The following is a 55,072-nucleotide window of genomic DNA, read 5'->3' as shown; positions in this document are numbered from 1 at the left end:
GCGGTTGAGTTTCCTTTTATTCTATCAAATATTTACAGTTCAAAGTAAAAAAAGTATCTATACCCAAATTAAATAGTCTGCTCAATCCTATTAATCCATCATGAAATAATGCAATTACGATGAATTTGGTTTCCTAAATCTTCAAGCTTATTTAAGACATTAATTAGTTTAAATTAATATGGCGTATAACTTAAATAAATTAAGAAATTTCATAGCGTAACTAATTAATAAATATATAAACCAAGAGCAACGATATACTTGTGTAAATAATATATTCTATTAACAACTTAAGTAATCGGTTGATGAAACTCGTATTGAAACATATAACTAAACGAAGCCTTAATAAATTAAACCTAATGTATAAAATCACGTCTCCATACCACAACGTCTTCTTCCAGAATTTTGCGTCTCCTAGAAATTGATTCTTCCCTTATTGAACTTCCTCTAACATGGTCCGAACTTGAATCCTTCGAGTGGGTTATAACTCCAACAAAATAACTAAATTATGGAAATTTAATAAATATTATGTTAATCCATATCATATTTGGCAACATAAATTTTGTCTAGCAAGAATATCCGTTACCTAAATTTAACAAATAAAAATACACAAATCTGAAATCTCCATTAATCAATGAACATTAATCGAAACCTAATTATTTATGAACTAAATCAAACATAAAAATAAATAAATAAATAAATAAATCATCAAATAACAAGCAAAAGCAAAAGAGATAATTTCCTAGTTGAAGTTCTAAGGTTTTGGAACAAGAATGAGAAAAGAAGTATTTTATTTCTTAATTCTCAATGATGAAAATACTATCGAATTCTATTATTTATAAAATTCTAAACCCTAAAACTTATCTTGCTAATCAATATAGATAATTAAATAAAAGCTTATCAAATAAATAGAAATAACTAAAAGATATGCTAAATAGGAAAATATATGCCATGTTGATTATTGAGGAGATATGGCTGAAGATATTTGGTGATGAATAAGGCAACGTGAGATCCCTATCAGCAGGCTAATTGCAATCTTCTGCAAGTTTAGTATCGTTGGTGGCGTCGTTATTCCAAACTATCTCAAGCCATTTGCGGCTTTGTCTGGAGTTTCGGCGTGTACATTGGTACTCACGTGATGTGAATAAAACGTATGGTGTGAAACTTTCGGAGAGGTTGGCGAGGTTTTATGACTGGAAGTGTGACGTTGATGGCTGGATCCATAGCGCTATGACTTGTATGCCACTAATAAGGACCTTGCGAGGATTAGAGACATGGATAAGACGGAGTTTGTGAAGATGATGACAGCCAGGAGGTTTCCGATCTAACTATCAATGAACTTCCTAGCTGTCATCATCTTCACAAACTCCTTTCTAACAATGATGCTAACTATCAATGAACTGAGCTCCTACTCTGTTTGAGAATGTTAATTGAGTTTTTCTTGCTCCTTACTCCCTTCGTTCCATCGTAGTTTAGTCGTTTTTCCATTGTGGATGTTCCACCGTATTCCAGAGGTTTCCGTAAAGATGGATTAATAGAAAGAGAAGTGTTTGCTGTTTAAGGAGATGTGATAAAGTTGGAATAACCATTTTCTCATATCTGTTTGCTTTGTGGATTATTATGTTTGCGTATAAGAAGTTGAGATTTTGTGAATTATAATGACATTTAATCACATGTTATGCCATTTTATAATGACATTTATAAAAAGTTATGTGCATAACATATTATTGAGATTAATTTAAGATGAGAGGATTTTAAACAAATTAGCAGCTATGTGTTTGTGCGTATTTAAATTCTATACCGTCTTCACGGAAATTTTATATTTCTGCTCAAATTGAAGGCTTCTTGGTTAGTTTGCTCAGCTTGTAGCCAAACTGTTTGTAGATTTGTCACTTTGATCTCTCTCTTTCTGTTTTTAATTTTAGGACTTTTATTATTGTTTACTAAATTTAAAAGTTGTCGAAACTTGTTTGAGTATGGTTTTCATGATTTAATTGGTAGATGTTTTCATTGGGCTCTGGGAATATGACGAGCAATGATGACAAACATAAGGTTTGTATAAATGGCATTGTTTGTTCATTCTTCTTCTACTTCTACTTCATTTTTAGGAAGAATAACCTTTTCTTGACATAATTTGTTTTCAAAAACATAATGATGATATTACATGATTTAGGGGTCAGAAGCTCTACAGAACATATGGATACATCAGATGACGAACAACCAAATCCAGAGAATGATGAGGATGGCGAGTGGGGCCAAACAAGAGAAAGAGAACTGACATATATCACATTCTTGCTTCCCTATTGCTGCATCTATTAGTCACACAGCTGCACGATGAACTACAACTTCCGTTAGCAGCACGACATTCACACCTTGAGGTTTTGCAGGAAGATTTGCTGCTGCAAGTACAACATACTTGTTTGGAATTTCTTCTTTCCAATTGGCGTCTTTTTCTTTCTCTTTCTCTTGTTTGGCCCCACTCACCATCCTCATCATTCTCTAGATTTAGTTGTTCACCATCTGATTTATCCATATCTTCTGTAGAGCTTCTAGACCCCTAAATCATGTAATATCATCATTGTGTTTTTGAAAACAAATTTTGTCAAGAAAAGGTTATTCTTCCTTAAAAATGAAGTAGAAGTAGAAGAAGAATGAACAAACAATGCCATTTATACAAACCTTATGTTTGTCATCATTGCTCGTCATATTCCCAGAGCCCAATGACAACATCTATCAATTAAATCATGAAAACCATACTCAAACAAGTTTCGACAACTTTGAAATTTAGTAAACAATAATAAAAGTCCTAAAATTAAAAACATAAAGTATCGACTGAATTCTGCCTGCTTTAGCTCTAGTTGTCTTACCAAATTAACAACTTTTTCCTTCAGGTCTCTAATTTCAGAGTCTTTTTCTCTGCAGTCAACTTCTGTATCTCTAAGTTGGCATCTGTGAATAGTGAAATATGCGAGAGGAAAGCCATCAAGCTAAGAAATTCATAAACCATCGGAAGGTTATGGCAAAATTACTTACCTAGAGGATGATGCTAAGTTAAAAAGGTAGTTCATAGCATTCTTTGCTTCAGCAAGAGTCCGAACTTGGCTCCACTTTGATTTCATATTACGAGATAATTGATTACACAAACCATAAGATACGCAAGCCAGCGTTCCAGTCAAAGCCATGCCTATCCTGACCTCGGTTGGAATGTAAGAAAAGCTATGTCTCCCGATCCGATCATCTTTGGTCTCCGATTTCATTATGATTCTCGCAGCCTGCAAAAACATGATGCAAATTCAAGATCTCCTTATAACGGAATTGAATTTTCATTCTATTAAAAAAAACACATAGAGACTTTTGTGACAATTCTACAAACAGTTTTGGCTACATGTTGAGTCAAAATCACGAAAACAGTTTTTCATTACGATCTGCACAAACATAATGCAAATTCAAGATCTCCTAATAACGGAATTGAATTTTCATTCTATTAAACAAAACACAAGCATAGAGACTATTGTGACAATTCTACAAACAGTTTGGCTACATGTTGAGTCAAAATCACGAAAATAGTTTTTCATTACGATCTGCACCAACATAATGCAAATTCAAGATTTCCGAATAACGGAATTGAATTTTCATAATAAAAAAAAAAAAACACAATCAAAGAGAGAGACTATTGTGACAATTCTACAAACAGTTTGGCTACATGTTGAGTCAAAATCACGAACACAGTTTTTCATTACGATCTCCACAAAACATAATGCAAATTCAAGATCTCCTAATAACGGAATTGAATTTTCATATTAAAAAAAAAAAACACAATCAAAGAGAGAGACTATTGTGACAATTCTACAAACAGTTTGGCTACATCCTGAGGCAAAATAATGAAAAACTGAATCGCAGATCTGATAAAAAGGAGTCGATCTCCGCGGAATACATCAGAGAGTGAAGAAAAATTAAAATTGAACCAGAATCAGATAAAAAATAAATAAAGAAGAAGGTTTTACCTCGTGAAACAAGTTTCCTGTTGCAAATTTTGGTGAATTGTTGTTTCTGCGAAATTGGTTTATATTTATAGTGATCAAACAATTCTTATAGACAGATTCTTAAAATATATATTATAAGAATTCTTCACGTGATTTTTGGTAAAAAAAAATCAAGATAAGGTTAAAATAAACAAAGAATAAGTTTTTTTTTTTAATTAAATCCAAATCAAATCAAATAAACAAAGAACATGTCGACAGTTGGTAGAATCAAATATACTAGTTTTCTGTTGCAAATTTGGGTTGATTTGTTGAATCTCAAAAATTTTGTAGAGAGATTCACAGAGATTCATTATAATATTATAATATTATTTCAGCAAATTTTGGTGTAAAGATATATTTGTAGAGGCGGAACAGCCCGGCCACATCCCAGATAAACACTTTCACCACGTCAGCACATCCCCAAAAACACTTCCGCCTAATTATCACAAAATAAATTAAGAAAATAAAATAAATAAATAAAAACATGTTTTCACTGCCGCGTCGCGTCGCTGCGTACTTGGGCGCGGTTTTTTTAATAAAAAACATATTTAATAAAAATATCAAGATAATGTCAAAATAAATATTGAGAATATTGTCAGTTTTATTATTTTTTTTTATCATTTGAAAAATCGTTAAATTTTCTTCCGTTATTCAAGAATGCTTCGATCTTTAAAAAGTTTCCGATTGATTCATTCAAGTTTTGGCAAGAGTTTCAAAGAAATCGTTATAAGTTTTCGTTAAATTGTTAGATTTAACCATATACTCCAATTTTTATTAAATGGAGAGACTTTTTAATAACATTAAGAAATGGCATAACTTGTGATTAAATGTCATTATAATTCACAAAATCTCAACTAATTATACACAAACATAATCCAAAGCAAACATATATGAGAAAATGGTTATCTAACACTTCTATTTCTATTAAGAGTAAAGGCCAAATGTGATCCCAAACATGGTCGTTTTATCAATTTGATCATGAACATTATCTTTTTGTTTATTTGGTCCCTCATAAATGAACTCGGACCTAAATCGGTCCTAAATTGACAGAACCATCTAAAACAAACTGTCAGTGGCATTTAAGCAGGTTTTGACCAAAATTAACCATTTTAATTAATATTTTTAATTATATCAAAATTAATATATTTAGACCCACATTTGGCCTTTACTCTTTCTATTAATCCATCTTTATGGAAACAACTGGAATACGGTGGAACGTCCACAATGGAAAAACGACTAAACTACAATGGAACGAAAGGAGTACGTAGCAAGAAAAACTCAATAACATTCTCAAACAGAGTAGGGATTTGCAGAGTCATACTCCACGACTGTCTTCTTATGAAAGGAGCTCAGTTCAATGAGAGTCAGAATCATCATTCCGATTGCTCCAGCCGCCGCAATCCTTGGCCAAGCGACAGACTTTTTATAATGGTTCGGAAACTTCCTAGCTCTCATCATCTTCTCAAACTCCGTCTTATCCCTGTCTCTAATCCTCGCAAGGTCCTTATTAGTGGCAGACAAGTCATACGCTGTGAAACCAACCGTCAACATCACACTTCCAGTCATAAAACTCGTTAACCTATCCGAAAGTTTCACACCATACGTTTTACTCACATCACGTGAGTACCGATAGAATAAACACGCGTTAATTCCAGACATAGCCACAAATTTGTTGAGATAGTTTGGAATAACGACGCCACCAACGACACTAAACTTGCAGAAGATTGCCATTAGCATGCTGATAGGGATCTCACGTTGCCTTATTCATCACCAAATATCTTCAGCCATATCTCCTCAATAATCAACATGGCATATCTAGATTATCTTTTCCTATTTAGCATATCTTTTAGTTATTTTTATTTATTTGATAAGCTTTTATTTAATTATCTATCTTGATTAGCAAGATAAGTTTTAGGGTTAGAATTTTATAAACAATAGAATTCGATAATATTTTTATCATTGACAATTAAGAAATAAAATACTTCTTTTCTCATTCTTGTTCCAAAACCCTAGAACTTCAACTAGGGAATTATCTCTTTTGCTTGTTATTTGATTATTTATTTATTTATTTAATTATTTATTTTTATGTTTAATTTAGTTCATAAATAATTAGGTTTCGATTAATGTTCATTGAATAATGGAGATTTCAGATTTGTGTATTTTTATTTGTTAAATTTAGGTAACGGATATTCTTGCTAGACAAAATTTATGTTGCCAAATATGATATGGATTAACATAATATTTATTAAATTTCCATAATTTAGTTATTTTGTTGGAGTTATAACCTACTCGAAGGATTCAAGTTCGGACCTGTTAGAGGAAGTTCAATAAGGGAAGAATCAATTTTTAGGAGGACGCAAAATTCTGGAAGAAGACGTTGTGGTATGGAGACACAATTTTATACATTAGGTTTAATTTATTAAGGATTCGTTTAGTTATATGTTTCAATACGAGTTTCATCAACCGATTACTTAAGTTATTAATGGAATATATTATTTACACAAGTATATCGTTGCTCTTGGTTTATATATTTATTAATTATTTACATTATGAAATTTCTTAATTTATTAAAATTATACGCCGTATTAATTTAAACTAATTAATGTCTTAAATAAGTAAGAGATTTAGGAATACCATGAAGCTTGACGATCTCTCGAAAGTACAGCTGAGCCACCTGACTTGCATCAAATGTCTTACTGCAGGGGACAAAATACGCCATTTTAGAGAACCGATCCACCACAACCATGATCGAGTCTTTCTGCCTCTGTGTGCGGGGCAGTCCCAACACGAAATCCAAGCTAATATCCTCCCATGGCGCTGTAGGAACTGGGAGAGGAGTGTATAAACCCGCATTACTGTGACGGGTCTTGGCAACATGACAGGTCCGACACCTCGCCACCAATTTAGCCACATCATGCTCCAACCGCGGCCAGTAGAAATTACTCCCTCTGTCCCATTAAAAATGCAACGTTTTCCTTTTTTGGTTGTCCCATTAAAAATGAAACGTTTCCTTAAATGGAAACAACTCTATCTCTACTTTTTCATCTCTCTTACTTTACTCTCTCTTCATTAACTTACAAAACAACACAATATAAAATCCCGTGCCGATTCTCAAATGTTGCATTTTAAATGGGACAGAGGGAGTATTAGAAAGCAAGGATACAGTCTTATCCTTCCCAAAATGACCTGTAAGGCCCCCTCCATGAGCCTCATCAACAATCGCAGTCCTCAATGAACAAAGTGAGATGCATAATCGGTTTTCCTTGAAAAGGAACTTGTCGTGAATCTGGAACTGCTGAAAACTCCCCTTTGCACACCTTATCCAAATATCACGAAAATCAGGATCATCACGATATAGATCACCAAAAGTGTCAAATCCCACTACACATGCCTGCATAGATGACAACAAGGCATGTCGTCGACTCAAAGCATCAGCTACTCGATTCTGCACGCCAGCCTTATGCTTAATCACAAAGTTGAACATTTGTATGAACTCCACCTATTTAGCATGACGAAAATTCAATTTGTGTTGTCCTTGTATGTATTTCAGTGCCTCATGATAAGAATATAACACAAACTCCTTGGACAAAAGGTAATGTTGCCAATGGTCAAGAGTACGAACAATAGCATAAAACTCTTTGTCATAAGTAGAATACCTCTTGCGGGCGTCACACAATTTCTCACTGAAAAAGGCAATCGGCTTCTGATTCTGACTCAATACTCCACTAATCCCAACATTTGAAGCATCACAATGCACCTCAAACACATCATCAATATTAGGCAAAGTCAAAACATGGACTTGGGTTACCTTTAACTTCAAAAACTGGAATGCATTGTCCGCCTCACTGCTCCACATGAACTTTCTCATTAGTTTGTGCTCAATACTGCCTATAACATAACTACACTGTCCTACCTAATCTATGGCAACCTTTCAAACAACAAATGATGCACTATATAAAATACTTTTATTTTATATATGTATATTATTGTATGCATTGAATGTTATCAATATCTACACTTAATTTTTATAATTTGATTAAGTGGATGAATAGTAGTAGTAGTACCATAAGTCGATACTTACAATAATTCTGAAGTAATTTCAAGTAGTTAATATTGTACTATTTTTCATATTGTACTTACAATATTATATTTTTTACTTTCGCAGAAACATAAATTATTAGATAAATATAATGTATAAAGGATCAATTATGAATTGATGAAGTTTTGATAGAGATTTATCGACAAGTTATATAATTTATATGCGAGTAAAGGCCAAAAGTGGTCCCTAATATATGACCGTTTTATCAATTTGGTCGTAAACATCTTTTTGATTATTTGGTCCCAAAAGAAAATTTGTATGATTTTAAAATTGATACTCACTTTATTATATATATTATACAGCAACAAACCAAAGTATAATTACATTCCTTTCTGCCCAATCTGTTGAACCATAAATACTAATCATTGTCCATTCTCAGAACTAACATATATCACATTTAATACACTGTGTTAATCCTAACACATGAACTATACAATAGAATACAAACATCACAAAATTTATTAGGTGATGGTTAAGGAAAAAGATGATTGCACTAAGAATATATCGGTAAAGCAAAATAACAACTACACTGCATTCTACAAAAAAAAACCTCATTTAAATCCGGCAGTAAATTTATTGAAAAGAAACAACAATTTATGTACTACATCTCCAAAAGTAGCAAAAAAGATTTATTTTGGCATTCGATTGAGACTAACATTTCTGAAATAAAACACTCAGAAAGCAAATAACTACTTAACTTTATTAGAAATAGCTAGCATTTATAACCAAAATGCATCAAAATAAAATGAGCGTTGATTGTAGAAAGTGGACCATAGCAATGGCAACCTTTCAAACAACAAATACTGCAGCGATCGTAGCAATGGCATCACAGGCTTAGGGACGGACTAACTTTAGGGTTGTTGTCAATGGGGACTCAGACAGATCCAGCGTGTCGTTCATTCTTGCTTCCCTATTGCTGCATCTATTAGTCACACAGCTGCACGATGAACTACAACTTCCGTTAGCAGCACGGCATTCACACCTTGAGGTTTTGCAGGAAGATTTGCTGGTGCAAGTACAACATACTTGTTTGGAATTCCTTCTCTTCGATTGGCGTCTTTTTCTTTCTCTTTCTCTTGTTTGGCGTCTTTTTCTTTCTCTTTCTCTTTCTCTTGTTTGGCCCCACTCGTCATCTGATGTATCCATATCTTCTTGAACTGTAGAGCTTCCGGACCCCTAAATCATGTAATATCATCATTATGTTTTTGAAAAAAAATTTTGTCAAGAAAAGGTTATTCTTCCTTAAAAATGAAGTAGAAGAAGAATGAACAAACAATGCCATTTATACAAACCTTATGTTTGTCATTATTGCTCGTCATATTCCCAGAGCCCAATGACAACATCTATCAATTAAATCATGAAAACCATACTCAAACAAGTTTCGACAACTTTGAAATTTAGTAAACAATAATAAAAGTCCTAAAATTAAAAACATAAAGTATCGACTGAATTCTGCCTTCTTTAGCTCTAGCTGTCTTACCATATTATCAACTTTTTCCTTCAGGTCTCTAATTTCAGAGTCTTTTTCTCTGCATTCAACTTCTCTATCTCTAAGTTGGCATCTGTGAATAGTGAAATATGCGAGAGGAAAACCATCAAGCTAAGAAATTCATAAACCATCGGAAGGTTATGGCAAAATTACTTACCTAGAGGATGATGCTAAGTTAAAAAGGAAGTTGATAACATTCTTTGCTTCAGCAAGAGTCCGAACTTGGCTCCACTTTCCTCTGCCACTAAATGCCCGTTCACGCTCCTCAGCTTCTGATAGTTGACATACCATGGAAACAAGGGTGCTTGAAGAGGCAGCAAGCATATTCTCAAGGGCAGAAATCCTGGAGTTTCTAGCACCAGGAGACATTGCTTCTGGGAACTCACTACAGTCAATGGATTAAATAAATTATTTAGTCAATGAAACCACGGAATAATATATATGAAAAAGAAAACATATACTTAATATTGTTGAATACTTGGTCTGTAACTTCAGACCTGAAGTTCTGCTGCTTCTCAATCGTTGCTTCGTCTTTCAGCCTTGCAAGCTCTTCAGCCATTCTATCCCTCCTATATGTATATAGAGATCACAATAAGAATGTGGGCTATATGTGGAAAATTATAGAGTAAGTGATTATTTATAACATATGAGATTATTGCTAATTCTAGTTAGCTGTTGATATATATTTGCTCAGGCTTAAAAATGGAAAACAGTGCTTTTGCTTCATTACATAAAAGGTAATTAATTACACTCCCTCCAAATTTAAATCATCACATATAAACTCTATGCATTGTCCAAAAGTGGTAACAAACAAAAAGGTTTAGTGGCTGTTCCTTATGACAAATTGCATAGATAAATAAAACAGTTCGTCTACACCGAAACATAGAAGGCAACACAAGATACTAGATAATCATAGATGAATGAAGCCGCTAAGAAAAGAAAATAAAAATTGAAGTGCTATGATGCATAGCAACTGCAAAAGCAGATTGGACATGATTAGTGAGTGTGATTGCACTTACTCTTTCATTTGCCAATCATACTCTGACCGCACCTCATGCACTCCAATAGTTGCCTCAAGTTCATGTTCAATAGTCTGCACTAATACCTTGACGACGAAAATAGATATGGTGAATTGGTGATGACGTTAAATTATGGGATTTACAGTTTTACACAAATTACAATAACCAATAACAATAATGTACTACCTCCGTCCACGAAAATTCGTCCCGGTTTGACCGGGCACGGGTTTTAAGAAATGTAATGGAAAGTGAGTTGAAAAAGTTAGTGGATTGTGGGTCCTACTTTTAAAGTATTAGTTTTATAATAAAATGTGAGTAGGAATGAGTTAGTGGAATATGAGGTCCATTACCAAAAATGGTAAAAGTGAAATGGGACAAATTTTGAGGACGGACGGAAATGGAAAACTGAGACAAATTTTCGTGGACGGAGGTAGTATATGGGACGCCTGGACACATACCGGGATTCCAGGACCTTTGTTACTTCGTACACCTGCATAAATGTCAAAAGTGAAAGTTAAAACTATTATGCAAAATGAATATGATCAAATAGATTTGAACCAAATGTTTCACGTGAAGAAGCTTTTCGAGAATCTAGCAACTCTTTATGACGCTTTGTAGCCATTGCAACCTCTTCAATTTTTCTTTGCAAGACCTGACATGAAACAATTCATCAAAAATTCCAGATATCCTAAATATTAAAGAATTATGACCAAGTGTAAAAATAATCACCAGCTTTTGCCTCTGGTTTAGTGCCAATAGCTTATGCATCTCATATTCATTCCTTCTTCCTTCCTTTTTTAGCTATAGAAAAGACACTCCCAAATGGTCAGTTAGTTACATAAAGAATTAAGGACCTACTAAAGCAACTTTACCTCACAAATTTATTCCCTGGAAATTTGTTTTCTCTACGATGTATTGTTCAATATTAAGCAACTGGACTGAAAATAAGAAAACTACTTGAAAGAGAGATACTCCCTCCGTCCCAGATAATTTGACCCAGTATTCCATTTCGGGCCGTCCCACATAATTTGTCCCACTTCACTTTTACCATTTTTGGTAGTGGACCTCATATTCCACTAACTCATTCCTACTCACATTTTATTATAAAACTAATACTTTAAAAGTAGGACTCACATCCCACCAACTTTTTCAACTCACTTTCCATTAGATTTCTTAAAACCCGTGCCGGGTCAAAGTGTCCCGAATTATCTGGGACGGAGGGAGTACGTTTTTTAGGTAGAAACTCATAGTGCTCAAAGTAACTATTAGAACAAAATTACCTGAAGCACTTCCCTTTCCTTCGATGCTTTCCACTGTCTGGATTGCTCAGATTCTTGCTTGATCTTATGTTGCAGTTGGACCTTCACACAAACAATAAAATCATCGGAAAGAGGAGACCAGAAAGACTTCTATGTCAAGCAGCAAACAACAAAATGAAGTACGTTATGAGTCTTTAATCTCTGTATCTCATCATTTAGTTTTTTAGCAGCTTCATCACTCTTTTGTTTGTGTCTCAGCAATTGATTTTGAGCATCCTGTTTTTTCTTCAACTCAGCCACCTGTAGAGATAATGGAGTCATCAACAAAGCACAAGGAAACCTCAAGAAATGGAGTTATAACAAGAATGTTGATATGAAGTAAAGGCAAGAAGAAGATATGTTTCAACTCTTGGGCTGATTTTGTTCCAATTTATTTCCTGCAATTATTCCATGAATGGGGACTGATATCAAATGTTAATTTGGAAAGTCATGTTTCTTTATTATATACCTGTTTCTCAAGAACATTCAATCTCTGAAGATACTCCTCCTTTAACTTTTGAGCACTATCATCAGAATTGGAAGAGATATTTGCATGCTTGCGCCTAAGTTCTTCGATTTCTTTCTATTAACGTGAAAGACAACGAAATTTAGAGATACGCCTTTGAATAGATCATCATTGAACAAAGAACCGTGAAGCACACCTGTGGAGTCAATAAATCATTTTCTAGTTCATGTACTTTCTTCTGATAATGCTGCTTAAGGACTGATGTATCAACACTTGCAAAACACTTCATTTCAGCCTAAATGGGAGAGAGATGAAAGGCAATGAGTCAGAGTAAAATTCTTAAATATGAAGTTATGCAACGAATCGACGAGATCAAAGCCACGAATGGGCGAATGTCATCATGAAATCACATCTCAACTTCTTGCACACAAAGAGGGTGTTCAGTTTGCAAGATTGTATACGACATTAAATATTTAGTGTGTTTGGTTCATAATATTTAGTGTGTTTGGTTCATGAGATTCAATACCACAACTCAGTCCTAGATGGATACATGGGATAATTAGTCATAGTTAACCCCCTCTGACTAAAATAATCCCACAACTCTATCCTAGATTGTATCGTGTACTCCCTCCGTCCCATAAAAGTTGAGTCATATTCTTTTTTAGTCCGTCCCATAAAAGTTGAGTCATTTCCTTTTTTAAAAAAAGACAAAACATCTAATCACTCTTACTTTATTCCATCATGAGGATTGATATGTTGCGGACTTCAATATAGGCGACTGGTGAGCACCTAATGACGTGACAAATATGTCTCTGTCTAATATAGCTAGTGATATTATATTTATTTTTAAAATATATTACTCCTTCATAATCATCCCCTTCACTTTCTCTTTCTACTGTAAATCCCTCTTTCACTTTCTCTTTCTCTTTCTACCGTATACGAGTACATCCCTCTATCTTCATTCTCTGTCATTTGTAATTTCTCTTCCTCACCAAATTCTTATAATTTCTCTTCCTCGCCAACTTCTTAAAGCTTATGCTTTTCACCATAGAATCAATACTTCTCATTATTTAATGTATGCAAATGAGCAAATCGTTCCTACAATCACATCTATGACGTACACAGAAGATGAATTTTAGTTTGAAAATAATGGAGTAGAATCCCAGTAGAGAAAAAATTATCACCCTCTGTTCATTTAAACTCGTATTAATATTATTTCTTTCAATTCAACATCAATATTAGATTTTGCAATACGATGATAGAAACAAAGAAATATTGCTTTCAAGAAAATCCCTAAATATATGAAGAGGAAAGTTGTCAAAACGATATTTTGCATTCGAAATTGATGAAAAATCAGAATATAAAAATAGACACTGGAGAAGAGAAAAGACGAGAGGTTAGAGAGGAGGAGAGATAGCGAGATTTTTAATTTAAGAGGATAGAGAAGGAATGAGGAGAGAGAGGGCGAGATTATTAATTTTAAGATGAGGAGAGAGAATGAATTAGGAGGAAGAATTGATGATAAAGCTGCCAGATCATCAGTTGCTCACCAGGCGCCTATATAGAAGTCCGCAGCATATCAATCCTCATTCCATCATTTACTTTACTCTCTCTTATCTTTCCTACTTTTTTTATCTCCTATTTATTTAATAAAAATTCTTAAACTCCGTGTCCAAAAGTTTTGCCTCACTTTTATGGGACGGAGGGAGTACCGGCAAAGTTTATGCAACGCAAAGCTAAAATGCAAAACTAAGAGGCGGATCTAATCAAAAAGTCGATCAAACAAAAGAAAGTGCAGAAAACTTTGAATTAAATCAGAATAAGAATCAAATCAAATAAACAAAGAACATGGCGACAGTTTGTAGAATCGAAGAAGACAGTGTTACTGTTACCTCGATTCTGTTACAAAATTTGGATGATTTGCTGTTTCTGTAAAATTTTGTAGAGAGAATCAGAGAGATATATATAAGTATTTAAAAAAGCGAAGAAAAAATTCAGTTACCTCAAATTTCGCTGCAAAATCTCGCTGAATTGAGTCAATATAATTAAAATATGATTTTGATTTGACTCCCCATAGCAAAATGATAAAGAAAGCGTGTCATTCAAAAATACCCAAATTAGAATTAAATGTAAAACGGTTTAAGTCATTAAAAAAATGGTTACTACTTTAATATTATTATTCAATTTAGAGCTTTCATGGTCAAATAGAATTTAATTTGAAACGGTTCTCAATAATTTTTAAAAATTAAGTTTAGTAGTCTCTTATTCATATAACACTTTGAAAAATAGGAGTAGTACTATTAGAGAAAGAAACTAGTTCTGCGATAATGAATCCATTATGCGATGTATAGAATTTTAATATTAATAATTCCTATTTAATATCACAAATTTTTTTAATATATTGGTAATTAACGAAATATTAATTTTTTTTTCAATCGTGTATGTATAGAATTTTAATATTAATACTCCATCTGTCCACCATTAGGAGTCTCATTCCTTGGCAACGCGTGTTTTAAGAAATGTTAAGAAAAGTGAGTGGAAAAAAATTAGTGAAATATGAGTCTCACTTGTATATGGAGTATTAGATTTAAATGAAATGTGAGCGAATTGAGTTAGTGGAATGTGGACCCTCTTATAATTTATGGTAAAAGTGAACCGAGACTCCAGTTCGCGGATGGACTAAAATGGTAAAACGGGACTCTTATTTGCGGACGGAGGAGTAATTGCTATTTAAAATCATAAATTTTTAACTTGATCAATAATCCTTGATCCTCCACACACGAATTGAAATTGTTAACTTGGTAGTACTATGCAAGAGGTTGCTTTATGCAATACGTTGAAACAGCAATTCAAATTAGCATATCTATACAATCTATACAATATATAAAAGGAGAGTTTTGAGAGTATTTAAGAAAATAAGGGGAATTTTGGGGTATTTAAGAAAATGCTTTTTTAAAATAGATATTATTATTTAAATATAAATACGATAGGCCATTTAAATATTTGATTAAAAGAGTGAGTAGGTTTTAATTAAGTGGAATGAGTGGGAGGTTAGCAAATGTTAAGCTCGAATGATTTTAAATCAAATGAGTTCAATTGTATGTGCCTAAATGACATGACCAACTTTTGGAGAAACATACTGCTTTCTTCATTTGATTATGAATATTCTATGATTCAGTGCAGTATTGAATGTAACCAATTCATACATAATTAATCTGGGATTTATGTCGAATTTTTTCACGATTCTTCCGTTTTAGAGATTACAAATTAATCGAGTTCCTTTATATCTAGCTTGATGGTTTCTTTTGTGATATTCATCGTCTCTGAAGTTTCTAAGTTTCTTATGCAGGTATATAAACTATTGTCGGACTGAATACCGTCCTACCTCTCAGAGTCTGCAGCATCCAGAGATTGCAGGACAACTACGTGAAAACAAGATAGGTAGGTGGCATACTGGCCTTCAATCTTAATGCTGCAAACATATTCCTATTATTAGCCATTGTAATAATATTATTTAGGAAATAGGAAGAGTACGAATAATATATGTACTTTAATAGGTACACAACTTTAATAAATTATACGGAAGTAGTATATTGGATATTAATTTCTATAAATACAACCGCTTCCTCATTTTTACTCCCTCTGTCCCCCATTAAGAGTCACACTTTTCCATTTCGGTCCGTCCTCAATTAAGAGTCACACTTCATTTTTACCATAAATGGTAAGTAGGTCTGACATTCCACTAACTCACTTCACTCACATTTTATTATAAAATCAATATAAAAAGGTGGATCCCACATTCCACTAACTTTATCAACCAACATTTCTTTGCATTTCTTAAAACTCGTGCCCGGTCAAACTGTGACTCTTAATCGGTGACGGAGGGAGTATGTAATTTAGTGTTTTTATATAATTTTAGTTGTATAATTTTTTCTTATTTATAATACAACGAAGATTTGGTTTTAATTTATTTTTATTAGTGGAGAATCAAAAGAAAAAAGTTTTTAAAGTATTGTTAGAGGAGAATGAGTATTACCTCGTTAGAGAGAAAAGAGTTTCCAAAACTAGAAAGTTCATACTTTTCAGGAACGGACTAAAAAGGAAATAGTTTATATTCTAAGGAGGAAGTATATTTTAGTAGTAATGTTTTTCTATGTTTTTTCTTTCAATATATTTTATTTTTATTGTTTTCTTCAACAATTAAAATGAATTATATAGAAATAGAGAGGTAGTCTAGAAGAGCAGAAGATGGGTTGTGTGATATGGGAATGATGTGGCAGGATGAAATTGGATAAGCTATAGGGAGGGTTGTTCTTATTATGATTTTATAAGGAAAAAATAGACTGAATATATATACATGAACATTAATTTTATGTGAGTATAAATTTAAGTTTTTATACAGTACTACATTTTTAGCTGTACTAGCTAATGAGTGCTTTTTCGGGTTGTTTTTACACTACCTTTTTGTGATTTTGAAACATGTTACTTTAACTGGAAATTTAAGAGAAAGAGACTGGTCGAGTTTCTAATTCAAAGTAGATCTCCAATTTAGATTATTCCCATTAATTGTGTCACTCCATTATAACTTTAGTATTAATTAACAAAAAAATTAGAGGCAGATCTAATAAAAGTCGATCTCCACAAAAAACAAAGGAAGTAAAAAGTTTGAATTAAATTGGAATTAAATCAAATAAACTAAGAGAACGGGTTTTGGGTCTGTTTAATGGGCTGTAAGTTAAAGCCCAATATATTGACTTTCTGGACCAGAAAATAGGGAAAAGTTGGGACTGAATTTTGGCTCATTCGATTTATGTATTTAAAACAATTTTGGGATATGATTAAGCAGTTTTAAATTACAAAATTATAGTAGTATGTATTTTGATTGACCTAAATAGCCGATTGAGAAAAAATTAATTACAGATATTATGCACAAGGAATATGATTAAGTACACAAAGAGGCACTTTGTTTAAATGTAACCAAAAATGAATAAATAGGCCCAATCCATTTACTTAAAAAAAACATATATATATATACTAGTAGTATATATTCATATGAAAATTTGAAGAAAAAGAATATAGAAATAGAAGAAAAAGAGTCGACAACTCGGGTTCATATACAAATGATAATAATGATATATTGCATGATACGAATTTAAGTATAGATCACAAAAATTAAATTCAGTGATTTTGAGAAAAGAAATATCCAATGCACATGCACACACGCGAACACAAACACAAATATGAGTAGCAATACGAAACAAAAGATACTAAGTGTATCGTCGATTAAGATTTACAAAATACCGAACAATAACGCAAATATAACACGACACTCGTTTTTTTTTTTACTAAGATAGTAGTCCCAACCTTGCTTTCTAAGAGCTTCCATCTTCACTATCCATGCCACTCCTCTTCTATTCAATCCTATATCACAACAGGCTTGAGTTTACAAAGGATAAGAATGAATGACTCAAAGTAATCAAACACATTGGAAACAGAATTTGTTCAAAAACATTGGAAACATTGACACAACATAAATATATTTGCCCATTGAATGGTTGAGATATTCTATATTTCCAATTCAAAAAGCTTGCTTAACAATCAACAACACAATTTGAGGTGGGAAAAAGAGAGCAAGGGAGATTGAAAACAACAGAGTAGAATGAGTAAAGAAGAAAAGTGGAGAGAGTTTACCATTCTCAAACAGAGGGATTGGCAGAGTTGTCCTCCATGACTGTCTTCTTATGAAAGGAGTCCAGTTCAACGATTGTTAGCATCATTACTCCGGCTGCTCCAGACCACGCAATCATTGATCCAGCGACAGTCGTTTTATAATAGATCGGAAACCTCCTGGCTGTCATCATCTTCACAAAATCCGTCTTATCCATGTCTCTAATCCTCGCAAGGTCCTTATTAGTGGCATACAAGTCATACGCTATGGATCCAGCCATCAACGTCACACTTCCAGTCATAAACCTCGCCAAACCTCTCCGAAAGTTTCACACCATACGTTTTATTCATATCACGTGAATACGAATAGAATGAATACACGGAAGCTCCAGACAAAGCCACAATTGGCCTGAGATAGTTTGGAATAACGACGCCACCAACGACACTAAACTTGCAGAAGATTGCCATTAGCCTGCACCATTACCACAATGTTATCACAAACATATACCTTTTCCTATTAAAGCACAAACACTGCATTTTCAACACAGATTTAAAATACAAACACAAACAGTATTAACAAACAGAGAAATGGAGAGATCAAAGAGACAAATCTGCAAACAGTTTGGCTACATGCTGGGCAAACTAACCAAATAACCTTCATTTTCAGCAGAAATTTAAAATCTCTCTAACGACGATGATATAGTTAGGAATAACGACGTCACCAACGACACTAAACTTGCAGAAGATTGCCATTAGCCTGCACCATTACCACAATGTTATCGCAAACATATACCTTTTCCTATTAAAGCATAAACACTACATTTTCAACACAAATTTAAAATACAGCACTAACACAAACAGTATTAACAAACAGAGAAAGTGAGAGATCAAAGAGACAAATCTGCAAACAGTTTGGCTACATGCTAGGCAAACTAACCAAATAACCTTCATTTTCAGCAGAAATTTAAAATCTCTCTAACGATGATGATGTAGTTTGGAATAACGACGCCACCAACAACAGTATACTCATTACAACTCATAGCCTGCGCCATCACCACAATGTTACCACAAAATCCCTTCTACACAAACACACTACATTTTCAACAGCGATTTAAATTTCATATAAAGATCAATAGATTTTTAACATCAAAACCGCGACAGATCTATGAATCTCATTTTATTTCAATGTCTACACAAACATTATGCAAAGCAAAACGATCATCTTCTCTTCAACATTATTGCAGCAACAACACTTTATTTTCAACATAGATTTAAAATGTAAGTGAAGACGGTATGCAGTTTAACTATTAAAAAAAAGGCGCAAAAGATCAAAGCGACAAATCTACGAACAGTTCGGCTACATGCTGAGCAAAACTTAAAGGCAGATCTAATCAGACAGTCGATCTCCTCGAAAATCAAAACAAAGTGAAGAAAAAGTTCAATTACCTCAAATTTTGCTGCAAATTTTGTTGAATTGTTGTTTCTGCAAGTTGAGAGAGAGGAGAATGGTTAGGTAGCTCAAAATCCCATACGATCTTCGTGTCTAGATGTATGTATAATTACACTTTTGTGAGTATTTATAATATTTAAAACACAATAGTAAATTTTATAATTTAAATACATCTTAAACTATTCTGAATAATCTGTTATCCACATAAATAAAATTTACTCTATCCATCCCATCCATTTAAAGTAGAGCATTTTGCACTATTATTGTGAAATTTGTAAAATATAAAATTTAGTAGTTGGGAGAGTGATCAATTGTTAACTTTTCTTAAGTTGCTAACTTGTTAACTCATCAACGCAGTGTATTAAAAAGGTCAACACAATGACATTAAACTGTCACCGTATTCACATTTTAATGTCATCGTATTGACATTTTTAATACACAACATTGATGAATTAGTAGAGCTAGCAATTTAAATAGTTAGCAATATAACGCACCCCTTAGTAGTAATACTTTTATTTTCAATATAAGTATTGAAAATCATCTATATATTACGTCTTGATCCTATTTCAATAAGGTGGCGTTCGGTTGTCATGACTAATTATAATGAGATTATCCATCTAGGATTAAGTTGTGGGATTATTTTAGATGGAGGGGGAGGCTATGACTAATAATTATGAGACTATACATCTAAGATAAAGTTGTGGGGGTCAATCTTATGAACCAAATATGATACACATTTAATCATGAGATTTACTTGTCAACCGAACACCATACCTCTTGAATCTTGATCTTATCAAGAGATGAACTTTTTTTTTGAAAATCTAACAAAAGGATAATGTTAAATATAAAATATAAAAGTAGAGAAATTGAAAAAAAAAATAAAAATAAAAGGAGAATAAATAAAAGAGTTAAAGTGGAGTATTTGATCACTTATACTGCGATGATTGAAAAATGAATATAAAGCGCTTGAAGTGAGATCAAGAAAGTATGCATTTATACTCTTGTATGATCAATAATCCTTGATCCTCCACACACGAATTAAAATTGTTAACTTGGCAGTACTATGAAAGAGGTTGCTTTATGCAATATGTTGAAAGAGCAATTCAAATTAGGATAGTATTTCATTAAACTAGCACTTCAGTGTAGCCAAACTGTATATAGAAAGGAGTCAATAAAATTTCTTCAATTTTTACTGTATTTAAAATTGAGAAATAAAGTAGTAATAGTGGATTAAAAACATATCCATCACATAAGAGTAGCTCTTTATATAATCCATGTCTTTTAAAATTATCCTATTTCTTTGACCCACAAATTCATTAGAATTTGTCCAAGATGTAGAATGCCAGAGGATATAAATTATGGGAAGAGCATGGAGTAAGAAATTACGACAAATGGAGACAATTTTCCATAAATTCCGACTATCGATCACAAGCACGAGTAGCAAAACAAAACAAAGATGCAGTGCGTCTTATCCGTTGATTAAAATTCACTACAAATACCGAACGATAATGCAAACAAAACACGACAGTGTCTTTTTTAACCAAGAGAATAAACCTAACTTTGTTTTCAAAGAGCTTCCATCTTTTCCATCCATGCCACTCGTCTTCTTTTCAATCCTATATCACAACAGCGGTTACTCTCAGTCTCTGAATGATAAAAAAAAAAACATAGGATTGCGATTACGAAGGATAAGGCAGTCAAACAATGCAAATTTTATGAATCAGAGTACTCAAATGAAAATGAAAACTACACAAGTAGATTTGAGGAAAAGAAAAGGGCAAACAGCATAAATAGAACCAAAAAAGAACCCCATATTTTACAGCAAGCCCCAAAATTTGACAACCAATATTTAAATACAACACACACTGAAGGAACTTTTTGACCTGCTTGATGTCAATTGACTTGTAAAGATGATCGAATCAAACGAGAATTCAAAGAAAACATACTTGGAAACCGATTGCAGAACAATTATTCATACCCTAGCAACTGAAAAGGAAAATAAAATTTGGAAAAACAAGAAAATAAAAAGTTCCTCAATCCTAGACTGGGACTTTTTCAAAGTCATTTTTTTTTATGGTTTCATATTGTTCGCCAATGCAAATGATTCCAGCAACCCCGAACATAGGGTATGCAGTCAAAAACAATACTAATGGCTTTGGAACCTTCCCAGTTCTCATCTTTCTCAACTTGGCAAGCTTCGTATTAAACTCCTCCACATCCATGTCTCTCATCCTCGCAATTTTCTTATTAAAGTCATACGCGTCAAACGCCAGGGATCCAGCCATCAGCATCGCAGTTCCATTCAAAAACCTCATAGTCGTATCCAGAGGTTTCACACCGTACTGCGAAGTCAAAATTTTAGAACCACCATAGAATACACAACAGGTCAATCCAGTCGCAGCCGTGATGAGCTTGTACGAGTTTTGAATAGCGACGCCACCAACAACAGTATAGTACTTGTTTGCCATTATAATTCACAGCCTGCACCATTACCACAATGTTATCACAAAAATCCCAATCTCAACTTCCTATACACAAACATATACTTTTTCTTATTAAAGCAAAAACACTACATATTCAACATAGATTTAAAATACTGTATTCAATTAAACATCAAACAGTATTGGCAGAAAACACCCAGATTTTAAAATATCCTTCAATAAAAAAACACAAACACAGAAAGAGAGATCAAAGTGACAAATCTCAAACAGTTTGGCTACAAGCTGAGGAAGCTAACCAAGAAACCTTCAATTTCAGTATAAATTTAAAATTTCTGTAAAGAATTTAAATAAACACAAACACATAGAGAGATCAAAGCGACGAATCTGCGAATGTCATTATGAAATTACACAGAAAGAGATATCATAGTGACAAATTTACGAACAGTTTGGCTACAATAAACTAACCAAAAAAACTAAGAGGCAGATCTAATCTAAAGGTCGATCTCCGCGGAAAACAAAAGAAAGTGCAGAAAACTCTGAATTAAATCAGAATCAAATCAAATAAACAAAGAACATGGCGACAGTTCGTAAAATCGAAGAAAACGGAGCTACTGTTACCTCGATTCTGTTGAAAATTTTGGTTGATTTGCTGTTTCTGCAAAATTTTGTAGAGAGAATAGAGAGATATATAATGTATTTTTTCATTTCAAACGATCAGCATGGCTTAAGCGACACGTGTATGGCTGAGATTGTGGTCTGTCTCGTCCATTTAAGGGTCGTTCGATTTGCAAGATTATATAAGATTGAATCTCACAACTTAATCCTATAACGATAATTTTATGATAATTAGTTATAGCTACCCGAACAACACCTTAAAGCAGAAAATTTAATGAAATTTTGTTACATAAAAGTAAAAAATTGAAAATAATACGAATTTCATTACGCAATTATTAAAATATGAGAAATAGAAGAAAAAAAGTTTTTAAAGTTTGTTGATAGGAAATGAGACCCAACTTATTCAGAAGAAAATTTTTGCTAAGTGGACTGATTTTTGTAAACATTGATATTATGTGAGTATAAATTTGTCTTTTTATACATTAATAAACAAGCTAGTCTTTTATGGGTACATAACCTTTTTTGAAGTGAAAGATGAGTGGTTGAGTTTCCTTTTATATATTCTATCAAACATTTTCATTTCAAATTAAGAGCCTCCGCAATAGTTTTCGGCCAGCCATAGGCCAGCAATTGGCTAGCCACTCTCTCTCACTGCCACGTCAGCAGCACTAAAAATTCACCTACCACATCAGCTTAGGCCAGCCATAGGCCAGCCGCAATAAAAATAATTCAAAATGACTATATTTTACGGAATAAAATTTACGATTAAATTACAGAATTAAATTTACGAGATATATACGGGAAAAATTCATTAATTGCAATAAAAAAAGTACATTAATTTTAAAAAAAAAATTACATAATAAAGAAAAAAAAAGTACATTAATTTAAAAAAAATTACATAATAAAAAAAAAGTACATTAATTTAAAAAATATCGCCGTGCAGCCCTCCGTGCCCACAACTCTTCAATTATATCCTTCTGGAGTTGAATATGAGCATTCACCTGGCGCATGTCGGCATATGCCTGGAGGTGGCCGACTTCATCGTTAGGTACCCCGCATCGTACGCTAGGGGTGGCCGTTCCGTGGCTTGGACCGGCTGCATCAGTATCGTGGTTGGCCCAATCAGTCAGTTGTACGCCTTCTTCTTCGACGATCATGTTGTGCAAGATAATGCAGGCGTACATTATATCAGCAATGCAACCGACATCCCACAAACGCGTTGGACCCTTGATTGCTGCCCATCGAGACTGGAGCACACCAAATGCGCGTTCCACGTCCTTGCGCGCAGACTCCTGCCGTTGCGCAAAGTAGGCCTTCTTTTCATCCGTCGAATGCCTGATCTTTTTCATAAAGACGGGCCACCTAGGGTGTATCCCATCGGCCAAGTAGTAGCTCATATCATGTCGGTTGTCGTTAGCCACAAATGAGACGGTCGGACCGATGCCCTGACACTGCTCGTTAAAGAGGGGCGACGAGTTGAGGACGTTTAGGTCGTTGTTCGACTCGGCTACCCCAAAATACGCATGTCAGATCCATAGCCGGTAATCAGCTACGGCCTCGAGGATCATCGTAGGATTCTTTCCCTTGTAGCCGGTTGTGTAGACCCCCTTTCAGGCAGTCAGACAATTCTCCCACTCCCAATGCATGCAGTCTATGCTGCCTAACATCCCGGGGAATCCGTGCTGCTCCCCGTGCATCTGCATCAGATCATGACAATCTTGGGGGTAGGGCTTCGAAGGTACTGATCACCGAAAATTGCAATCACGCCCTGACAGAAATACCTCAGGCATTCCAGGGATGTCGACTCACCAAAGTGAAGGTACTCATCCCACATGTCTACCGCGCATCCATAAGCCAACTGTCTGATCGCCGACGTGCAGTTTTGAATAGGGGTGTGGCTGGGTCTGCCAGACGCATCGTGCCTGAAGCGGAAATAACGATATCGACGCTCCAAAGCGTCAACGATCCGCATAAACAACTCCTTGTGCATTCTAAAACGCTGCCAGAACATGGTAGCGGGAAACCACGGGTTCTCTAAGAAGTAGTCGTTATATAGCCGCTCGTGTGCACCTACATGATCGGCGATCAATCACTGCTCGGCGGCGGACAACGGGAGGAGGGCTAGGTACCGCCTGCTGTTCGAACGCTCGCATGTACCGCTCATGCTCGCGATTCATGTACGCCTCCATAAACTCGTTCATCTGCCGTTCGTACTCCTCAGCATCCCAATCACTACCACCACCACCAATTCCACCCGCATTACTCATCGCTCGATGTTGCTCTTATACAGAAATTTAGATAGAGAGAAAACTCGTTAAAACAAGTGATGCAAATGAAAATGAAACTAAAATCGCGTATATATAGTGTTTCGGAAAATTTAAAAAAAAAAACCGACCGTTGGGCGCTGGCCAATCGCTGGCCGATCGGCACGCTACAATAGCGGCCAGTGCATCGGCCAACGCCTTGGAATCAGCGAGCGCTAGCCGATTTTTTTCGCCGATTTTCAGCTGGCCGGTCGCAATAGTTCGGCTAGCGCCGCAAATCGGCTAGCCGCTATTGCGGATGCTCTAAAAGTTATTTCTACCCGAATTAAATAGCCTGCTTATTCCTATCCATCCATCATGATATACTAATTAGGGATGAATTTGGTTTCAGACTGGATTAATGCTAGTAATTTCCGAATTAATATTATTGACGTAAAAATTACTCTGAATTTTTGTCAAATTTTGGTAAGTCGTATGACTTAAGCAATGGATTTTAACCTTTAATCCTCATTTTCTAAATTGGACGACTTAATGACCGAAAAATGAATACCTAACATTTATAATAAGACAAAGAAAATATATGCTACTACTAATCAATAAGCCTTTATCCTCCACACACAAATTCAAATTGTGAACTTGGTACTTTTATATATATGAAATATTATGCTATGCTGAGTAGTATTCGTGTGCATTGTTTTTGTTTAGTTTGCATTACCATAAGAAATACTAGCATTAATTTTATTTTGTACTACATTTTAATTAATTCTAATACTTCAATAAATATTATTAACAACGTTAATTTTATAAATTAAAGGAATATGTTGAAGTGCAATTCAAATTAGGATAGTATTTCATTAAACTAGCACTTCAGTGTAGCCAAACTGTTTATAGAAAGGAGTCAATAAAATTTCTTCAACTTTTACTGCATTTAAAATTGAGAAATAAAGTAGTAATAGTGGATTAAAAACATATCCATCACATACAACGATAGACATAAGGTTCATGCCTTGTGAGTAGCTCTTATATTATCCATGTTTTTTCAAAATTACACTTTTTCTTTGACCCACTAATTCATTAGAATTTTTCCTAGATGTAGTGACTATAAAGATGTAGAATACAAGAGGACATGAAGTATGGGAAGAGCATGGAGTAAGAAATTACGACATATTGAGACAATTTTCCATAATTTCCCGTTGTCGATCACAAGCACGAGTAGCAACACAAAACAAAGATGCAGTGTGCCTTATATCTTGATTAAAATTCACTACAAAATACCGAACGATAACGCAAACAAAACACGACAGTGTCTTTTTCTTACTAAGAGAATAAACCTAACTTTGCTTTGAAAGAGCTGCCATCTTTTCCATCCATGCCACTCGTCTTCTTTTCAATCCTATACCACAACAGCGGTTACTCTCAGTCTCAGAATGATAAAAAAAAACATAGGATTGCGATTACGAAGGATAAGGCAGTCAAACAAGTCAAATTTTATGAATCAGAGTACTCAAGTTCATCTACTCTATCCAAACGGCAAACAGTATAAAAAGAATGAAAAAAGAACCCCATATTTTCCAGCAAGCCCCAAAATTCAGTAGCATTAGACAACCAATATTTAAATACAACACACACTGAAGGAGCATTTTGATCTGCTTCAACAGATCTTGGTTACTAGACAAAATATTACAATGAGCAAAAATTAATCATATTGAATAGCCAAATTTAGCTTTAAAAAAGCACTACAACAACCAATTGCCTACATTGATCTGTTCAAGTGAGCTAACCAAAAAGGTTTCTTTTTTCTTATTGTGAAAGTGAATGGTTGAGATATTCTATATTTCCAATTCAAGTTTAGATGGATTCATAACTGTTGAACTAAATGCCTAATTTTGATAATGAACCCCAAATACTTTAACTAATCGATAGCTACACTCATGCCTACTCTACTCATAACTTATCGCGTAATACGGTCGGGATAGCTAGCCTAGGGTCGCTGCAAGGCTCGGTCACGTAGTGAATGGTCTAGATATTCTATATCTCATATTTGTGATAGTTAACAGCAAGAAAGATTGAAAGTAACATAGTATAAGAAGTACCATCTCCATATTGATGTCAATTGACTTGCAAAGATTATCGAATCAAACGAGAATTCAAAGAAAACATACTTGGAAACCGATTGCAGAACAATTATTCATACCCTTGCAACTGAAAAGGAAAATAAAATTACTAGTACCTCAATCCAAGACTGAGACCTTTTCAACTTCATTGTCGAGGACGGTTTTAAGTTGTCTAGTCATGGAATAGAGTCCACCAGCCAAGAACATCGAGGTTGCAATACAAAACAATGTTAATGGGATTGGAAGCTTCCCAGCTCTCATCTTTCTCATCTTCGCAAGCTCAAGCTCAAGCTCCTCCTTATCCATGTCTATCACCCTCGCAATGTCCTTATTAATGTCATACACATCAAACGCCGCAGATCCAGCCATCAACATTGCACTTCCAGTCATAAACCTCGTAGCACTATCCGGAGGTTTCACACCGTACTCTGAAGTCATACTTTTCGAATAACCACGGTATGAACACCAGAACAATCCAGTCGTAGCTGCGGGGATCATGAGATAGTGTGGAATTTCGACGCCACCAACAACAGAAGACTTGAAGAGTTTTTCGATAATAAACTTGTTGAACGATATTACAATTCACAGCCTGCAACAATACACTTTTTTTCTTATTAAAGCAAAAACTTAACATTTTGAACATAGATTTAAAATACGGCATAGAATTCAAACATCAAATAGTTTAGGCAAAAAAAAACACAGACACAGAAAGAGAGATCAAAGTGACAAATCTACAAACAGTTTGGCTACAAGCTGAGGAAGCTAACCAAGAAACCTTCAATTTCAGTAGAAACTTCAAATTTCTGTAAAGACGGTATAGAATTTAAGCACACACAAACACATAGAGAGATCAAAGAGACGAATCCGCGAATGTCATTTGAAATCACATCTCAACTTCTTAAACACATAAATTATGCAAAAATTAGAGCAAAACCACTTGATTTTCAACAGAGAATTAAAATCTCTAAAAGCCTGTATAGAATTCGGAATATAAAAAAAAAAAAAACACAGAGAGAGATCAAAGTGACAAATCTCCGAACAGTTTGGCTACAATAAACTAACCAAAAAAAACCAGATCTAATCAAAAAGTCGATCTCCGCGGAAAACAAAAGACAGTGCAGAAAACATTGAATTAAATCGGAATCAAATCAAATAAACAAAGAACATGGCGACAATTTGTAGAATCGAAAAAATCGGTGCTACTGTTGTTACCTCAATGGATTTGGTTGATTTGTTGTTTCTGCAAATTTTTTTAGAGATCTGTTTTAATCTCACGCGATCTACAGGTTTAAGCGACACGTGTACGGTTGAGATGCTATTGATTAGGTAAAAGTAAAACCGTCTATAATTACGTGATTTAACAGAGTATTCGAATCATATTAAAATTTTATTTTATAAGAATAATGTCAATAAATTGTTGTTTTTACACAACCTTTTTGTGATTTTGAAATGTGTTATGTGTGAGTTCGCAAAGTAAATTAATGTTTGAGGCCAGGTTTTGAGTTCGAGTTCTTCGTGGTGCGAGCTTTAAATTTGTGTTTATTTATTCATAAAAAATATTAAAATTATATTACTTTAATTAGAAATGGAAGAGGTTGCTGTGTAGTATATGCTGAAAGAGAGCGGTTGAGTTTCCAATTCAAGTTAGAATATGAATTAAATTGTAGGAGTATGTTGCTTTGAAATATAAATTCAAATTGGAATATTTCACAAGACAAGTAGATCAGTGCAGCCAAACTGTTTTTTGTCATCTCCAATCATTTATATCAAACTCAAATGTATTTTTCGGTATATGTTAACTCCAAAAGTAATTTTACTCTAATTATTCACCAAACTCAAATCTAAAATAATACTCCCTCCGTCCCAGTTTAAGAGTCACTTTTTGCCATAAAAGTCCGTCCCAGTTTAAGAGTCACTTTTAGTATTTTCCATATTTGTTCATACAATTTTACCCCATTCTTCATCAAAATTACATAAAAATGTCATTACTTACTTTAAAATAAACCAAAAGGGACCCACTTTCAACCAACTCACTTCATTTATTACACACCCCACCTTCTCACTTCATTTATTACACACCCCACCTTCTCACTTCATTTATTACACACATCAATTCTTTATTAAAACCCGAGCCATAACTATAACTGACTCCTAATATGGGACGGAGGGAGTATTCCATATCACCATGCTTTTTATACCTTTTCAATTACATCTACATACTTATTTAAATTACACATAATCCCACAACATTATATTAATTATTTAACTAGATTAAATATATTAAATATACTTTATATTAGAAAAATACACTAGCTTGAAAATTAATATACATTTCACAATACGCATATAAAATTGAAAAAAAAAATTCAAAACTCAGATTATTTGTTATTGTAATTTGTTTTTCTTATTCTATTAACATAATTAAATAATAATAGACTGATTTGTAATATCTCATAAATTTAGAAGAGCTGCCATCTTTTCCATCCATGCCACTCCTCTTCTTGAGCTTACAAAGGAAAAGAATGAATGAATCAAAGTATTTCAAAAACACATTGGGACAACATGAATTTATCTGGAGATGTTGCCTCATCTCAAAAAGCTTGCTTAACAAACAACAACACAAAGTTAATGTAACACCCCAACCTTTTCCATTCCTTTTTAGTTGTTCCTGAAAGAAACCGTTGAATTTTTTTTTTTATTAAAATTGATTTTCGCCTTTGTTTCACTTAGCCGATAGATGGAAAATTATACTCCCTCCGTCCCATATAATTCGGGTCACTTTGACCCGGCACGAGTTTTAAGAAATCTAATGGAAAGTGAGTTGAAAAAGTTGATGGGATGTGGGTCCTACTTTTAAAGTATTAGTTTTATAATAAAATGTGAGTATGAATGAGTTAGTGGAATATGAGGTCCACTACCAAAATTGGTAAAAATGAAGTGGGACAAATTATGTGAGACGGACTGAAATGAAAAACTGGACGAATTATGGGACGGAGGGAGTATACACTTTTGGGCCTATTAAATTTATTCCTTTTCATGTTCAATAATTCATGTTCTTGAGGAGTCCACTTATTCTTCTTGAGCCCATTGGGGTTCATACTTTTCAAAGGAATTAAACGCAGATTACCACTCCCTTTGTTGTTCCACAAAATCAGCAACACCGAAAAAAAATATAGGAATGTGATTAACCAATGGATTGAAAGTAACATAGTGCAAGTACCGTCTCCATATTGATGTCGATTGACTAGCAAAGATGATCGAATCACACGAGAATTCAAAGAAACCATAGTTTCATGAACGAAAACCGATTACAAAACAACTATTCATAGCCTAGCAACTGAAAACGAAACCGCGGACATGTAAATAAAATTTGGAAAAACAATAAAACGAAACTACTATATCTCAGACTGCGACTTTTCCAGCTTCCTTGTTATCGATGGCGTCCATCTCAAGAATGTCTTTCTTGAAGGAACTAAGACCAGAGGCCACCATCATCACGTTTCCAGCCGTATACATCAAAAGTGTCCTTGGAGACTTCCTAATTGTTAGCGTCGCAAGCGCCTCCTTATCCATGTCTCCCACCAGAGCAAGGTTCTTATTAAAGACATACAATAGATGCGCTGTGGATCCAGCCGCCAGCACCGTATGTCCAGTCATGAACCTCGTAAAAGTACCCGGATATTTCTCACCATACTTTGATTTCATTTTGTGATGAAACCAATAGGCGTAGCCCCCGCACACTCCAGTCAAAGCCGCGAAGCCCTTGACATAGTTTGGAATAGCGACGCCACCAACAACGGTATACTTGTATGCCATAACACAGAAATCCCAATCTCAACTTCCTATACACAAACATACACTTCTTCTTATTAAAGCAAAAACACTACATTTTCAACATAGATTTAAAATACTGTATTGAATTCAAACCTCAAACAGTTTAGGCAAAAAAACATCCAGATTTTGAAATATCCTTCAAAACGGCATAGAATTTGAATATAAAAAAGCACAAACAGAGAAAGAGAGATCAAAGTGACAAATCTACAAACAGTTTGGCTACAAGCTGAGAAAACTAACCATGAAGCCTTCAATTTCAGCAAAATTTAAAATTTCTGTGAAGACGGTATAGGATTTAAATACACACAAACACATAGAGAGATCTAAGCGACGAATCTGCTAATGCAAACCTAATATGCAAAATGATAGTCATCTCTTTAAACATTATTAGAGCAAAAACACTTTATTTTCAGCAGAGATTTAAAATCTCCTTGAAGCCAGTATAGAATTCAAATGAAAAAACACATAAGAGAGATCTAAGTGACAAATCTACGAACAGATTGGCTACATTAAACTAACCAAAAACTAAGAGACACATAAGAGAGATCTAATCAAAAAGGATCTCCGCGGAAAACAAAGGAGAGTGCAGAAAAATTTGAATTAAATCGGAATGAAATTACATAAACAAAGAATATGGCGACATTACCTCGATGTATTTGGTTGATTTGTTGTTTCTGCAAAAATTTTTGGGAGACTCAATCACGAAGATGTGTTTTATCAGAGATCTGTTTTAATCCCACGCGATCTACATGGTTTAAGCGACACGTGTACGGTTGAGATGCTTTTGAATATATTGCATTTGGGAGAGAACAAAGTATGGGAAACAAAGTAAATATTACTCTCTCCTCCACGAATAAGAGTCTTGTTTTTCCATTTTGGTCCATCCACAAATAAGAGTCTCTCCACGAATAAGAGTCCTGTTTTTCCATTTTGGTCCATCCACAAATAAGAGTCTCGGTTCATATTTGGTCCGTCCACGAATAAGAGTCCCGGTTCATAATTACCATAAATGGTAAAGAGACCCACATTCCACTAACTCATTCCAATCACATATCATTTAAAACTAATACTCCCTCCGTTCCATAGTAATAGGGGCGTTTTTCCATTTCCGTCTGTTCCATTGTAATAGAGTCATTTCCCTTTTTAGTAAAAGTCAACACATTTTTCCACATCTACTTTACTCTCTCTTACTTTTTTCTATCTTCATCTCTCTACCTTTTTCATTTTCCACTTTATTCTCTCTTTACTTAACTCACCTAACGCAATTTTTCTTAATCTTCGTGCCGAAAAGTTTTGCCTCCATTACTATGGAACGGAGGGAGTATATACAAGTGGGACCCATGTTCCACTAACTTTTTTCCACCCACTTTTCTTAACATTTCTTAAAACCCGCACCATTTAGAAATGAGACTCTTAATCGTAGACGGAGGGAGTATAATGTCAATAAATTGTTCTTGTTACACAACCTTTTTCACTTTTTATGATTTTGAAATATATTACTACTTTGTATTTGTATATATGAGTTGGTCAAGCAACAGGTCGAATCTTCCATGGTGCGAGCTTTAAATTTATACTCCTTTCGTCTGCTATTAAATATCTCATTTTTCTTTTTTTCGTCTGTCCGCCAATAAATGTCTTATTTCACTTTTATTATACTCCCTCCGATCCCAAAAAATATGCACTTTGGGTTCGGCACTAGTTTTAATGCAAAATTGGTACAATAATAGAGATGTAGAGAGAAAAAATAATTAAATTATTATTATTGGAGAATGGGGACCACTTATTAGAGAGAAAAAAGTTCCAAAATTAGAAAGTGCATATTCTTGTGGGACGAACTAAAAAGGAAAGAGTGCATATTCTTATTAGACGGAGGGAGTATATTTTAAGTGGACTCTACGTTCCACTTACTCATTTCACTCACATTTTATAATAAAATCGATATACAAAAGTAGGTTCAACACTCCATTAACTTTTCTATCCACTTTATTATGTGAAGTAATTTTTTAAAACTCGTGCCGCTCAAATATAAGAAATTTAATCACGGACCCATTGAAAAGAGAGCGGTTGAGTTTCCAATTCCAATTAGAATATGAATTAAATTGTAGGAGTATGTTGCTCATATAAATTCAAATTGGAATATTTCAATAGACAAGTAGATCAGAGCAAGCCAAACTGTTTTTAGAAAGGTGTTAATAAAGTTTCTTTAAATTTTACTGTAGAGAAATGGAGTAATAATGGATTAATCCATCACAAAAATATGCATCTAGCTCTTAAAACATATCCTACTTCTTTGACCCAAATTCAATTGAACTTGTCCTAAGATGAATTGACTTCAAATATTAGAATACCAGAGGGAAGAACATGGACTAAGAAAGAAGACAAGGAGAGACGATTTCCCGTAATTTCCCATTCTCGATCACAAGCACGAGTAGCAAAACAAAGCAAAGATGCGAAGCGTCTTATCGATCCGTGATTATGATTTACAAAATACCGAACGATAATGCAAACATAACACGACACTCGTCCTTTTCCATCCATGCCACTTCTCTTCTTTTCAATCCTATATCACAGCATGCTTGAGCTTAACATAAATTTGAGACATAAATAGAATTTGTTCAAACACATTGGCAAGACATAAACTAATCTGCCCATTGAATGGTTGAGACATTCTATTTTTCCAATTCAAATTGGGAGATGTTGCATCATCACAAAAAACTTGCTTAACAAACAACAACACAAAGTTAAGATAGGAAAAAGATTGAAATCAACAATAGAGAAAAGAAGAAAAGTGGAGAGTTTGAACTCAATACCATTCTCAAACAGGGTTGGGATTGGCAGAGTTTTCCTCTTCCTCCATGGCTCTTTTCTTCTCAAATTCCTGATTAAAGGTAAACATTTCATAGGCAGCTCCCATTGACATTGCAATTACTCCAGCTAACAAAATCAATGATGCAGTGGACCCGTACGAACTAAGAATCTGTATCCGAGCTCTCATCTTTGCAGACCCATTCTTATCCACAGCTCTCATCCTCGCAAGGTCCTTATTAACAGAATACTACATATTATACGCCGTGTATCCAGCCCCCAGCGTCATAGTTCCAGTCATAAAGCTCTTCAGCCTCTTCGGAAGCTCCACACCATACACTGAATTCATAGCATGCGAATAGCAATAGAATGAAAGCCCCATAAATCCATTGACAGCTGTGAAGATCTTGATATGGTTTGGAATAACGACGCCACCAACAACAGAGTACTTAAAATACCATCCCATTGCAATTCACAGCCTGCACCATCACCACAATGTTATCACAAAATCCCTCCTCATCTTCCTCTACACAAACACACACTTTTACCTATGGAAGAAAAACCACTACATTTTCAATAGAGATTTACAGTATACTCCCTCCGTTCCATAGTAATGGAGGCAAAACTTTTCGGTACGGAGATTAAGAAAAATTGTGTTAGGTGTGCTGAGTAAAGAGAGAATAAAGTGGAAAATGAAAAAGGTAGATAGATGAAGAGAGAAAAAAGTAAGAGAGAGTAAGTAGGTGTGGAAAAATGTGTTAACTTTTACTAAAAAGGGAAATGACTCTATTACTATGGAAGGAAATGGAAAAACGCCCCTATTACTATGGAACGGAGGGAGTATATAAAGATGAATAGAATTTAAACATCAAACACATAAACACTGGAGAATTAAAGCAACAAAACTATGATTGCCATTATAATCCACAATATTATCACAAAAATTCCTCTCACCTTCCTCTACACAAACACACTACATTTTCCACAGCGATTTAAATTTCATATAAAAATGAATGGAATTTTAACATCAAAGCGACAGATTTTTCCATTCTTATCCTTTTGCAGAAAACACGCTTCATTTTCAGGGTGAAGAATTTAAACATTAAACACAAACACAGAGAGTGATCAAAGCGAAAAATCTACGAATGTCATTATAAACTCAATTCTCAGCTTCTTCTACTCAAAACATTATGCTAAGCAAAACGATCATCTTCTCTTCAACATTATCACAGCAAAAACACTTTATTTTGAACATAGATTTGAAATGTATTGGAAGGCGGTATACAGTTTAACTATTAAAAAAAAAGCACAAAAGATAAAAGTGACAAATCTAAATGTACGTACAGTCAGATTATATAATTTTGTATTTTAAATATTTACTGTATATCTAAGTATTTGTACATCCCAATCTAATAAAACAATAATTTTTTAATAGCCGTTCATTTATTTAAAATGTTTATTTTGTTAATTAAACTTTTGACATCTTAAATTATGTTTAATAGAGTCTATTATTCATATAAGAGCATCCACATCGGTATGAAAAAAGTTGTCCGTCTGTCGCGGCAAGGACGAGCTCGTCCGCCAATGCAGCTTGTCCGTCCTTGCCGGCGGCAGGGCGGTGCTCTTAAATAAAAGCACGCCCGTGCCGCTGAGCAGGCTGACGTGGCGGCACGCGATTGGCCAACGGCAATTTTGTTTTTTTTTTTAATTTGATTTTAATTTTAAAAAATCATTTTTAAATAAAAAAATATTTTCACACTTCTCAATAAATTATATCCGTTTTCTACACACTTTTAATTTATTTTTCAATTTTTTCCCAAAAAATTCACATTTTAATTATGTGTTTTTATTTTTTACGATTTTAATTATGAAATTTTTATTTTTTAGGATTTAATTATGTAATTTTTATATTTTAATGTATTTTTATATTGTATAAATATTTTTAGTAGTTGAAGTATTTAAATTGAATAATAGAATAGTGGGACCCTTGAGCTTGTCCTTGCGGAAGAGCATGGATGTGGGTGTTGTGCTCTTGCCTAAAGACAAAGAGTAAAAGTGGATCCGGCCCACCTCCGTGCTCTTATTTAAGAGCACGGATGGGGATGCTCTAATACTTTGAAAAAATACTACTATTAGAGAAAGAAACTAGTTTAGCAATAATGAATCCATTATGCGATGTATAGAATTTTAATATTAATAATTTCTATTTAAAATCATAATTTTTTTTGTAATATTATGGTGACTAACGAAATATTAAATCTTGAATTTTTTTTTCTTTCAATATATTAGATTAAATATACTACTCCGTACTTCCGTACATAGCCTCTTATCTCTTTTTGTAAGTTAAGTACAATCTCATTAAGAATATTCCCTTTAATTGTTCACTCTATTAAAACTGTGGAACATTGTTTATGAACGAAAGTATTAGGTTACATGCGGAAGGAAAATAACAAAAAAAAATTATAGGCAGATTTAATTAAAGTCGATCTCCACGAAAAACAAAGGAAGTAGAAAAGTTTGAATTAAACAAATAAACTAAGAGAACGGGTTTTGGGTCTGTTTAATGGGCTGTGGGTTAAAGCCCAATATACCAAAAAGAGTATTTATTATATGTAACCGAAAATGAATAAATAGGCCCAATCCATTTACTTAAAAAAACATATACTAGTAGTAGTACTCCCTCCGTTCCATAGTAGTAGAGTTATTTTACCATTTTGGTACGTTCCATAGTAGTAGAGTCATTTTTTTTTTGTAAAAGTCAACACATTTCTTCCCGACTACTTTAATCTCTCTTACTTTATTCTGTTTACATCTCTCTACTTTTTTCATTTCCTACTTTTCTTCATTTACTTAACTCATCTAACACAACATTTTCTTAATCTCCGTGCCGAAAAGAAATGTCTCCACTACTATGGAACGGAACGAGTATTATTTATTCATATGAAAATTTGAAGAGAATGAATACAGAAATAGAAGAAAGAGAGCCGACAGCTCGGGTTCATAGGGGCAAATGATAATAATCATATATTGCATGATACCAATTTAAGTATAGATCACAAAAATTAAATTTAGTGATTTTGAAAAAAAGAAATATCCAATGCACATGACATTCGTTTTCCATAAATATTTCCTATTCTCAATCTGATAGACCCTTATCTATCGAACTAGAGCACCAACGATTACCGACATTTGTAGTGAGACGAAGCACAAGATAAACACTAGTTGAGATGCTAGGAATGGCGTTCACGCCGAGAACGGGAATGAGAAAAACGTTTAGTTTATTTCTCAATGAATAATAATCTAATGGATTCTAGTATTAATAGAACCACAACCCTAGACGGTTCGACCAACCTAGTTCGTCTCGGGAAAGAGCCGACAAGAAAACCCAAGGATATCCTAATCTGACAAATTTTGGTGGAAGAATGTAGTAATATATTGGTAACTAACGAAATGTTAAATCTTGAAATTTCATTTTTTTTTCAACCGTATGTGTATAGAATTTTAGTATTAATAATTGCTATTTAAAATCACAAAATTTGTTAATATATTGATGATTAATGAAATATTATATCTTGAAATTAAATATATATATATTTTTTCAATTGTCTCATCTGCTTAGTTATAGCATAAAAATTGAGGAAAGTTGTAAATTTTAAGCTAGCCAAAACTTAAGGATATTCCCTTTAATTGTTCACTCTATTAAAACTATGGAAATATTGTTCATGAGCGAAATTAGTACACACAAATGGAGATCAAAATGACAAATATTATAGGTTACATGCGGAGGGAAAATAACAAAAATAAATTAGGGGCAGATCTAATAAAATTCGATCTCCACTACCAAAAAAAAATGGAAGTAGAAAAGTTTTGATTAAATCGAAATCAAAACGTATAAATTAAGATGGTTTTGGGTCTGTTTAATGGGCTGTAGGTTAAAGCCCAATATTTTGATTTTCTGGACCAGAAAGTCAATTTTAAATTACAAAATTATATGTAATTGATTGACTTAGATAGCCGATTGAAAAAAAATTAATTACAGATATTATGCACAAGGATATGATTAAGTCTTTAAATAGACACTTTGTTCGACATAGATCATAAAGAATATGTAACCAAAACTGAATTGAATAGGCCCAATTTTTATCGACCCAATCCATTTACTTAAAAAACATACTCCATAATAGTAGTACTCCTATTTATTCATATGAAAATTTGAAGAAAAAAAATATAGAAATAGAAGAAAGAGACAAATGATAATGATGATATATTGCATGATACGAATTTAAGTATAGATCACAAAAATTAAATTTAGTGATTTTGCCAAAAGAAATATCCAATGCACATGCACACATGCATTATCTAATTTCCCATTCTCAATCACAAACGCGAACACAAACACAAATATGAGTAGCAATACGAAATAAAAGATACTAAGTGCATCGTCGATTAAGATTTACAAAATACCAAACAATACGCAAATAACACTCGTCTTTTTTGAAAAAATACTAGTAGTAAGAGAATAGTCCTTACCTTGCTTTCTAAGAGCTTCCATCTTCACTATCCATGCCACTCTTTTTTTCAATCCTATATCACAACAGGCTTGAGCTTACAAAGGATAAGAATGAATGAATCAAAGTAATCAAACACATTGGAAACAGAATTTGTTCAAACACATTGCACATTGACACAACAAAAATTTATTTTCCCATTGAATGGTTGAGATATTCTATATTTCCAATTCAAATGTGGAGATGTTTCATCATCACAAAAGGCTTACTTAACAATCAACAACACAATTTGAGAGATTGAAAGCAACATAGTGTTGAATGAGTAGAGAAGAAAAGTGGAGAGAGTTTACCATTCACAAACAGAGTAGGGATTGGCAGAGTTTTCCTTTTCCTCCATGGCTCTTTTCTTCTCAAAGTCCATATGAAACTTATACACCATATAGCCAGTTACCGTCGCCAACGACATTGCTCCAGTTAACAAAAGCATTGAAAAAGCTCTAAACTTTTGATGCTTCCCAGCTCTCATCTTTTCAAACTCCACCCTATCCATCCTCTCAAGCAACTTATTAAACTCATACAAATCATACGCCGTGTGACCAGCCAATATAGCCGAAGTTCCAGCCACAAAGCGCGTCAACTGCTTCGGGAGCTTCACGCCATACTTTGCATCCATACCGTGCGAATAGCGATAGAATAAACACCCGTTAATTCCAGTCAAAGCCGCGATGGCCTTGACGTAGTTTGGAATAGCGACGCCACCAACGACAGTAAACTTGTAGTATGCCATTACAATTCACAGGCTGCAACATTACCACAATGTTATCACAAAATCCCTTCTCACACAAACACACACTTTTACCTATTGCAGAAAAAGCACTGCATTTTCAACCGAGATTTACAATATATGTAAAGACGAATTGAATTTAAACATCAAACACACAAACAACGAGAGAGAGACAAAGCAACAAATGTATGAATGAATGTTATCACAAAACCCCTTCTCAACTTGCTCTACACACACTTAATTACCTATTTGCAGCAAATACACTACATTTTCAACTGAGATTTACAATATATGTAAAGACGAATTGAATTTAAACATCAAACACACAAACAACAAGAGAGAGATCAAAGCAAAAACACTATGAATGCCATTATAATCCACAATATTATCACAAAATCCCTCTAGAATCCATAACTAATGCAGAGCACACCAAATATGGAAATTGATTTTTTATCCTTCACAAAAATCACATTTAAATCTTCAGCAGAAATTTCAAATCTCTGCAAAGACGGTATAAAATTCAATTACTAAGCACACACACAAACACACAGAGAGAGATCAAAGCGATAAATCTACAAATGTCACTTCTCTTTAACATTATCACAGCAAAAAACACTTTATTTTCAGCATAGATTTAGAATGTGTGTGAAGATCAAAGTGACAAATCTACGAACAGTTCGGCTACATGCTGAGAAAAACATACCGAAAACTTAAAGGCAGATCTAATCAAAAAGCCGATCTACGCGGAAACTAAAAAAGTGAAGAAAAAATTCAATTACCTTAACGATTACTGCAAATTTTTTCTGAATTGTGGTTTCTGCAACTAGAGAAAGAGAGAGAGAGAGAGATGATTGCTGTTGCTCAAAATCAAAATCGCATACGATCTGCATGTCTATATGTACGTACGGTTCAGATTATTTTGACAGGATATACTTTTGTTTGGATTATCTAATTATATTTAGTAAACAATAATTTTTTTAATAGCGCGCTAATTAATTTACAATTTTTTTAAATTAAGTTTTTGACATCTTACTCCCTCCGTCTCGGATAATTCGTCCCAATTTTCCATTTCGATTCGTCCCACATAATTTGTCTCATTTCACTTTTACCATTTTTGGCAGTGGACTCCATATTCCTCAAACTCATTCCTACTCACATTTTATTATTAAACTAATATATAAAGGTAGGACTCACATTTCACTAACTTTTTCAACCCACTTTTCATTCTAATTCTTAAAACTCGTGTCCGGTCAAAGTGACCCGAATTATCCAGGACGGAGGGAGTAATTAATACTCCGAAAATCAAATAATCTACTCCCTCCGTCCCAGATAATTTGAGACACTCTGATCCTAGAAAAAAAAGTAAGAGAGAAAATAATGTAGAGAAGAGTCTTAACTATAGTATTCTCCTTTTTACTTTATTTTTTCTCTATTTTAACTATTTATTATTATTATTTTTTCAAAACGAGTGCGAAAAAGAAGTGACTCAAGTAACGTGGGACGGACGCAGTATCGTAATACCAAATTTTATGGTTTAATTATTATTCATCTCTAATTCGTGTAGCCAATCCTCCACATTAACTAGGACCAATGTTAAAAATAGTATTCCCTCCTTCTTGTAAAGTTTGTCGCACTTAAATTTGGGACAGAGTTTTAAAAACATAATTCAAAGTGGGTTAAAAATTTGTCACATTTATATGCATTATCATTTCCAATAAACGCTATTAGTTGTAGGTAGGGATGTCAATGTAGCCCGTAATCTGTGAGCTGGTTTGAATAACCCGCCATATTTCTAGGATTAGGGCTGGAAATTTCTAACTGATAAAATTAAAACTCAATTAGCCCGCACCCAATTAACCCGCGACCCGTTAGGGCCAAACCCGAAAACCTGATGGACTAGCCCGAAAACCCGATAAAATTTCTATTATTCTATTTTTCACTCCTAATTTGACACTTCATTGATTAATTTTATAATATAGATAGCTAAAAAAATAACTTTCAATTCTATATATTAAATATACAAATTATATAATGAATTTTTATTAATATAATTATTGATAAATAAATTAAAAACTTTAAATTCACTTTAAAAAAATATTTAATTTCTAAAACATGCATTAAAATTTCACGAAATGTCTCAAATATTAGTATTTGATCATGTTTATGATTGAGTTTGAGCATATATCTCAAATTTATCATGATTAAATATTTTATATTTTATGAATATAACTAATTTCATCATTATTTATTGGATTGATCGCATGTTAATCTTATCGGTAGCAACCCGATGGGCTAGCCCGAAATCCGAGCTTTTAGGGTTAGGGTTGAACTTTTATAACCCGAAAGAATTCACAACCCGATTAGCCCGCAACCCGAGTAGGGCCGGCCCGATTGACATCCCTAGTTGTAAGGTTATTTTCTCCCTATTCCGTCTTTTATTAGTGGGTTATTTTTATTAGAAATTGATCACTCATCCCTTAAAAATCTTTATAAGATGAAGAGTTATCCATACTTATATAGATGAGTTATGATTATCACGAGTTAATATAGGACAAGGTTTAAGATTTTTAACAATTTTTGCGTTTCGAATAGGTTTTTGAATGGTCTTCATCAAGCCACAAAATTAATATGATCCTAAAAAAGGAACTTACTTGCGTGCCAGGCACAATTAATATCATATAAATGTTACTCTCTCCGCCCCTGAAAAGTATAAATTTTTTATTGGATACAAGTTTTATTACATATAATCGATAAATAAAATAAAGAGAAAAAAAATAGTGGAAGTAATGTTAATGGAGAGTGTGGTCCAATTATTAATAGTGTAGTTATATTTTCAAAATTAGAAACTTCATAGAAATATTTCTTAGGAATAGACTAAAACAAAAATAGTTTATACTCCATCCTTCCCGCTTTAGGAGTCCCGGTTGATCAATTTTGGGCGTTCCGCTTTAAGAGTCCCGATTGAGATAAATTAATAAAAAATGTCTACAAAGTGTTAAAAGTGGGTCCCAACATCCACTACAACATTTATTTATTGGACACTCAAATAAAAGTGGGTCCCAACATCCACTACAATATTTATTTATTACACATTCAAATATTTTTTTCTTAAAACATGTGCCCGACTCAACCGGGACTCCAAAAACGGGACGGAGGGAGTACTTTTAAAGACGGATGATTATTATGTTACTCATAAAAGTTTTTATATACTCATCCTTGGGCCTAAATGGGCCTCAAGAACTCAAAGCCCAAATACAGATAGCCCTTTAAGCCTATGAGGAAGGTTACGGCGCCGTTTTGTCTTCGTTTCTTTCAGGAAAAAGCTCATGAACAGAGTAGCAGAAACAGAGAAGAAGAGAAGAGATGGATCATTTTGGGGGAGGAGGGAACTGGGCAATGATCCCCAACATTCAGCCCAACAGTAATCCCGCTACGCCCTCCAATTCCAATCAGGATCATCTGTTCCTTCAGCAACAGCAATTCAATCCACAACAGCAGTTTCACCAGCAATTCAACCAACCTCAGCCGCCGCGCTTCCAACAGCAACAGCAATCGACGCCGCCGCCGCAGCAGCATCAGTCTCTCGCCTCCCATTTTCATCTGCTCCATGTAATTATCGATTTCCTTTTCTCAATTTGTAGTTTTTTTGGGGGGGTATAATATTAGGGTTATATTTGGGGATTTTTCATTTTATTTGAATTAAATCTGTAGCTGGTGGAGAATTTAGCTGAAGTGACTGAAAACGGGACGAGGGATCAGCAAACTGATGCTCTGGTTGGTTGAATTCAGTTTTTTATTGTTCAATTGGATTTGGTTTAGTGTTTTGATTGTGTTAGGAATGTTTAATTGAATACTTATAGAATGAATAGAAATGTAGCATGTTACTGATTTGGGTATTGTTTATTTGTGTTTATTGTGAAGGTTAGTGAGTTGAACAATCAGTTTGAGAAGTGCCAGCAGCTTCTGAACTCCATTGCTGGCACAATCAAAACTAAATCCACTGTAAGTTTTACATTTTTTATTTTGTTTGTTGATACCTTCTGTTCATGTTTTGGGGAAAACAGTATTCTCAAAAATGAATATTGGTCTAAGCTGATGATGATGTGTGTGGATTGAATGCAATTCTTGTGAAGTTGAAAAGTTAAATTTCATGTTTGGTTTTGATTCTTCTAAACAATGGTACTGTCAAAATGGGATGAAAGTTAAGAGTCACTGATTGATGATTCTTAGAGATGAATATTTGAGTAACAATCCGTGCCTCACGAACTTATCTTGTTGGTGGCGACAGACTGTGGGAGAACAAAAGCGCAGACTAGAGGAAACCGACAACCTTCTGGCCGAACGAAGGTTTGTGATAACCTCTCATCCCTCGTCTTATAACAATCTTTCATTGTACAATCAAAGAACGGTTCTTGTTAACTTGCTGAATCTCTCGTCTTTAATTTCAGGGATCTCATTTCAAAGTATAGGAATTCGGTTGAGGAGATCATCAATTCTCAGATATAATTTCTATGTGGGAATGGCCTCATTGTTAATTATGCATTTCTTGACTGGATATTTGATTTTTTCACGTTATTGATGAGTTTCATATATTGAGCACGTAGAAAATTGTAATATGCTATTTTATCTGTAAATTTTTGGTCATTTGTTGGGTTTTTTTCGTGAAGGGAATACATTTTGTTGGTTATACTCCATTATACGAAATACCATTAGCAATCATTTTTATACAACACTGTTTTAAACAAAAAAATAAAATGAATCTAGTGAAATACTATAATCAAATTGGAAACTTTTGCACTACAATGAAAAGAACAAATGTGGAATAAAATTACGATTGTACAAGGTCGCAACCTTCATCAAATGGTCATAACTTCTTAATCCGAGTTCTAATTGAGGCGTACAAGGTACACACGCGAAGTTATTTCAAAGACGAAGATAACGATAGTAAGATAAAAGAATTTGGACATTGTCTTAATAGTAAACGAACAGTTTGAATCAGACCCGAAAACCTGACATGGAAAAATGGCAACCGACTATAAAGTTCGTGATATTACACGAACTTTTTAAAGTTAATGGGAAAAACCGAAATTCATGAAAATTTGGTGACTTTAAAAGCAGTTACCCCTAAAATTAAGAATCTAAGACCAAAAGTAAAGAAATATGGAAATGCTCGATGTTTTATATGTTGTGGCAATAATTCCTCTTCTAAGTTCTAACTTCGTAGAACAATAAATTCATTAATTTCTTTATTTTTATTTTGTGACTACGAAAATGAATTAATCACCAAATTTATTTCACAGCTGTCCCTCTCCTCCTTGAATTTCTCCCCACGCCCCATTCAACTCTTCCCCATTTTCCAAAGAGAAAATATGGGAGAAAAACACCAAAAAGAAAGCCACAATTCAATCAAGAAACATAAAAATCCCCTCCCCCATTTTCCCTCCCCGCCGGAGCCGCATCACCCCCACTCATATAATAAGCCATGCAATCCCCCAACCACATTTTGCACACCACCAAAACTCCCATCAAAAGCAAGACCCTCACGCCTAGACCTTCCAACCCCGCCGCCGCCCCGTCTCAGCCGCGCAGCCACGGCTCGACCACCCAGGCCTGCGCCGCCTGCAAGTACCAGCGCCGCAAGTGCGCCTCCGACTGCATCCTCGCCCCGTACTTCCCCCACGACCGCCAGCCGCAGTTCCTCAACGCGCACCGCCTCTTCGGCGTCAGCAACATCGTCAAGATCGTCGCCGGCCTCAACCAGCCGGAGAAGGACCACGCCATGCGGACCATCATCTTCCAGTCCGACGCCCGCGCCTCCGACCCGGTCGGCGGGTGCTACCGGATCATACGCGACCTCGAGCACCAGATAAGCCTCGCCAAGGCCGAGCTCGAGATCGTCCTCCACCACCTCGCCCTCTGCCGCGCCGCCGCCCAGCAGGAGGGCCCCCCGCCCGAGGACGACGACCAGGGGTGGAGGGAGCCGTACGGGGCGGAGGAGGAGGTCGCGGCCGTCGAGGATTTGAACTCGTGGGGCTGCATGGGCGACGCCCATGCGCACGCGCATGCGGAATCCACGTCGTCCTCGTTTCCTCACGACGATCATCGCCATGCGAGAAAATGCTCTTTGGAGGAGTGCAACGACGATATGATCAGACCCATCTTCGATCGCTTGGTCTGCGACGACGTGAGAGACGACGAGTTCGAACTCGACTCCGATGGGAACATCATACCGAGGTTCGTTTTACACATAACGATAAACTCACACACGTGCGATGCATTGATGAAGTAAAATACGAGATGCATTCTATGATACGAATTCTCAACGTATGACTGCTGCAGAAACATTACGAACTCACCCGAGAAGGCTGCGATCAAGGAAGACGACGAGTGTTTCTCGTACATTCAAGACCACCAAGATCTGAAGGCTGCAGCCACAATCTTCAGCCTCACAAATTGTGATCTATGATGAAACTCCCAAACAACCAGTTATGTAGGTACAGTTAGCATCAAATATGTACAGTACTTTATGTTTCTTTCTCTTCAATTAAAGAAATGAAATTCAGATATAATATGCAGCACCATTTTTTATATCCCAAAAAAATTTTCAATTATATGTTTAAAGTAGTAATTACTGCTGAAAAACACAAAGGGGCTGTTTTTCAAGTTCATCTAACCACAAAGGATGAACATTGACCCCCTAACCCCCACTCTCATCTACCAAAATGTCTCAAAAAAAAGAAGAAATATATAGAGGTGGACAAACACCACAGCAATGAATTGAAGCCATCTTGTAAGAATGACTCCCAGCAGTGTTCGACCTGGGTTGCTTGCATCGCTAAATGAATGCACCGTTTGGTGTTTCTGGCACATCAACTTAGTACATAGCATCCATATTTGGGACGCGGTTTTTAGATGGGTTTTCTGTTCCTTGGGCATCGATAACGGCTGCCTCAGTTGTGGTCAACAGCAACGAGACACTGCGTGGATGTAGGAATGGGTTAGTGAAACAACAAACAACATGAAAGGGGAAAACGAGATGATGAATGATATTTCACCTGGCCGCATCTTGCAAAGCTGTTCTAATAACTTTTACAGGATCTATGATTCCAGCTTTCACCATGTCAACGAACTGACCTGCTCGGGATAAAGAGAGGAATGAAGAGAATGAGTGGGACTTGTAAGATGTAAAAGTGAGAGGCAAATGAAGGTTGCACCATACGATCTGTTTTCTATCATTGAGTTTACATGGTCAATCCCTAACACAAATGAGCTGCAGTTGCAGTGCTACCAGAAGACTGCTACTGTTCAGATCGATTAACCAAAGTAGACCAGTATAAAGCTATATGTTCACATACGCAACCAGACAATAACATGGTGGCAGAGCTCTTCCTTTTAAATTTCAAAGATTAGGAGCCACAGGACACAAACCTTTAGCAGCATCATAGCCAAAATTGGGATCATTCTGTTCCAATAGTTTCCCAATAACTAGTGCCGCATCAGCACCAGCATTTGAGGCAATGGTCAAAGTTGGTGCCTGTTAACCAAAAGATATCACGAAAAAAATTAAATCTTTGTAGTAGTAACAAGGAGTGCATGCAAACAAACAGAGAAAGAGAGAGAGATCATAAGGCTACACCTTAAGAGCATTCTCTATTATTTCGACTCCTCTTTTTTCATCTTCATTCTTGGTCTGCAGATCTTTAAGAATTCTCGTGGCATACAAAATGGCAACACCACCCCCTGCAGAATTGTGAATCATTGGTGTTCAGATGAAAGACTATCTAGCTTTTTCTGGAGACCTGAACATCCGATACCACTTTAAAAACTTATTATAAGAAATTTACCAGGAATGATGCCCTCTTCTACAGCTGCCCTGGTTGCATTCAGAGCATCCGTCACTCTATCTTTCCTTTCTCCAACTTCTGATTCACTAGCTCCTCCAACCTGTGAGAGGAAAATGAGGACTGGAAAAAGAAATCGAATAGACTAGAAGCCTGCATATGCAGCAGCCTCTGGATTATATGGCTGTGAAGTATGAAATGTGTACCTTGAATACTGCAACACCACCAGACAACTTTGACAATCTTTCTTGTGCTTTCTCCTTATCAAACATTGCACTACTCTTGTCAACGACAGTTCTTAACTGTATGATAGAAATGTTGATAGAGTTTCATTAGTGTATGCAGCAGAATGTTGTTATTCTTCAAACCTTAGATAGTCTATTCTAGTGTATGATTCCATTAGGCATTAAGGAAGCAACATGTCATAAGTTTTTCAATTGTTAATAGATCAATAATGCTTGCCTTAGCTAAAATATACAGTCAAGAGGTTCCAGTAATTATATGGTAAAAATGCAGGAAAATTAATAAGGGGCAGTTGAGGTTTCAAACAGGTAAACATGGACCTTCCTACATCATTTGAATAGAAAAAAAATGTAAGTACAGAGTTATCTGAGTTATCAATAACTCGATGAATACCTGCTCGCACCTCTCCTCTATCAACTTCTTGTCTCCACCCCCATGTAGAATTAAAGTGTCATCAAGAGATACTGTGACCTGCTCCAACAAAATAGAACACATCAAATAGAATTCTAACCACCAGAAGTGAACATGCAATCTCCAATTCTTCATGTGACTAAGCCAACCTGTTTAGCAGAACCAAGCATATCAATCTGAATTTTCTCTAGACTCGTTCCTTGTTCTTCACTAATGACCTGCAGCAATAAAATCAAGTAGACATAATAAGCAAATTTAAACAAAAACATTATAGACTGTGACAGCTTGCCTCACCTCCGCTCCAGTTAGAATGGCAAGATCTTCTAAATTTGCTCTTTTGTTATCCCCAAAACCAGGAGCTTTCACAGCACAAACCTAAAATACCCGAGGAATAGAATTTATGACATGAATAATGCAACTAGTCGGCAAAATATGAGAGCTATGTGAAATCTACTCTAGGTTGAGAAATGTGAAGCGAACTTGCCTTTAATCCTGCACGATGTTTGTTGATTATAAGCATAGAAAGTGCCTCACTTTCCACATCTTCTGCAACTATTAGCAAAGGGCGACTTCTCTGTCATAAGAAAAGTCTCATGACGAAATCTTCAATCAGAAAATTTCCTCAATAGAAGTACTATTGTAATTAATATTTATCATTTGTCTTCTTACATCTAAATTCTTTTCATACAGGCAACATAAATTCAACTACATCTGTTTTTATTACCTTTACAGCAAGCTCCAAAACTCTCACAAGTGCAGTCATGTCTGAAATTTTCTTCTCATGAATTAGAATCAAGGGATTTTCAAGCTCCTGTTTACATAAAAAAATGAATTTTGTGGATCATAAAATGACTTAAGCAGCAATTAGCAATAAGAGTAGCAAAAGACAAATTCTTGGTATACAGCTACTGAAGGAGGTTAAACTATTACTTGTCTGTACTTACACATTTCCGGGTCTTTGAGTCCGTAATAAAATAAGGTGATATGTATCCGCGGGCAAGCTTCATCCCCTCTACCACTTCTAATTCATTATCCATGGTATTCCCGTCCTGCAAAACGAAATATATATTACCTCACTATCCATCCAACTACAGAAAGAAATATCTGACGTGAAGAGTAATTGAGTAAAGCATACTGACAGAGACGGTAATAACGCCTTCCTTCCCAACTTTCTCCATAGCCCTAGCTAAGAGCTCACCAATCTCGCGCTCACCATTTGCAGAGATCGTGCCCACCTTAAATTGATTACACCAGTTAGCAAGACTATATAAGAGGAAACATTATTTATACAACGAAGAACCAAAATGAGCATAATCTGATAACTTTTACCAGCATTGCTTGAAATTTGTGAAAAACATGTAAGTTGGAAAGATGTGCATATGCACTGATGACCTATGCACTAGTGCATTTGAGCATTAAAACTAGTTGAGCTTAGCTAGAACATTCCAGTTTTATGTTCATTATGCCAGTCACCTGTGTAATTTCTTCAGGAGTGCTAATCATGATTGCTCTGTTCTTCAAGTCAGTAATAACAGCCTCAACAGCCATGTTTATACCCTTGCGTAAGTCCATCACACTTACACCAGCAGCTACTGATTTGCAGCCTTCTCTGAAAATTGCCTGAGCCAAGACAGTCGCACAAGTAGTACCTGACAATACCAGATTACGAACTCAGCTCTCGAGACATCTACTGTTTAATTAGATGATCAAGATATTTTTAATAAATCACCATAAGGATCATTCACACAGAAAAAAAACGAACATGCCATATATGTTATGTTAGCTAGGATCACAATGCATCATTCAACAAGGGCCTAAGGAGGAAGCAATCAGCATGTGATATTGCAAAGCAACTGAAATCACGCACTAGCTAGTTATCGGAATAACTTAGAAACATGAAGCCAAGAGATTACCATCGCCAGCAACACTATTAGTTGCTTTCGCAACCTGCTTCACAAGATTTGCTCCAAGATTTTTGGCATTATCAGAAAATTCAATGCTTTTGGCTACCGTGACACCATCCTTTGTGACCTTGGGGTTTCCTTTTGTCTCAATAATTACATTGCGACCCTGCACAAGATTCGCAGCGCAATTAGCCACACCGTGTCGTCAATGTTCTATGCAGGATCTTACAAGATCAGCAGAGTAAATTCACATATCAACATGAGTTTCCCCTTTCATTCAATTTAAGCTAAACCATAGTTACCTTCGGCCCCATTGTCACTTTTACAGCATCGGCAAGCTCATTAACTCCGGCAAGCATCGCTGCCCGAGCTCCATCGCCGAAACAAACATCCTTGGCAGCGTAATTTCTGCTATAGATAACCCCACTCCGAACCTTCCCACCCAATCATTCCACCAAAAAAGTTAATACATAAAACAGTAACAAATAATCAATAAAACACTGAAGCCCCAAAAATTATTCACATTTACCAGATTTCTCGAAGCAGATGACCTGTAAACAAAATCGTTGAGCAAGTATCATCACTAAGAGTGAGAACATATTTCAAATTTCCGAAAAAAAAAACAGCGGTAACAATTTCTGCTTGCGTCTGACCTTATTGATGAAGCAACGGCAGCTGCACCGATCCTGTACATGACGATTGTAGCGAAATTCGAAGGAATTTTAGGCCGGAGAGAGAGACGTCTCAGTAAAAATGGCAGCTTGGAGATTTTGGGGTCTAGGGTTTAAGCTTCAATTAATTAGAAAAGGCATAAACCCTCTATATCTTTTTACCTTTCCTTTTTATTTGGCCTAATTATTTTTATATTCGATGATCTTTTCATGAATTTATAATTTATAATTCTTTGCATTTGCATATATGTATCTTTGGAAATAATAAAATTACTCCACAACTATTGACTTAGTTCATCTATTTAAGTATATTATGTACTTGAGGAAATAATATATAATTAATGTGAGTTCATTTTATGAGCCTCACTCTCACTCTCAGTTGACGTGCATCATTCAATTTATATACTCTTAGTTTGATTTTAATATATTAATAAAAATTATTATTGAAATTTTTAATTTTATAAAATTTATAAAATCAAAGCCTGATTTGTCATTTTATTAATTTATTTGAAATTATAGCGAAAATGAATAAATTTAGTTTGACTTTTATAAATTTTATGAAATTAAAAATTTTAATAATAATTTTTATTGTAATAAGTTACAAATTAAATATATAAATCAAAACGAACAGCGTTAAATGCACGTTAAACGAAAGTGGTGCTGATAAACAGAGCTTATATAAAATATGCAGTATACCTCTTAGGTGAGATGAGTTCCCAAATTTAGTACTAATCTAATATGAGTAATGGTATTACTAAAACTAAAATGGGATGCTAGATCATCTCCTCGTCGCATCGATTTTATTTAATTTATCTAATAATTTATATGTAACAAACTAAAGTATTCAATGTAATTTCATTTCAAGTTAACTACACACAAGATCAAAAGTAATTAAAATGGTCACACTCTTTTGGATAGAAAAATTGATGGTGATGTTAAAAAATAAATATGATAAAATTATTAAATTAGCATTTTCAATATGAGGCTCGAAACGAGATAACCGAGAATTTTTGGGTCTGAATTGTAATATAAAAAGTTAAGGACTTATTAATAGCAAATCGCAGAATTTAATTTCTGGAAATTGAAAATCTTCTGACCCTTTTCAATTTACTTTCACCATTTTTTTGCCAAAAAATTTCATCTTTATTTGTATGCCATCAAACGAAGCTCATCCCAGAACCCTCCACCACCTCTGGCAAGTAAGCAAACCATCTTTTGCCAATTTACGGTAACAATTCTTGTTCCAAATTCCGTTAATTTAATTTGGGGATTACCCAATCCTCGAGCTTTAATCGGTTTTCTTTCAATTGGGTATTTACATTTCTGTTAAACTCTATTTGTAGGTGAATTTCATGTTAATTTTTAGCCTTTGGTAGAGAAATTTGATTATTAGCTTTATTTGTTAGTAAAAAATAAGGAAATGGAGGCAAGCAGCAGTAGTGTTATAGTGAATTCCAACTTAGAGCCTAGGGATGATCTTGAATTCGACACACACGAAGCAGCGTACGCGTATTACAAAGAATACGCGAAATCTGTAGGGTTCGGGACAGCTAAATTGAGCAGCCGTCGCTCTAGGGCTTCGAAAGAATTCATCGATGCCAAATTTTCGTGCATTAGGTACGGGAATAAGCAGCAATCGGATGATGCTGTTAACCCGAGGCCTTCTCCGAAGATAGGGTGCAAAGCTAGCTTGCACGTGAAGCGTAGGCCTAATGGGAAGTGGCACGTTCATAGCTTCGTGAAGGAGCATAATCACGAGCTTTTACCGGCTCAATCGCACTTCTTTAGAAGCCATAGGATTGCTGATTCTGTCAATGATGCGAAGGTGAGGAAGAGGAAAGTCCCTGCGACTGTGTTGAAACAGTATGGCGCTTATCAGTTTTTCGACAATGTGATCCGGAATCAGCATGACAGGGGGCGGTTTTTGAGCTTGGAAGAGGGCGGTGCTCAGGTTTTGCTCGAGTTTTGTTCACAAATGCATGAAGAGAATCCGAAATTTTTCTATGCGTTGGACTTCAATGAAGAGCATCGGTTGAGAAATGTGTTTTGGGTTGACGCCAAAGGCGTGGAGGATTTCACTTACTTTGGTGATGTGGTCTCGCTCGACATGACCTATTTCACGAGCAAGTATAGAGTTCCTTTGGTTCTTTTTGTGGGAGTGAACCATCACATCCAGCCCACGTTGCTTGGCTGTGGGTTGATAGCAGATGAGACGTTATATACGTTTATTTGGTTGATGCAATCGTGGTGTTTGGCAATGGGTGGACGAAGCCCTAAAGTGCTACTCACCGACCATAATGAGGCTATCAAAGCTGCTGTAACTCTCGCCTTTCCAGAAACTCGTCATTATTTCCATTTGTGGCACATTCTTGAAAGGTTACCGAGAAGGCTTGAGTTCCGTAACTGCTGGCATGAATCTTTCATGGGGAAACTGAATAAATGTTTGTATAGATCGTGGAACGAAGAAGATTTTGAAAAAAGATGGTGGAAGTTGACTGAAAGATTCAATGTTCAAGAAGATGAATGGTTTCGGTCCTTATACGAAGATCGGAAACTCTGGGTGCCTGCGTTCACAAAAGATGTTTCTTTTGCTGGGTTGTCAGCAGCTTCGAGGTCTGAAAGCTTGAACTCTTTCTTTGATAGATACATCAATGAGGATACTTCTTTGAGAGATTTTATCGGGAAATACGAATTGGTTCTTGCAGACAGATACGAAGAGGAGGCTAAAGCAAATTTCGACGCGTGGCATGAAACGCCAGAGCTGAAGTCACCTTCGCCCTTCGAGAAACAAATGCTGCTTGTTTACAGTCATGAGATATTCCGGAAATTTCAAACGGAGGTTCTCGGAGCAGCAGCTTGCCATTTGAAAAAAGAAAACGAAGATGGTCCAACTGTAGTATATGGAGTGAAAGACTTCGAAAATAATCTCGATTATTTGGTGGAATGGAATGAGCTGAAATCCGATATATACTGTTCTTGTCGTACATTTCAATCTAAAGGATATCTCTGCAGGCATTGTATCGTAGTTCTCCAAATGTCCGGTGTCTTTAGCATACCGTTTAAGTACATACTGCAGCGCTGGACAAATGCTGCCACGAGCAAAATTCCACTGAGTGAAAAATTGGATGAAGTCCAAGCTAAGGTCAGACGTTACAATGACCTTTGTCGACGAGCTATAATACTAGGGGAAGAGGGTTCATTGTCGGATAAGAGTTATAACAATGCAGTTGTTGCAATAAATGAAGCCCTCAAACAATGTACGATTGCAAATCAACCCAACGTTTCTGCACCTCTCGCCATACTAGGTGTTGGAGGGGCGGACCATAACGTCACCGTCACATCTGGACAGCAGGTGCTGCCTACGGCTGAAGTGATTGATACAAGTGAAGGTTCGAAGAGGGCGGGTTTTGGGAAGGAAGCTGCAAGCAATGGCGGGATGACTGGTAAAAAGGGGAAGGTTGGTATCCTATCCATTTGTCTACTACTCTTTTTGCAATGGTCACTTACGAATCTTGTTTTTCTTTATGCACGGATCAGGTGCCGTTGGAGCCTCGAATTACTAATATCGGAACTCATGGCATTTTCCAGCATATGGTACACTTCATCTATTAATCGTGATTTTGTGATTATATTCCTTTTGTTCGTGAAAAAAGAAGCATTCCTCTCTTCTGCTAATGTTCAATACTTTATTGCTCGATTAAGTATATTCGTATCTTCCATCGTTGATCAGGTGTAAGCATGCCTCAAATTTATCATCGTGTTCGTTTCCTGTTCTTGCCTGCTTTCTGACTGATGTTTTAAGGATAAAATTACGATTTTCTGTCCAGGATATGGCCGGTCCCCTGGATTATTCTGCTCTGTACCCAAAATTCCTCACCACGTTATTAAAAGACGACGAGATGTCCAAGAGAGGCGTGGAGATGCTGGGCGAGATGTTGGAGGAACCAAACTGAAGGTGCGGAGGCCATCTAGAAGACATTTGGAAACGAAGTTTTTTCGTGCTCAAATGTGCAGAGGTATTTCATATTTCTTTCAATCGAACTTGCAACAAATCGATTTAGATGAATTTCATAAGCTCGAAGGCATCCATATAATTTACAAAGATAGTTTGTTACATCATAGCATAGGTGCAATTTTTGTGTTTAGAAAAGCTATTTGTTGATAGCTGTGTTCTTCTTTGAACAGTCTCGTAGCTCGCGGATAGCTTCTCCTTTCGTTTCTGATTGAGAGGAATGCCATGTATTGTTCGCTCCAGGACGCCTCTGACCCTATGGATGCTGAGACGACATCCGTTCAGATGCAAATTCCGCGTGCTGCAAAAAATAGAGGGGATGCTACTGCTTCGTCGTGGCTAGACCGAGCCCAGCTTTGAAAACGGGCCATCTGCTGCTAGAAAGGGGCATTTTGGCAATTTCAGAAAGTGGCACGGGCGCTCTGCTTGTTGTCGTTGCATATATGCCTGTAACATATGTGAACGAAGGTGAAGTGTATTACCAACTGAGGCGTGCTTCATTTTTGATTGATTTTGATTAAATGGAACTTGGAATATATCACATCACACACACATGAGAACAAATGTATATAGGTTTATATAATTATATATTTCAGTATAATTAATGTGCATTTACTTATATACATTTGTCTTTTCAATCGTGGAGTCTCTATCCATACTTCTTTATGCATTTCAACTTGGAATAATAGCCACCACTAATTTTATGGAATTATATAAAAAAAGGTAACATATTTTTATTCGATTTGTCATTTTATTCACTCACTTTATAACTATGGCACCTCAAAATCATTCCGGCGACGAAAAGAATTTATAAATGATCAATAATTGCAAAATATGCCATAGCTAAATATTGATACAATTCCAAAGTGATAGAATAATAAAAATATGGTTTTGTATTTATAGAAAAACTAAAGCATATCATCACATGCTTTCCTTAATGTTGCTTAACTCTTAACCAACATGTCCATTTCATATACTATTGATTCCAAATTTCCAATTCCAAGGTCCTATTTAAAAGTGATCCATGAATAATTAAATTACACACGTTAATAAAATACAAAATTGTTATGTAAGGACAAAGGTTGTTTGAAAGTAACAATATCCAACCAATGAAATGA

The 55,072-nt window shown here is 35.1% G+C and overlaps 6 protein-coding genes and 4 long non-coding RNA genes across 13 annotated transcripts; 3 read left to right on the top strand and 7 right to left on the bottom strand.

The window, feature by feature from the left end:
- Positions 1–2,067: 2,067 nt before the first annotated feature.
- On the bottom strand, positions 2,068–3,268 carry LOC148923938 (uncharacterized). Its single transcript, XR_016132254.1, has 3 exons — positions 3,031–3,268; positions 2,865–2,946; positions 2,068–2,727 (listed from the first exon to the last, which is right to left on the bottom strand). It is a non-coding gene; the product is annotated as an uncharacterized LOC148923938 (long non-coding RNA).
- Positions 3,269–5,309: 2,041 nt separating this feature from the next.
- LOC148923937 (kinesin-like protein KIN-4C) lies at positions 5,310–13,362 on the bottom strand. Its single transcript, XM_089061645.1, has 18 exons — positions 13,324–13,362; positions 12,587–12,685; positions 12,394–12,507; positions 12,069–12,185; positions 11,907–11,987; positions 11,356–11,427; positions 11,185–11,278; positions 11,085–11,116; positions 10,627–10,712; positions 10,105–10,176; positions 9,765–9,992; positions 9,516–9,680; positions 9,393–9,456; positions 8,969–9,294; positions 7,642–7,864; positions 7,183–7,518; positions 6,654–6,783; positions 5,310–5,548 (listed from the first exon to the last, which is right to left on the bottom strand). The coding sequence occupies exons 1-18, from the start codon at positions 13,360–13,362 to the stop codon at positions 5,310–5,312; spliced, it is 2,517 nt and encodes an 838-aa protein (XP_088917771.1).
- A 4,253-nt stretch (positions 13,363–17,615) lies between these two features.
- LOC125204437 (uncharacterized) lies at positions 17,616–39,814 on the bottom strand. Of its 2 annotated transcripts, none has more exons than XM_089059841.1 (3): positions 39,652–39,813; positions 38,439–38,888; positions 17,616–17,811 (listed from the first exon to the last, which is right to left on the bottom strand). In XM_089059841.1, the coding sequence occupies exons 2-3, from the start codon at positions 38,873–38,875 to the stop codon at positions 17,802–17,804; spliced, it is 447 nt and encodes a 148-aa protein (XP_088915967.1). In that variant the 5' UTR covers positions 38,876–38,888; positions 39,652–39,813; the 3' UTR covers positions 17,616–17,801. The 2 variants fall into 2 exon arrangements, with proteins under 2 accessions (XP_088915967.1, XP_047959058.2); XM_048103101.2 differs by lacking the exon at positions 17,616–17,811 and adding an exon at positions 37,911–38,164 and having other exon boundaries at positions 39,652–39,814.
- On the bottom strand, positions 20,946–22,905 carry LOC148923936 (uncharacterized). The gene is made up of 2 exons (XR_016132235.1): positions 22,567–22,905; positions 20,946–21,988 (listed from the first exon to the last, which is right to left on the bottom strand). It is a non-coding gene; the product is annotated as an uncharacterized LOC148923936 (long non-coding RNA).
- On the bottom strand, positions 25,975–28,281 carry LOC125203480 (uncharacterized). Of its 2 annotated transcripts, none has more exons than XR_016132640.1 (3): positions 28,154–28,281; positions 27,058–27,530; positions 25,975–26,220 (listed from the first exon to the last, which is right to left on the bottom strand). It is a non-coding gene; the product is annotated as an uncharacterized LOC125203480 (long non-coding RNA). The 2 variants fall into 2 exon arrangements; XR_016132641.1 differs by lacking the exon at positions 28,154–28,281 and adding an exon at positions 28,004–28,131.
- On the bottom strand, positions 30,105–31,554 carry LOC148923935 (uncharacterized). Its single transcript, XR_016132240.1, has 2 exons — positions 31,422–31,554; positions 30,105–30,783 (listed from the first exon to the last, which is right to left on the bottom strand). It is a non-coding gene; the product is annotated as an uncharacterized LOC148923935 (long non-coding RNA).
- Positions 39,815–42,201: 2,387 nt separating the features above from the next.
- On the top strand, positions 42,202–43,566 carry MED9 (mediator of RNA polymerase II transcription subunit-like protein). The gene is made up of 5 exons (XM_048103100.2): positions 42,202–42,481; positions 42,584–42,646; positions 42,794–42,874; positions 43,161–43,219; positions 43,321–43,566. The coding sequence occupies exons 1-5, from the start codon at positions 42,236–42,238 to the stop codon at positions 43,376–43,378; spliced, it is 507 nt and encodes a 168-aa protein (XP_047959057.2). The 5' UTR covers positions 42,202–42,235; the 3' UTR covers positions 43,379–43,566.
- A 788-nt stretch (positions 43,567–44,354) lies between these two features.
- LOC125206957 (uncharacterized) lies at positions 44,355–45,460 on the top strand. Its single transcript, XM_048106170.2, has 2 exons — positions 44,355–45,106; positions 45,212–45,460. The coding sequence occupies exons 1-2, from the start codon at positions 44,355–44,357 to the stop codon at positions 45,336–45,338; spliced, it is 879 nt and encodes a 292-aa protein (XP_047962127.2). The 3' UTR covers positions 45,339–45,460.
- HSP60-3A (heat shock protein 60-3A) lies at positions 45,431–50,082 on the bottom strand. The gene is made up of 18 exons (XM_048103095.2): positions 49,925–50,082; positions 49,801–49,822; positions 49,574–49,705; positions 49,281–49,437; positions 48,841–49,016; positions 48,507–48,602; positions 48,312–48,416; positions 48,092–48,178; positions 47,852–47,941; positions 47,662–47,742; positions 47,517–47,585; positions 47,350–47,427; positions 46,920–47,015; positions 46,717–46,816; positions 46,509–46,612; positions 46,301–46,406; positions 45,928–46,006; positions 45,431–45,849 (listed from the first exon to the last, which is right to left on the bottom strand). Exons 1-18 carry the CDS (start codon positions 49,963–49,965, stop codon positions 45,747–45,749), a joined length of 1,722 nt encoding a protein of 573 aa, XP_047959052.2. The 5' UTR covers positions 49,966–50,082; the 3' UTR covers positions 45,431–45,746.
- A 951-nt stretch (positions 50,083–51,033) lies between these two features.
- Positions 51,034–54,575, top strand: LOC125204426 (protein FAR1-RELATED SEQUENCE 4-like). 2 transcript variants are annotated; one of them, XM_048103089.2, is made up of 5 exons: positions 51,034–51,141; positions 51,286–53,399; positions 53,480–53,536; positions 53,770–53,958; positions 54,128–54,575. In XM_048103089.2, exons 2-4 carry the CDS (start codon positions 51,363–51,365, stop codon positions 53,893–53,895), a joined length of 2,220 nt encoding a protein of 739 aa, XP_047959046.2. In that variant the 5' UTR covers positions 51,034–51,141; positions 51,286–51,362; the 3' UTR covers positions 53,896–53,958; positions 54,128–54,575. The 2 variants fall into 2 exon arrangements, with proteins under 2 accessions (XP_047959046.2, XP_047959045.2); XM_048103088.2 differs by having other exon boundaries at positions 51,034–51,170.
- Positions 54,576–55,072: the final 497 nt, after the last annotated feature.

Source organism: Salvia hispanica, chromosome 6 (genome assembly GCF_029641045.1).
Source record: "Salvia hispanica isolate PSC_SH4W2 chromosome 6, Shi_PSC_v1, whole genome shotgun sequence".
Lineage (NCBI taxonomy): Eukaryota > Viridiplantae > Streptophyta > Magnoliopsida > Lamiales > Lamiaceae > Salvia > Salvia hispanica.
This window is presented reverse-complemented; position numbering and strand designations above follow the sequence as displayed.

Bases quoted from the DNA above. Each gene is read 5' to 3' on its own strand.
- LOC148923937 (XM_089061645.1), bottom strand. From the start codon at position 13,362: ATGACAGAGAATGAAGATAGAGGGATGTACTCGTATACG. The intron at 12,508-12,586 runs GTGTGCTTCACG...TCACGTTAATAG, and splicing joins ATGATTTATTGACTCCACAG to AAAGAAATCGAAGAACTTAG. The intron at 6,784-7,182 runs GTATCCTTGCTT...CCCCGCACACAG, and splicing joins ATTTTGGGAAGGATAAGACT to AGGCAGAAAGACTCGATCAT.
- LOC125204437 (XM_048103101.2), bottom strand. From the start codon at position 38,875: ATGGCATACTACAAGTTTACTGTCGTTGGTGGCGTCGCTATTCCAAAC. The intron at 38,165-38,438 runs GTAAACTCTCTC...GTTGTGATATAG, and splicing joins CCCTACTCTGTTTGTGAATG to GATTGAAAAAAAGAGTGGCA.
- MED9 (XM_048103100.2), top strand. From the start codon at position 42,236: ATGGATCATTTTGGGGGAGGAGGGAACTGGGCAATGATCCCCAACATT. The intron at 42,647-42,793 runs GTTGGTTGAATT...TTTATTGTGAAG, and splicing joins ATCAGCAAACTGATGCTCTG to GTTAGTGAGTTGAACAATCA. The intron at 43,220-43,320 runs GTTTGTGATAAC...CTTTAATTTCAG, and splicing joins AACCTTCTGGCCGAACGAAG to GGATCTCATTTCAAAGTATA.
- LOC125206957 (XM_048106170.2), top strand. From the start codon at position 44,355: ATGCAATCCCCCAACCACATTTTGCACACCACCAAAACTCCCATCAAA. The intron at 45,107-45,211 runs GTTCGTTTTACA...TGACTGCTGCAG, and splicing joins GATGGGAACATCATACCGAG to AAACATTACGAACTCACCCG.
- HSP60-3A (XM_048103095.2), bottom strand. From the start codon at position 49,965: ATGTACAGGATCGGTGCAGCTGCCGTTGCTTCATCAATAAG. The intron at 49,017-49,280 runs GTAATCTCTTGG...TGGTATTGTCAG, and splicing joins TAATAGTGTTGCTGGCGATG to GTACTACTTGTGCGACTGTC. The intron at 46,007-46,300 runs GTTTGTGTCCTG...TATCCCGAGCAG, and splicing joins TGGCTATGATGCTGCTAAAG to GTCAGTTCGTTGACATGGTG.
- LOC125204426 (XM_048103089.2), top strand. From the start codon at position 51,363: ATGGAGGCAAGCAGCAGTAGTGTTATAGTGAATTCCAACTTAGAGCCT. The intron at 53,400-53,479 runs GTTGGTATCCTA...TGCACGGATCAG, and splicing joins TGACTGGTAAAAAGGGGAAG to GTGCCGTTGGAGCCTCGAAT. The intron at 53,537-53,769 runs GTACACTTCATC...TTTTCTGTCCAG, and splicing joins ATGGCATTTTCCAGCATATG to GATATGGCCGGTCCCCTGGA.